The sequence below is a fragment of the Hemitrygon akajei genome, chromosome 3 (genome assembly GCF_048418815.1).
Source record: "Hemitrygon akajei chromosome 3, sHemAka1.3, whole genome shotgun sequence".
NCBI lineage: Eukaryota > Metazoa > Chordata > Chondrichthyes > Myliobatiformes > Dasyatidae > Hemitrygon > Hemitrygon akajei.
This window is the reverse complement of record NC_133126.1, coordinates 151,469,387-151,541,475: the sequence shown is the minus strand read 5'-3', so window position 1 is coordinate 151,541,475 and position 72,089 is coordinate 151,469,387. Positions and strand designations below refer to the sequence as shown.

Here is a 72,089-nt window from a genome sequence, read left to right as displayed (position 1 = left end):
GAGACAGAATCAGATGCAAGTCACTCAGCTCTGGCAGGGTTTGCAGGCAATTACTTCCTACAAAGCAAAACTACCAACATGAATGGCTGTGATGCTTCACTCCCAGATCAACTCAACACTTTTTATGCACACTTTGAAAGAGAGAATAAAACCATACCTGTGTGAATTGCTGCAGTATCTGGTGACCCTGTGATCTCTGTCTCAGAGATCTTTCAAGAGGATGAACCCTTGCAAGGCTTCAGCCCTGATGTATCTGGTATGGCACTGAAAACATGTGCCAATAACTGGTAGGAATGTTAAGGACATCTTCAAAGTCTCACTTCTGAAGTCGGAGGTTCCTACCTGCTTCAAAAGAGCAACAATCATACCAGTGCCTGAGACAAACAGGGTGAGCTGCTTGACGACTATTACTCAGTTGCACTTACATCTACTATGATGAAGTGCTTTGAGAGGTTGGTCATGGCCAGAAACAACTCTGGCCTACACAAGACCTGGACCCACTGCAATTTGTCTATCACCACAATAGGTTAACAGCAGATGCAGTCTCACTAGTTCGCCACTGGACTCTGGGCCACCTGGACAATAACAATACATGCATCCATCTGAAATTTATGTCCTCAGCCAATATGTTTCAATTCAAGATTCAAGATTTAAGATTGTTTAATGTCATTTCCTGTACACAAGTATAAAGAGAACAATGTAATTGTTACTCTGGATCCGATGCAGCACAAAAAAGCACACAAAAGATAAAGAACACAACGATAATAAAAATACACAATAAATATAAATATATAAGATAGCTTATATAAATATACTGATTGTATGTCCATAAAGATGACTGACAGCATATAATAAAGTAATAGTGGAGGTGTCAATTAGCCTTACTGCATGGGGAAAGTAACTGTCGTTGAGTCTGATGGTCCTGGCATGGGTGCTATGTAGACTTCTCCCTGATGGGAGTGGAATAGACAGTATATGAGTAGGATGGGTTGAATCCTTTTTGATGTTACCAGTCTTTTTCTAGCACCTTTTTGTATATTTGTCTTTGATGGCAGGTAGATGTGTTGGGCCATTGTGATTACCCGCTGTAGAGCCTTCCTGTCCACTGTAGTGTAGTTTCCATACCAAGCTCTACTGCGCATCTATAGAATGATGTAAGTATAGGCATGCAAAGTCCAGCTCTCTTCAGCCTCCTTAAAAAGAGCAGCAATTCCGAAGGCATAAGAGGCAAGAGAAAGAATTATTCTAATGTCAAGATGACACAACTGTGGCTAACAAGGGAAGTCAGAGCCAAATAAAAGCTAAAGAGAGAGCATAAAATAGAGCAAAAATTCATGGGAAGTTAGAACATTGGGAAGCTTTTAAATACTAACAGAAGGCATCAAGAAAGTTACAAAGGAAGATAAAGATGGAATATGAAAGTAAACTAGTCAATAATATTAAAGAAGATACCAAAAGTTTCGTCAGATACGTAAGGTATAAAAGAGAGGCAGGAGTGGATATTGACTGACTGGAAAATGATGCTGGAGAGGTAGTAATGGGGGACAAGGAAATGGTCGACGAACTGAGTAAGTATTTTGCATCAGTCTTCGCTATAGAAACGCTAGCAGTATGGTGGATGTTCCAGGTGTCAGGGGTCATGAAGCATGTGAAATTACTATTGCTAGGGAGAAGATTCTTGGGAAACTGAAAGGTCTGAAGGTAAAAAAGTCACCAGATGGTGTAAATCTCAGGGCTCTGAAAGACATGGCTGAAGAGATCGTGGAGGCATCAGTAATGATCTTTCAAGAATCACTAGATTCTAGAATCGTTCCAGAAGACTGGAAAATTGCAAATCTCACTCCATTCTTCAAGAAGGGAAAGAGGCAGAAGACAGGAAGATATAGGCCAGTTAGTCTGACATCAGTGGTTGGAAAGATGTTTTATTGTTTAGGATGTGGTTTTGGGGTACTTGGAGTCACATGATAAAATAGGCTGTAGTCAGTATGGTTTCCTCAAGGGAAAATCTTGCCTGACAAATCTGTTGGAAGTTTTTGAAGAAATAACAAGCAGGATAGACAAGGGAGATTGGGTTGAAGTTGTGTACTTGGATTTTCAGAAGTCTTTTGACAAGGTGCCACAAATGAAACTGCTTAAGAAGCTACAAACCCATGGTATTACAGGAAAGATTCTCACATGAATAAAGCAGTGCTGATTGGCAAGAGGCAAAGAGTGGGAATAAAGGGAAACTTTTCTGGTTGGCTGCAGGTGACTAGAGGTGTTCCTCAGGAGTTTGTGTTGCGACTGATGCTTTTTACATAATATGTCAATGAGTTAAATGATGGAATTGATGGGTTTGTTGCAAAATTTGCAGACAATATGAAGATAGATGGAGGGGCAGGTGGTTTTGAGGAAATAGAGAGGCTACAAAAGGACAGATTAGAAGAATGGACAAAGAAATGGCAGAAGGAATACAGTGTCAGGAAATGTATGGTCATGCACTTTGGTAGAAGAAATTAAAGGGTAGACTATTTTCTTCATGGAGAGAAACTACAACAATCTGAGGTGCAAAGGGATTTGGGAGTTCTTGTGCAGGATTCCCTAAATGTTAATTTGCAGATTGAGCCTGCGGTGCGGAAGGCAAATGTAATGTTATCATTCATTTCAAGAAGACTAGAATATAAAAGCAAGGATTTAATGTTGAGACTTTATAAAGCACTGGTGAGGCAGTTTTGGACCCTTTATCATAGAAAGGATGAGCTGAAACTGGAGAGAGTTCAAAGGAGGCTCATGAAAGTTATCCCAGGATTAAATGGCTTGTCATATGAAGATCGTTTGATGGCTCTGGGCCTGTATTTGCTGAAATTCTGAAGAATGAGGGATGACATTATTGAAACCTAGCAAATGGTGAAAGGCCTTGATAGAGTGGATGTGGAGAGGATGTTACCTGTGGTGGAGTGTCTAAGACCAAAGGACACTGCCTCAGAATAGAGTGGTGTCATTTTAGAATTGGCACTGGAGAAGTTTTTTCCCTACTGTGGTCACTTTGCTGAACAGTTAACTGCCGGTTAACTGTCAGCTAACTATTACTTAGATTGCACTACCTGTATGTACAATTTATATTTTCATTTATATTTATCATTATTGTTGTTATGAGCAGAGAGACATCTGCCGGAAGTAAATTCCTTGTATGTGCATAGGTACTTGGCGATTAAAGTCTGATTCTGATTCTGATTCTGATTCTGAAATGAGGAGGAATTTCTTTAGACAGAGAGTGATGAATCTGTGGAATTCGCAAGCAGCTGTGGAGGCCAAGACTTTATGTATACTTAAGGCAGAGGTAGATAGGTTCTTGCTTGACCATGGCATGAAGGGATACCATGAGAAGGCAGGAGATTGGGGCTGAGAGGAAAATCGGATCAGCCATGATGAAATGGTGGAGCAGATGCGATCGGCCAAATGACCTAATTCTGCTCCTATATGTTATGATCTTATGAATATTCACAACTATAATGGATAATGGTTTAAGATGGCACTGTTGAAGGTGAGCAACAACATTTTGGCGGTACCAAAACAAGAATACAACTGAATACTGTGTTAATAATAGGTTTTTTTGGAAAAAACTATGATAAACTATCACTGCAAACAATGGACAGGGAAGTGATGGCGAGGCTGAATCGAATATTGAAGTGTATGGATGCAAAGAAAAGTTGGGGTAAGATTGAGGCATGTTCAAGGTGAAGTCGGGGCACTGTCAAGGTGTACTTGAGACAAAGTCAGGACGAGCAGAACGGAGCAAAGTCAGATCAGTGAAGAGGCAGATTTGAGGCCTCTCCACCTAAGCTGAGAGCAAGGTTTGATCAATCTAAGCACCTAGCCAACTTGGAAAGGTCGGATACAGGTGAAAACATGGCAACAAGGTCCAGGCCCGGAGCATATTAACGTGTCAGGGCCCGGGCCCTGAAGTGAGGAACAACGTTTAAATCTGGACAATTTAAACGCCAGGCCCGATGGATTGAAAAGGCAGAGTGCTGGGACCAAAGGCGAGGGTCGGGCCAGTCTTGCTTGCTGCTCCGTGACGTTTATTCTGCTCTCTGCTGCACTGAAGTTGAGGCTGTGGCCTGTTCGGGGCTTCGAGGGCTGACCTTTGTTCTAAACGCTAGTTGCTTACTTTAATGGCTTGCACGATTTGATTTTCTCACTATACATTGGATTTGTCGGTGTATTTCTTATGGGTCCTTTTGGGTTTCTTTGTTTTGTGGCTGCCTGCAAGGAGACAAATCTCAAGGTTGTACAATGCATACATACTTTGAACTTTAAGCTTTTGACCACTTGCCCTGCTTGGAATGTTGTGTGGTCAGTGGCAGGGAACCACAGGTAATCCTTGAGCCAATGTCCAGAACTTGCACAGAAACCTGCATTAATATGATGTGGGAAATGGATAACGTCTAGCCAGATGATGTACACACTCGTTCTGCCCTCTGACAACACTATTACAAATTTTGTCCCTGCAAAACTGAAGAAATCCAGGAGACATTGCTGAATTCCTGCCTTTTTCCTGATGATTTCACATGATGTTTGCTCAAGTTATACCATGAGTCATAAAAGTGTATAAAATACAGTTAACCATATGGCAAATTCAGCCTGCTCCACTGCTCAGTATCCTAGTTGAGTTTGGCCTCAGGTCATATTTCCTGCCCCATTTTGCTTGCAAAATCTTTTGGAAAATTTAATGTCACTAACTATTGATATAATTTTGTAAACACAAAATAGCCTTTTTATTTTAAAGAATATTTTAATTAAAAGAAGGTGTTCAAATGAAAATATGAATAAATTATCATTGTACTAATAATGTAGTGGCAGCATATAGGGATTTACTTTGCGACAGCATTGGTGCTGTTGTCAATCGTCAAACACTTTTTTTTCAGCAGCATTGAGAGAATGAGGTGCAGTTGGAGTGGAATACACATTTTCATGACTGCATCTGGTAGTGGGAGACAGGTATATAATAATGTTCACATTCATCAAGGACATTCTGACTGGGACTAGAGAGGCTATTTCTATTATTTACGGTCTTAATCTGTAAAATCCAAGAACATGATATGGCCCTTTCATGGAGCAACAATGGACCTGCTCATATAAAGGATATAACTGAAGTTCTTTTTCTTGCTGTTTAGAAGTTCAATCATCAATCAGATGAACAGCTACATTTCTACTTGCGCTTTATCTTGTGTGACAAACAACAATCACATGGCATGCTTATAAAAAAAGCTTCCAATATTGGAAAATAATGCATGCAGTGTTTGCTCAGTAAGGAAAACATTCCACAATAAAACCCACTCCATCTCGCGAGGTCCTTTTGAATAAAGTGTTCTGCCCGACTGCTTGGTTCGCACTCTAAACGTTGTTATAACTGCTTATAACATTTTGATAACTTAAACGCTGGCCTTAAGAAATTGGGCACCTCATAAATTTATGAATACTAGAAGTTCCTCACATCATTGGGTTCCTGATTGATCTCTAACTTTGGCCTGGAAGGGAAAGCTACCGCAGCTTTTCCAACAGGTGAACACGTCAGCTACTATGTAGAGGACAAGAAAACCTTCCAGGTTAAATGAAAATCTTTACTTGTGTCTAGACAACCCTTTCTTATCTCTCATATGCTTGACGGTGTGCCATCTTTATCTATTAGCCAATGGCAAGTCCCACTTCTGCGTTGACTTCTGATCCTGTTGGCCACCTACTGCCTTCAACCCTTTACAGTCAGGTGGGCAGCTTACCAATTACAACATGCACAGCTGAGTCTTGGAATAAGACTGCCCACTTAAGGTATTTTGGTAAACCAATGTCTTAGAAATGACTCCATAGTGTCCAATTTTGTGCTGCAGCTTCTATAGATTTAATTTACAAACATAGAAATTAAATTGTCTGACTAATTATGAGCATACTATAACATTCTGGATTAAATATTCTTGCATAAACAAACATCTGTTTCATAATGTAATAGGGTTCAAATTGCTGATAGGATTGTGTTTGGTAAAATTCAACTGTAGGACACCTGAAGTGATTGTTCTCACAGAAATCTCTCAGCTTATTGATTTTCTCTTTCACCTCATTATCACAGAGAAAGCAGACTTTATATGTTGTTGCAAGTTCTGTGTTGACTGCTGTGAACATTTTGAGAGGAAGTTCCCACATTAAAGACAGAAAGAACCTTAAAAAGGTCAGATCAAATAAATGCCTCTTGAAGATCTTCATTGTTTAAAGATAATGGTGCAAGATTTTTAAAGTGCTAAGGTTTAGTACACTTAATTGGATTTATATTGGTCACACAGGGACTCCTGAGCTTATAAGTACCTGACGTATACAACCCGTACACAGGCATAAGTGTTTGGGAGCCCAGCAGTATGCATTTGCTGGCTGTTTCAGGGCTGCAGGCATATTCTGCTTCTGGGGACTTAGTCTGTGGCTTCAAATCTTACGTACAAATTGTTTGTCTTATAGACAGTTCACAGGAATGGTACCCTGCCACAACCTAGGGATGACGTGTTGTGATGTGCATTTTGGCATCCCGAATATTAATTTATAGGTTATGTTCTCTGTGAATGGCATGGGCGGATGTGACAAACAGCAATATGACAAGCAGTGTTTGTAACATCTCTGCAGTCTGTTCTACAGGGAGCTGGAGAATGCACGCTACTCTGTACTCAGTAGGTGGAAGAATAGGGAGAGCAGGTGGTTCAGAAGCAGCGCACACACAAAATGCTGGAGGAACTCAGCAGGCCAGGCAACATCTGGGAAAAGAGTACAGTTGACGTTTCGGGCTGAAACCCTTCGGCAGGACTGGAGAAAAAAAACTGAGGAGTAGATTTTAAAGGTGGGGGGAGTGGAGAGAGAAACACCAAGTGGCAGGTGAAATGTGGAGGGAGAAGGATGAAGTAAAGAGCTGGGAAGTTGATTGGTAAAAGAGAACAAAGGCTGTAGAAGAAAGAAAAGGGTGGGGGAGGAGCACCAGACAGAGCCAATGGGCAGGCAAGGAAATAAGGTGAGAGAGGGAACAGGATGCTGCCTGGCCTGCTGAGTTCCTCTAGCATTTTGTGGGTGTTGCTCGGATTTCCAGCATCTTCAGATTTTCTCTCATTTGGGTACAGAAGCAGGGTGTTGATTGTGAGATTTCTCCTTTGTTTCTAAATGGCCTGGAGCAAATGTCAGACACCATTGTGTTCTAGAGGTCCAGGCAAATTATTTCAAATTCAGTTTTAATTATCATTCAACCATACATGAATACCCATGAATAGAGACAAATGAAACAGCGTTCCTCCCAGGCCATGGTGCAAAACACTGCACCAACAGTAATACACAGAACAAGACACATATCAACTAACAGCAAATATGTAGTCATACAAAAAAATTATATAGTCCAAGTTCCTGATGCATGTCCTGTAGATAGATGGTGCGTGGATGTTGTTGGCAGTCCGCAGATGAATACATTCTAGCAAGCCTCCCACCGAATGAATATTGGAGAGCAGCACTGATGGGAGGAGCCTACCCCTAATCCACCACAGACACTATTCCACCCCACCTCCAGCATCTTTCCTTATGGGCATCTGCAACAGGCAACATCACGGCACGAGGCTTAGACCGTGCAGCAATTGCGGCTACGCAGCTCTCTCACCGTCCGTCTCACCTAGAAACCACGGAACCAGACTTGCAGTATTCTACATTACCAATATCCAACAGGGTCTTGAGATCACAGGAAAAATGTCCGAGACAATCACTCGCTGGCAGACGGCACACTGACTCTAAAGCAGTGGTTCCCAACATGGGGCGTACGCCCCACAGGGGGGTAATTTGATTTTTAAGGGGGGCAATTCGAGAATGAGTTATTAACAGTGATTTTTTTCTAGTAAGTCTGTGTGAGTATGAGTGTGTGTGCGAGTTAATTCATACGTGTATATACAGTATGCATACATAAAAATACTTGTGTGTATGTACATGTGTAATTGCGTATGTACTGTATATATAGTGTATCACCATCATTACAACCATCAAATGGCTTTCATAATTAAATTAATGAATTGACTGATGTAGGAAGGAACGAATGAACAAGTCCAAACGCGTAAGAAACTCGTACGAGGTCACGCCAATGCTGCTTTTTGCAGTAGCTTTCGGTTCTTGGTGGTGTGAAGGTGTGTACATTGCGTCATCTCTTTTAAACGGTGTATCTGTCTTTGTATGCTGTAGAAACGAATCGGCATTGTTTTATTTATTTATTATTATTATTTTAATATCTCTTAATGTTCTTTTTTTTACAGTTTCTTAGTAATTTCTTCCTCAGAACTTTAACAGTCCTTTGGTTCTTTTATTTTTCTCTCTCATGAATGCCATGTTCTTTGGAAGCTTGTTTAAACCAAGTTAATGGTCTTCTAGGCTTCCTCCAGGTGAATAGGAGTTCACTTTTTGAATAATAAGAATTATATATTACCACAGGGGGCATCAGGATTTTAGAGGTGATTAGGTGGGGCATGGCCAAAAAAAGGTTGGGAACCACTGTTCTAAAGCCATTCAGTAGCAGGCAGCAACACAGTGTGCACCAAGTCCTGTTCCTCTGTCAAACAAGCAACTCTCTGCTGGGGTAGACCTGAAGTACTGGAAGTTCTTAATCACCAGCAGAGTCTTGCAATTGTAAAAAAGACACAAAATAGCTTCGATTGGCCCCAGAGAGGCCACTGTATCCGAGTGCACCACCCATCTGAGTGGAAGGATGCATTTTCTGCCAAGGAGACTCCTCAACTAGTTCTAACCGAACCACTGTAGGATGCACAAACGAATTGCACATTCTATTGAACGTCTGGACAGAACAGAGAAAGTCCACAGTGTGTTTTTTTCCACCAAGCTACTAAATTAGATAGAAACTGCATCAAGTATGCATCTAAATCTGAATATGTCCTTTACAGGGGCAATTAAAAGTTAATACCATACATGAGGGAATGGCATCCCTCCGGACGGCAATCTCACAGGCAAAGTGGCAACTCCAGACTAAAGCTGAATCAAAGAAGGATTCTCGACAGTTGTGGCAGGGCTTGAATTCTATCACCTCTTATAAAATAAAATCAAGCAACATAGACAACAACAGGGCCTCACTTCCAGGTGAGCTCAATGTCTTCCATGTTCGCTTTGACCACCAAAACATGGAGGAACCATCAGGGACTCCCACAGCCCCCAGTGATCTTGTGATTTCAGTCTCTGGTGCCGACGTGCAACTAGACTTCAGGAGGGTGAACTCATGAAAAACACCTGGTCCAGGCAGGGTGTCTGGCCAAGTACTAAAGATTTCTGCTGATCAACTGGCTGGAGTGTTCGCTGAGATCTTTAAACTTTTGCTTCAACCTTTTGATGAGGTGCCCATCTGCTTCAAGCAGATTTCATTATTACAGAAGAATGCGGTAACCTGCCTCAATGACTACCGTCCAGTAGCACTTACAGCCACAGTGATGAGGTGTTCTGAGAGGTTGGTGATGAAGCAGATCAACCCCTGCCTGAGAAGTGGCCTGGATCCACTCCAATTTGCCTACTGCCACAACAGGTTAACAGCAACTTGGCTCTGGAACACCTGGGCAATGAAAAGGCATACGTCAGGATGCTCTTTATTGACAACGGCTCAGCATTCAACACTACCATCCCCTGGAAACTCACCACTAAGCCTGGCTTCAGTATCTCCCTCTACAACTGGATCCTCAATTTCCTCTCGAGCAGACCGCAGGGAGTACAGATAGGCAATAACATTCCTTCACACTCACCATCAGCACAGGCGTATCACAGGGGCGTCCCCTGCTCTATTCGCATTATATTTATGATTGTGCGGCTAAGTATAGACCCAATGCTGATGACATCACTGTTGTTGGCTGAATGAAAGGTAGTGACGAATCGGCACTTAGGGGAGAGTTTGAAAATCAGGTTGAATACTAAAACCTCTCACTCCACATCAGCAACACAGGAAAAAGAAACTTCATTAGGTGAACAGAGGTGGACAGGTTGAGTAGCATTAAATTCCATAAAACCATAATTCATTGGAGCAGAATTAGGCCATTCAGCCCATTGATTCTACACAAAACAAATAATGGCTGATTTGTTTTCCCTCTCAACCCCATTTAGCTGTCTTCTCCCCATAACTTCTGACATCCTTACTAATTAGGAACCTATCAACATCCACTTTAAATATACCCAGTGACTTGGCCTCCACAGCCGTCTATGGCGAAGAATTCCACCAATTCACCAACCACTGGCTAAAGAAATTCATCTTCATCTCTGCTCTAAAGGGATGTCCTTCTATTCTGAGGCTTTGAATCTCACCTGGTCCCTCAACACCTGCTCCATAGCAAAGAAAGCCCAGCAGCGTCTCTACTTTCTGCGAAGGCTGAGGAATGTCCATCTCCTACACCCTATCCTCATCATATTCTATGGGGGTTGTATTGAGAGCATCCTGAGCAGCTGCATCACTGCCTGGTTCAGAAATTGCACCACCTCGGATTGCAAGACCTTGCAGCGGGTAGTGAGGTCAGCTGAGAAGATCATCGGGGTCTCTCTTCCCGCCATTACAGACATTTACACTGCACGCTGCATCCGCAAAGCAAACAGCATTATGAAGGACCCCATGCACCTCTCATACAAACTCTTCTCCCTCCTACCATTTGGGAAAAGGCACTGAAGTATTCGGACTCTCACGACCAGACTATGTAACAGTTTCTTCCCCCAAGCCATCAGACTCCCCAATACCCAGAGCCTGGACTGACACCAACTTACTGCCCTCTACTGTGCCTATTGTCTTGCTTATTATTTATTGTAATGCCTGCACTGTTTTGTGCATTTTATGCAGTCCTGGGTAGGTCTGTAGTCTAGTGTAGTTTTTTTTTGTCTGTGTTGTTTTTACATAGTTCAGTGTAGTTTTTGTACTGTTTCATGTAGCGCCATGGTCCTGAAAAACATTGTCTCATTTTTACTGTGTACTGTACCTGCAGTTATGGTCGAAATGACAATAAAAGGTGACTTGACTTGACTTGGAAACATCGCTTCCACGTCCATTCTACCAAGGCCTTACAATATTTGGTAGGTATCAAAGAGCTCCCCACTTATTCTTCTAAACTCCAGTGAGTACATACCCAGAGCCATCAAACACTTCCCATGTGTTAACCTTTCCATTGCCAGGATCATTCTCGTGAACCACCTCTGGACCGTCTCCAATGACAACACATCTTTTCTTAGATACGGGGCCCAAAGCTGCTCACAATATTCCAAATGAGGTCAGACCAATGCCTCATAAAGTCACAGCATCCTTGGCATCAACTTATCAGAGGATTTGTCCCGGGACCGGCACAATAGTGTCATCACAAAGAAGGTATGAAAGTGCCTCTACCTTCATAGAAGTTTGTATAGATTCAGCACGTCACCAAAAGCTTTGGTAAACTCTTTAGATACACTGTGGAAAGCATCCTAAGTGGATGCATCAATACCAGGAACAGGAACGAATACAGACCAGTCCTTCACAGGTGAAGCCTTTCCCACCATTAAACACATTTACATGGAGCACTGCCACGAGAAAGCAGCAACCCCACCATCCTGGCCGTGCCCTCTTTGCCATGTTACCATCAGGTGGGAATTACATAAGCCATAGGTTCCAAATCACCACGCTGAGGAATATTTATTACCCTTCAACCACCAGGCTCCTGAACCAGCATGGATAACTTCACTTATCACTATGCTGAACTGGTTCTATGACCTATAGGCTCACTTTCAAACTCGTTACAGCTCAAGTTCTCAGTATTATTTTATTTTCACAATTTGTCTTCTGCACATTGGGTGTTTTTCAATCTTCGTTTATGTATAGTTTTTTGTATCTTTTTTCCCTGTAAATTCCTGCAAGAAAAGGAATCTCAAGGAAGCATATGGTAATATATATGTACTTCAATGATAAATTTGTTTTGAACTTTGCTCTTTGAATAAAGGGCAGCCAAACCAACTTTACCATGATTGCAATACTGAGGTAAGTAAAAATGACAACAAACGTTCTTTTCCACCATCACCCTGAAGTAATAATTGTCGTCTTTCTGATTATTCTTCAATGCATGTGTTGATTATGTTAGTGGAGATGCTAAACAGCTCAGAAATTTAAAATGGGAGCTACAGATGGCTATTATTAAGACAACAAAATTTTTCATATTGCCGAAGCTCATCCTTTCTCAACTGTAATTGTCAGGTGATTTAACAAAGAAAGTGCAAATTCTGTAGAACTGATTAGAAAAAAATGCTGGAGTCAAGGACCAGCAGTACTGTGAGTTTTACCCAGGATTTAAATACTCGTTTTTCACAGTTGGCCTTTTATGTACTTCCAGAATTTCTGTTAGTGCCTTCAGGGGACATGTTGCTTCATAAGAAAGATAGTGGGGCTGTGGTTATTGATAAGAATTTAGTGTCTAATCCTGTACTACAGTCTTACCAGTGTTTTCTTCATACCAGATAATCAGGAAGAAAATTTACACCTTTTTCTTTAATATCTTATGACATGTTTCAGTCTGTTTTCTGCATTACAAGCTGTGGTATGTTAGAGAAAAATAACAGAAATACCTCATTCCCTGGTTTTTACCTTATCTTTATAGACTTCCCCAATCCAGCAAAGAGCACTCTGTCAATTTTGGTTATTTATTTATTGGTGAAATTCAGTGGTACAATATGTCCCATAATTGTTTTTTCTTCTTTTTTTGTGTGTAGGCTGTTCATGTTGCAACAACTGAATGCCTTCATTTACCTTAGGGCTTGTCAAAGAACATACTGATCTAAGAGGAAGGTACTTGTCCTAGCTTGTCATGTTATAAGAAATCTCTTACTTTTTTTTAAGGAGAAGTTTTCCCATGACAATATTTTACCTATCATGTTTTTGTTGTTTTAGAATAAATATACAAATTGATGGTTGTCTATATTACATAATCTTCCTATCTACTTTGTTCTGATTTTGTTTCTCAAATTTATTGAACTGTTGGCATTTTCTTGATCCATCTTCTGAGGTTCTCTTTTAACTCTTTTTTATTAACTTAATAAAAAAATTCAACCTCATTTTTGATGAGTATGATAGAATCATCAGCACAGGTAACTGGTCCTCATCCTCTTTATTTTGGGTTTCAAAGGCAGTGGAGTTGGGGTCACAGGGCACCAAGACGAAATGGGACCTTCCCAAGCACAAGATCACTTGGGCAGAGCTTTGGAGGCTGGAACCCTTCCGCATTTCTTTCCTTCAGTGGTCTATGTATGACTCTGTCCAGACACCATCACATGGGGGCTGAGAGAGGACCCCAACTGTAAGCTTCGTGGTCATGGGGTTCAGTGGCACACATACTGTCAGGATACAAAACAGCTTTAGCACAAGGATGGGATAGCTGGTGCTACGATGAGGTTCTGCTGTCCCTTGCTGATACACTGGAGTGGGAGAGGTGGAAAAATAGATTAGCTGGCAGAGAGGCAAAGAGGAAAGTCATTTTCATAAAGGAGAGGGCCACGCCAGACATATCAAAGAGGCCTAAATCCAATCTGCTGCAAACTGTCAAATCATGGGAGATGGCCGTTGATGTGGAGAGGAAGCTACAGATCCCAGACGTGGTACAAACCACACTTCGACCAGACAATGTACTGTGGTCCACTAAAGACAAGAAAACCATCCTGGTGGAGCTCACAGCACCATGGAAGGAAGGATGCGAGGAAGCTCATGAGCAGAAATCTCTGAAGTATCAGCCCTTAGTCCAGGAGTGCAGGGACAAAGGATGGCAGACGTGTCTATTCCCTGTGGAGACTGGCTGTAGAGGATTCTCGGCAAGGTCAGCATGAAGGTTGTTGTCTGCGCTGGGCCTTGATGAAATGAGCAAGCACCAAGCAGCTCGCAGGATGGGGGAGGAAGCAAAAAGAGCCTCTTGCTGGATATGGAGCAGGTGAGAGGAGCTGAGCTGGAAGTCAGGGGCAGATGGGCAGTGTCTTGGCCACCACTGTTGACCCACCAGCTGGAAAGTGTAGTGGTTAAGAGACAAAAGACTGTTTGAAGGTTGGGCACCACTTAACAACATCTGCTCCTGGCCAAAGGCTATGGTTACATCAACAGGTAACTAAAGAGAACACCCCAGTGTATGATGTAAGCTCTCTCTCCCTCACACACACAGACACAAGTAGCAACATAGACTCCAGCTTTCTATTTGACTGTGTCTAAGAAATATTCTATTTGGAAACATAGGGAAGAAATATATAGAGCATAGACAATGAGTCCCTGTCCCCTTTATGTTGCTCCAGAATTTCCGGCAGATTCACCAAGAGGGTTACTCAGTCACCCTGTTTCGGTTTGGTGTAAGCTGGGAAGGCACCGTATGAGAAGGAATCTTGAAAAACTTGGCAAAGTATCATAACGAGGAACTAATGCCCAAATAGCTGAAAAAGTTGGGTGAATACTTTTCATTGAAGCCCTGTGATTTTTGGATAAAACTTTAAGCCTGAGTTTTACGGCTATTCCCATTTCTGTAAGTCATTTGACTGAATTTCCACAAATTGGTCTTTGCTAATGACTATATTTTTTATTTTGAAAATGTGCTATTCCTAATGCCCCCTCATTTTTTTCTCATCCCTTTTAGGCACTGGAGGGACCATTCAAAACTGCTGTTCTTCATAAAGAAATTGAGTATTAAATGAAAATGTTGGAAACCTGAACTAAACACAGAAATGCTGGAAAAACTCAGCAGGTCAGGCAGCATCTGAGGTCAGAGAAACAGATAATGTTTCAGAGCAAATAATCTTCATTGAAATAGTGATGCAGTAAACTCTCTTTCTAACACAGTCTCAAAATAGGGCAAATGTGACAAATCTGATGTCTACTTTGTTAACCGATTGTTGATCTTCCCTAAACTTCTGGGACATCCTCAATTAAATTTCCTTACTGTAACAGAAAGAGAACCAAACAGTTAATTTTTCAGATCTGTTGCTTTTTGTTGCTCACAGCTTCTGCCTGATCTGCTGAGAGTTTCCAGCATGTTCTGATTTTATGTCAGATTTCCAGCTTCTGCAGTTTTTATTTTGATTTTCTTCAACTATATAGGAACTATTGAGTGAGACACTAACATCTCACTTTGTATCTATTTTATCAATTCGCTTTTAAGATGTGTACCAAATATCAGAATGATCAAAACAAGATGGTTTAGTTTAAAGAAATGTTTAAAGGAATTAAGATAGATCAGTTCATTGGACTACTGTGAATAGCCACCAGTAGCTTCAATGGAGACTGGAACCATATTTTGACAGGACACTAAAATCATTAGAGGTACAGACAAGTGTGAAAGTATGCAGTCTACAAAACCAGAGGGCATCGTTTTAAAGTGAGGTGAAAGGTTTAAAAGGGACCCAATGGCAAAATTCAATGAAATTCATGGAATGAGCTGCCAGAGGAAATGGCTGAGGCAGGTGCAGTAACAACCTTTAAAAGATATTTAAGTACGTGGATAGGAAGAATTTAGAGGGATGTGGGCAAAATATTAGTCAAATGGGACTAGCTTAGTGGGCATCTTGGTTGGCATGGAGGAATTAGACCAAAAGGCCTGTTTCCTGTTTCCATGCCCTCACACAAAATGCTGGAGGAACTCAGCAGGCTCTGTTGCATCTATGGAAAAAAAAGTAAAGCTTAGACGTTCCTGGCCAAGACATCTTGGCCTGAAATGTCGACTGTTTACTGTTTTCCATAGAAACTGCATGGTCTACTGAGTTTCTCCAGCATTTTGTCTGTGTTGGTTTAGATATCCAGCATCTGCAGATTTTACTGTGTCTGTGATCTCCTATTCTATGACTCTATGATAACAAGGGTGCTGTTAAACTATTGGGTCAACAGGCTTGGACCATTGATCCAGAGAAATGAGTTTGAATACTACCACAGTGCCCATAGAATTTCACTTCACATCATTAAAATAAAGGATTTGATATACAAGACAAATCCTAATGGTGCTAATGACATAAATTAAGTGTTGTAATAGCCTGAGTAGTTCATGAGTATCCTCAAATGGTCTAATTGAAGTGTGACACTACATCCAATGATGTGATGACTTTTAACTGGCTCCTGTGATTAGAAACAATGAGGGATATGAAAAAAATACAATATGAGCAGAAGGATGAATGATTAATTAGATAATAGCTGCTTATTAATCCAGATTACTATAACCAGAGTAACTGATGGGAAGTAATACCTTCTATATTTACTTTGGAAAGACAATTTAAAGATCATTATTCTACATTGAAAATTTAGACTTTGTAGATTTAGAGAACAATTATTGCTGAAACAGGTCTACAGTAGATAACCATCTCCCTGATTTCCACTTATCTCTAGAGCATCTGGACCGTAAAGATAATAATTTTAGACTTTCTTCAATACTATGATTCCAAGCAAACTCTTCTCCAGACCCTTGGGCCTCCCTTTGCAAATGGATCCTTGACTTCCTGACTAACAGACCACAATCAATAAGGATAGGCAGAAACACCTCCACCACAATTATCCTCAACATTGGCGCTCCACAAGGCCACACCTCAGTCCCCTATTCCACTCCTTATACACTCATGAGTGTTGTGGCCAGATTGTGTTCTAACTCCATCTACAGATCTACAAATGATATAGTCACCATATCTTGAATGCTAATGAGTCAGAGTGCAGGAAGAGCCAATGAAATGATGTCATTGCAACAACAAAGTCAGGTAAACAAAAAAGCTGGTCAATAACATCGAGGAGGGGGTGGTGCACATGCTCCTGCTTACATCAACATTACTGAAGCTGGAATGGTTGAGAGCTTCAAATTCATGTAGCCTGTCCTATTCCAAAGCCACAGCCAAGAAGACTTTCTCTGGAGTCTAAAGAAATTTGGCATATTCCCTTCGACATTTACCAATTTTTAACGCTGCACCACGGAAAGCATCCTATCCAGGTGCATCACAGTTTATTGTGGAACTGTTCTTCCTGTGACCACGAGAAACTGTAGAGTTTCAACACAGATCACAGAAACCTGCGTTCCCTGCGTGGATTCTGCCTCCACTTCTCGTTGTTCCAGGAAAGCAGCAAACATAATCAAAAACCCCATCCACTCCAGTCATTCTCCCTTTGGGCTGAAGATACAAAAGCCTGAAAGCACATGCCACACACACAAAATGCTGGAGGAACTCAGCAGGCCAGGCAGCATCTATGGAAAAGAGTAAACAGTTGATGTTTCTGGCCAAGACCCTTCATCAGGACTTGCTATCAGGTTTAAGGACAGCTTTTAAACTGTTGTTATAGAATGTAGCATGTATAGAATGGTTCCTTTGTACTTTAAGATGAACTGTTGACCACGACCTACCTCTACCTCAATGACCTTGCACCTTATTGACTACCCACAATGCACTTTCTCTACACTTTGCTGACACTATTTGTGACACCTTGCTGTATTTTATTATTGTTCTGCATTGTGTACTATCTCTATAAACTTTTGCACTGAATTGATCTGCATGAATAGTGTTCATAGCACCTCAGTACATGTGACAAGAATAAACCAGTTTACAATTTATGATTTTCTTTAAGGCAAATCTCTCATCTGCATGCAGTGTTTTGATGCATATACATGCAGCTGCACCAATTTTGCACTGCAGAATAACATGTGATTTTGATTTTGAACTCTTCACTATTTGCAGAGTCCGGAATGACCTTATCAGATTAATTTGAGAATTACCAAGATGTCAGGACTCCAGCTCTTACCGATGTGCACACGTAGGTGCACATACATGCATGCACATACACACATAGGCAGAATATCTGACAAAACAACTTCAGGTCCAGGCTGAAGTTTAATTGTCATTCAACCATACATACACACCCATGAATAGAGCCAAACAAAACCATGTTACTCCAGGGCAAAGGTGCAAAACACAGTAGAGTCATAGAAAAGTCAGCACAGAAACAGGCCTTTCAGCCCATCTAGTTCAAGCTGAAACCATTTAAACTGCCTACTCCTATATGATGCACCAGGACCAAAGCCCTCCATACCCCTACTATCCATGTACCTATCCAAACTTTGCTTAACCATTGAAGCTGGACATAACATCCCATCTCCTGTCCTGAATGTATTGATTTATGAAGACCAATGTGCCAAGAGCTTTCTTTACAACCCTATCTACCTGTGACACCTCTTTCAATGAATGATGGACCTGTATTCCCAGATTCCTTTGTTCTCCTGTACTCCTTGGTGCCCTGTTGCTCACTGTGTAAAACCTACCTAGGGTAGTTTTACTGAAGAGCAACACCTCATACTTGTCTGCATTAACTTCCATCTGCCATTTTTCAGCCCATTTTTCCAACTGATGCAGGTCCCTCTGCAAGCCATGACAGCCTTCCTCACTGTCCATTACACCCCCCCCCCCCCCATTCTTGGTGTCATCTGCAAAATTTGCTGATCCAGTTAACCACATCATCATCCAGATCGTTGATATGGATGACAAACAACAATAGTCTCCACATCGATCCCTGTGGCACACCACTGGCCACAGACCTCCAGTCAGAGAGGCAACCATCTACTACCATTCCCTGGCTTCTCCCACAAAGCCAATGTCTAATCCAATTTAGTACCTCATCTTGAATGCCAAGTGCTGAACCTTCTTGATCAACCTCCATGTGGAACCTTGTCAAATGCCTTGCTAAAGTCCATGTAGACAACATCCTCTGCCTTGCCTTCATACACTTTCCTGGTAACTTCCTCAAAAAACTCTAAAGATTGGTTACACATGAATTACCATGCACAAAGCCATGCTGACTATCTTTAATCAGTCTATGTCTCTCCTAATACTTACCGTATATATCTGGTCCCTTAGAATACCTTCCATAATTTTCCCATAACTGATGTCTGACTCACCTGCCTATAATTTCCTGGTTTCTGTTTAGAACCTTTCTTAAACAGTGGAACAACATTGATTATCCACAAACAGTCATACGCTCACAAGGCACATACAGCATGTATAAGATAGCAAGCATATATAAGATATCAGTAAGATATGGTCACACAAAAAAACATATAGTCCAAGACCATGAGTCCATGAATATTACAGCAGTCTGCAGTAAAGCACAATATGGCTTGTCTTCTGAGGACAGCTGCAACTCCAGCTGGGACACCACACCACACTTGGTGCATACCGACTCCAACCCCTCTCTCCTGGGTGGCTGTAAACAGGGGACACTGGGGCTTGAGGCCTTGTTGTCGCTATGACTAAGCTCCCCTGCCATCTGCCAACAAATCAGTGAATTCGACTTGCAGCATTCCACAATGTACAACAGCATCTTGCAATCACAAGAAAAGCAACTCATACGATCACTCGCTGTTAAACTGCACATCTCCTTTGTGCACTGAATCCTCCAATGCCTTACTGACACACACAGCAGCAGTATCTGCACAGTCCATCTCCTTCAGATTCCCGGCCAATGAGCAACTCGCTGATAGGGTAGACCGTTAGGACTTAGTGTTCTTAATATCCAGCAGTGTATTGCGCTCATAAAAAAAATGTTAAAAACAGACACACCTTTGGTTGGCCCCATAGAGGCCAGCACAACCAAGCATGACGCCATCTTACCGGAACAACGTGCTAATATTGAGAAAACATGTTTCATGATTATTATCAGTATTACAGCAGATCATACATGTGATTTTTAGAGTATGAGTATTTAGTAGGACTGCTGATGACTACAGATACCTGTTCATGGATTGCAAAGTATGCAATTCAAGAGGATGATGCATTACTGAATTAGAAGTTCACAGAATATTCAACACTAGGACAGGTCATTGAAAATAAACAGTTCAAGGCAGCACTTATGCTACAGTAAGCCACTTATGTCCTTTCTCATCAAATTCTATCAGGGTAATACCCCATCTCCTTCTCCCTTATATGGTAATATGCGTTCTTAATTCATTTATTCTATTGGCCTCAACCACTTCCTGTAGTAATGAGTGTAATACATGTGTAAATTCTTCCATTAGACATACCACTGCTATGCAGTCAGTACCAAAGCAGGTTTCTGGGGCTCATCTGGTTCCAGGCACAGACCTGAGAACCCATCTAGTTCCCGAAACTGTTCTCCTGGGCCCATCACCAATATCACCAAGACCAAGGAGATGGTGGTGGACTTTAGGAGATCTAGGCCTCATATGGAGCCAGTGATCATTAATGGAGAATGTGTGGAGCAGGTTAAGACCTACAAGTATCTGGGAGTACAGTTAGACGAGAAGCTAGACTGGACTGCCAACACAGATGCCTTGTGCAGGAAGGCACAGAGTCGACTGTACTTCCTTAGAAGGTTGGCGTCATTCAATGTCTGTAGTGAGATGCTGAAGATGTTCTATAGGTCAGTTGTGGAGAGCGCCCTCTTCTTTGTGGTGGCATGTTGGGGAGGAAGCATTAAGAAGAGGGACGCCTCACGTCTTAATAAGCTGGTAAGGAAGGCGGGCTCTGTCGTGGGCAAAGTACTGGAGAGTTTAACATCGGTAGCTGAGCGAAGGGCGCTGAGTAGGCTACGGTCAATTATGGATAACTCTGAACATCCTCTACATAGCACCATCCAGAGACAGAGAAGCAGTTTCAGCGACAGATTACTATCGATGCAATGCTCCTCAGACAGGATGAAGAGGTCAATACTCCCCAATGCCATTAGGCTTTACAATTCTACCGCCAGGACTTAAGAACTTTTTAAAAGCTATTATTAATGCTTTTTGAGATAGTGATTTAGATGCATATCATATTTTTTACTGAGTTAAGTATTGTATGTAATTAGTTTTGCTATAACAAGTGTATGGGACATTGGAAAAAAGTTGAATTTCCCCATGGGGATGAATAAAGTATCTATCTATCTATCTATCTATCTATCTATCTATCTATCTATCTATCTATCTATCTATCTATCTATCTATCTGGTGTAGACACACTCCTAAGGGCCCACCTGGTTTCAGGCCTCGCCTTGAGGACACCCCAACCTCTAGGTTCCTGACCCAATCCTGAGGACCTACCTGGTTCAGGCCCATCCCTGAGGAACCACCTGGTTCCAGACCCAGGCCCATGTGGCTTCAGTCTCACGCTTGAGGGCTACCGTGCTACTAGACCTGGTCTGCAGAGAACACCTAGAGCATTGCCCAGTCCTTGGAGGCCACCTGGTGCTTGAGCTGACAAAGTAACTGGGCCAATTGTTGGGGTTCATCTAGAAGCCAAGTTCTTGGAAGCCACCTGACACCAGATCCAGCCCTCGGGGCCTACCTGTCTTTTTTTTGAGCCCAAGTACAAATCTAGGTTCATATCCAAGCATAATTCTAGCTGTATCCTATTCCTGTCATGGATTCCATCCTGGACACTGAACAAGTGGTTAATGGTCTGTTACATGCAACAGCAGGGTGCAAAATGGTGGATACAGTTCATTTGCTGTATAACACTGGTACACTGGCATTTCATCTATTATTCTGAAACTCATAACAGTGATTGAGGTTTGATTTCATGGAACAGTGGGGTACCATACTGGTGGGTACTGATTATACCAGGATACAGAAATGTTGTAGTGATGCCTGATTTCACGTGACTCTGATGCCCAGAAGTGGTGGGCACAGGCCCTTTGTTGGTCGTAACTGCATTTCAAAGTCTCTATTACATGGAATGAACTACTATACCTAAAGCAGCTATACTCCCAAATTTTACTCTTGTTAGAGACTGGTGTGTCTAGGTGAACTCAGGAGATTCAAAGATGAGGTTAAGATTGTAAAGGTTAGTGGTTTTTGAGGAGCAGTAGGAGAAAGGATCTCCAGCTTCCTGAGTTAGGAGAATGGGTAATATTTCCCTTACAAGGAAAGACATGTACAGCTAACTCTTTAAAAGAAACAATTTAGTTTTCCTAAATGGCTTGGTGTGCTGTCTTTAGAGCATATGACTGAATGTAGAATACGCCTCTGCCTCAGGCACTCCACAGGATCAGGACTGCTGAGTTCTTACTGCACTGTTCAAGTAAAAAACATTTCTCCTCACCAATCAGAAGACAGCTCAAGTGTTTCTAAAAAGAATGTAGGAAAACGAAAACTGCAAATGCTGGAAATCTGAAATGAGACAGAAATTCACAAAATACTCAGCATGTTAGGGAGTATTTGGGGAAAGGGAAATAGATGATCTCACTTAAGTTCTGATGTAAAATTGTGAAATTTGTTTCTCTTGCTATAGGAGCTTCCTAATTTGCAAACTGCTTCTGTAAGTCTGCATCATAGGAGACGTGGAAGTTAATGACAATGTGGAAAAGAGTGCTGGACATCTGGTGAGTTGAGCATCAAGGGAACTGTGAAGATTTAATTCCATATTTGTTAGGTGGATTAACTTATGACCTTCGTTATGTAGCAAGAACCTCTCTCAGTCACAAGTTTTAATTCAATTTTCATCTCACCTGCTTCTCTTCCAATCTCCCTTCAATATTTGTTTGATCCAAGCTCATCTTGTACCGAGTCTTCTCCGTATTAGTAATTCATTTGATACATAACCAGATAAGATATGTCCTCTTGGTCTTTAGTTTATCAGAGGATGATTCATGGTTAAACTTGGGCATCCATGCAATGCCTGTTTTTTAGTGTATTGTTGACAGTTCTCATGTTCTGTCCACTGAATTGTTTGACACTGGGTAACATAGTGAACAAATATGTGCCTTAATACTGTCTTGTTGCATAAAATGTTCAAATATAAATTAATATAACTAAGGCTACTTATCTAAGACTAATCTATTTCTCATGAAGTAAGTATTCAGCAATAGGCCATTGTGTAGTACAGGACATGCGATGGAACATAGAACAGCACAGAAACAGGCTCTTTGGCCCACAATGTCATGTCAATTTAAACTCTATCTGTGTGCACATGAAATTTGTCTCTCTATCCCCTGCTTGCTCATGTATCTGTCTAAATGCCTTTAGACACTTAATATTGTATCTGCTTCCACCTCTTCCCCGGCAGCAAGTTCTATGCAATTTCCACTCTGTGTAGAAAACAAACTTGCCACATTAATCTCTTTTAAATATCAGCCTGCTCACCTTAAAGCTGTCTTCTATTATCTGACATTTCCACACAGGTTAGAAGAGTTTATCTACCCTGTCACTGCACCTCAGAATTTTCTATACTTCTGTCAGGTTGCCCTTCACCCTGTGATGCTCCAGAGAAAATAATCCAAGGTTGTCCAACCTCTTCCTATAGCTACTCCATTCTAATCCAAGCAACATTCTTGTAAACCTCCACTACACCCTCTACAAAGCTTCCACATACAGTACTTCCTGTAATGTGACAACCAGAACTGAACACAATACTTCAAGTATGGCCTAATGGAAGTTTGATATTGCTGCAGCATTATCACCTATTTTTTACACTCAACACCATGTTTCACCTCAATCCATTTCCAAAATCATCTTTGTGTACTAAGACAATATCAGTCTCATTTTCACAATAATTAAGTGTATCTTTTGGAAAGTCTCATTGACCATTCCAACTTTGAAGATGTGTCCTTGATGACTTATCCCTGCAATCTTGACAGATGGTGCACTTACCTATTAGCGATTCAAAATCTTGTCCATTCCAGAGACAATTCCTAATGCTTCTTTCTTAACTTAGGTGTAACTTATCTCACTATTGTAAATCTGATGAAAGATCTGATCCAGCTACTTTGGACTAGAAAAGCGGGTTAGTACAGACAGCCGGGATGTTGGAAGATACAGTTCACTGTACTCTTCATCAGCAATACTCCGCTAAACTATTTTGGAATCCATTTCACTTAGAAGATAAGCAATATTAGGATCCCTTAAAATAATGGTTTCTGTAGTCACAAATAATCTCCATGATGCCACATGCTATGATAATACACTCTACGTGTGAACTGAAGAGTGGATGCAGTCCGTCATATTCACCATCCTTTCCAACGTAACCAGCTTGAGTCTGAGAAGTCACATTGTCCTGTTTCCACTCTTACAGTTACCGAAGGGGTTTTTACAGCAAGTAGCCACAGAAGGGAAGTTAACACAGTATTGAAGTCAAAATGAACAAAGAAGAATTTGGCTTATATAGCACTTAAGCCACAGGAGGCAATAGCAGAAACAAAACTATTAAGCACCATGTCATCACCTCTCTTGTCCTTTTCATTCAGTCTCCATTATTTCTACAACAGGGTTCATTATAGACTTTATGATGTCAAAGATAAAATTATTGGGCTGCATACTTCCACACTCAGCTATAAACTTTGCATTCAAACTCACTGACAGGTTCAAAGACTTTGCATATTAGTTGGTTTTCTGTGCTCATTTTAAATAAATAATGTATATGTGTGTATACACACACACACGCACAAAGTTCCTTACTTCAAAGCTGAACAATGCAGGATGTTAGAATCAGAAGCAGGTTTACTATCACAGGTATGTGTTGTGAAATTTATTAACTCAGCAGCAGCAATTCAATGCAATACCTGATGATATAGAAGGGAAATAAATAAATTACAGCGTGTGTGTGTGTGTGTGTGTGTGCGTGTATGTCAAATAGTTGGATTAAAAATAATGCAAAACAGAAATAATATTTAAAAAGTGAGATAGTGTTCATCACATGAATGTCCATTTAGGAATTAGATGGTAGTGGGGAAGAAGCCGTTCCTGAATCGCTGTGTGTGTGCCTTCAGGCTTCTGTACCTCCTATCTGATGGTAACAGTGAGAAAAGGGCATGGCCTGGGTGATGGAGGGTCCTTAATAATGGATGTTGTCTTTCTGAGGCACCGCTCCTTGAAGATGTCTTGGATACTACGGAGGCTAGTACTCAAAATGGAGCTGACTAATTTTACAACTTTCTGTACTCCATCAGGGGCCTGCTGCCTTGTGAGGGTTCACCCTCCTGAAAGACAGTCTGACATCAGAATGTACAGAGAAACACAAAAAGACAGAGAAAACATTGAGAGATACGCAACTGGTTTAATGACTCTTCGACTGTAAATGCTTCATCTCAGGAAACTCAGAAAAATGGAGGCCACTTGCAACCTGCTCCTGCATTCAATATGCTCATGGCTACTTAAAGCCATGTTCCTGCTCTTGCCTTTTATTTCCTGATATCCTTTGTGTCTGGAAATACATTTTACTTTCTTCTTAAATACCCATTTTGGCTTTCACATCCGCCTCTGGCAGCAATTCTATAATTTCAGAACCCTTGTAGTTAAGATATTTCTCTTCATCTCTAGCCTGTATGTTTTAACCCATACCTCGAGACTGTCATTCCTTACTGCCAGCCAGCCAGCCAAGCCCTGAAAGAGTTTTGTATATTTCAATGAAATCATCTGACTTCTACATGAGTTATAGGAATCTAGTCAGCCCAATTTCATAGAACAGTCCTTCCATTCTGGGAATCAGTGTGGTGATTGTGGCATTCTTTAACAGATACATCCTTTCTTAAGTAGGGACACAAAAAATGCACACATCACTCCAGACAGGGTCTCACTGAGGCCCATTTAATTGCAGTAAGATATCTTAGCTCTTACACTCAAAATCTCTTGCAATTAAGCTCAACAAACAACACGCCTTCTTAACCGTTACCTGCACCTCCATATTTGTTTTTAGTGACTAGTGTGCAAGGGCACCCAAATCATCTTGTACATTGGCACTACCCAACCAGTTAATCAACATTCAGCCTCTCTGTTTCTCCTACCGGTGGATTAACATCACATTTATCCATGCTAATATGTCATTTGCCATGTATTTCCCCACTCACAGCTTGCCTAATTTATCCCCTGAAGCCTCTTTGCACCTTCCTAACAACTCAAATTGCACCCAGTTTTATATTATCAGCAAACTTATAACTATTACATTTGTTTCCCTGTCTGAATCATTGATATATACTGTCAATAGATTGGCCCAGCTATTGATCTCTATGCTACCCCACAAGTCACTGGCTGTTAATCTGTAAAGAACTATTTTTTCTTCGTCTGTTTCTTGACATCTATTATCCAACCATGCCTGTATATTAACACCAAACCCATTTGTTTTAATTTTGCACATTAATCGCCTATGAGGGAGTTCATTGCCTTTTGTAAAAGCAAACACATAACTTTCTCTTGTTCTCCCTTATCAATTCTACCAGTTAAATGCACAAAATGTAGGTTCTTTAAAAGTGAGTTCCTTTTCAAAAATCTATGTTGTCCAATCACATTGATATTTTCTGATGCCCCACCCTTTACAATAAACTTCTGCAAGCTCCCTCCTGTTGATGTTAGGCTAATCAGTCTGTAGTTCTCCATATTCTTCCTTCCTTCTTTTTCAAATAGTGGGGCTACATTTGTCACCTCCAATATGCAAAAACCATAGTGAATTTTGAAAGGTGGTAGCAAATTGATCTACCATTGCCTATTTGTAATGTACAAAGTTCTTTTCGTGCTTGGATTGAGATTATCGTGCCTGGGATCTATGGCCTATTAATTTATAGCGCTATTTTTCACCAATATTATATTTTCTTTAATTCACCCTTTCTTGGTTCACAGCATTTCTGGGAAGTTAATTTTGGCCATTTCTGTGAAGTCAAGACCAAAGAATTTGTTCAATTGCTCTGCTGAGTTTTAAACTACTCCCAATCCTCGGACATGATACGTTTTGATCCAACACTGTTCTTAACATATTTTGTTCAGCATAGTTGGGTAATTCTTCTTTCTGGGTTTATGCACAAGGAAGGACTGTATGATTGTTGTACTTCGTTACATGTTAGCTATTGCCTATGCACCATCATGCCTTTTCGTGAAGTTCCCCAATCTATAATAGCCAACTCATTCTTACACATTAAAGTTTTGTTTATTTAGACTTGAGGTCCTAGTTTTGGGTTTCAGTACTTCACCTTCTTAATGAAGAATTCTACTATGTAATGATCTTCAGGACTTTGAGCAATACAATTATTAAAAGATGGCATTTCCTAGCATAGTAGCCAATCTAGAATGGCCTATTCCACAAGTGGTTTTTCAATGTACAGGTCTAAACAAAATACACCAAACATATTCAAAGTTCAAAGTACATTTATTATCAAAGTACCTATACTATATACAATTTACAGGCAGCTGCCAAAAACAAAGAAATCCAAAAGAAACCATGAAAAAAAGACCATCAAACACCCAATGTGCACTGGGAGGGAAAAAAACAAATTGTGCAAACAATAAAAGTGCAAATAACATTTAGAACTGAAGTTCATGAAAGAGAGTCCACAGTCACAAAGCCAGTCATAGCCGTTCCAGGAGCCCGTTAGTTGCAGGCCATAGCTTCAGTTCAATGCAGAGACGAGGACCCTCCTGTAGGAACCGTACCGCAGGCATGTCTAATGGCATTTTAATCTAAGTAAGGAGGTGGGAGGAGTGAGAGTAGGCCCAGTTAGAGAGGTCAAGTTCAAGTTCAAGTTCAGCTTTATTGTTATTTAACCAAACACATGTATACCGCCAAACAAAACAAAGATCCCCTGGAGCAGGGTACACATACAGTACATATCACTCACACATGTATACATAAGTCAGTAATATTTCCACAAAATTTTTCATTTCTATCCAAAATATCTCTAAAAAAAGCAATAAAGTAATGTTGAAAAGTGATTGGTACAACCACATTGTACCAGGAAGGTACAGAGTGTACAAAACCCAGGCCCTAGGTAAAACAAAAATATAGATCAATGAGTGTTCAGTGCAAAAATTTGAAGTACAATGGAATTGTAACTAAATGCATGAACATTCAAGATAACAGGACAAATAAATGTGAACAAATATAATTGTCATTATGGAGATATGGTTGAAGGGTGTCTAAGGCCACGTGCTGAATATCCAATTACATTCAATATCTTATATATTAACAATAGTGATAATATGGATGATGGTATCAAGCAGGAAATTAGAGAGCCACAAATCTACCATACATAGAAAATACATTACAGATTATTGAACATTTTCACTATTTTCTGGGTTAGAAAGTCTCTTCTGGTTGATTATTTAATTTTTTGGGGGGACTATCAGACATTGTTGATCCTTAGATACCCCATGCCTGCATTATATATATTAAAAAAATCATCCATTCAGTCACTGCCTTAGGTTTTCTTTTCCAGAGAAATGTTTCCTAACAATACAACATACTATTCTGATGTCCTTCTTGTAAATCTTTTGTTTATACTTCATGTGTCTAAATTATTTTCATAATTTAGTAATCAGAACGGTACATTGCAATGCAAGTAGAATCTAACACAGATTCAATCCACCATCTTCTATTTGTTACCCTAGAAATAAATCTGACAACTTGTTTTGTTTTCGTATTTAGCCTTATTAACAGGCATCACTCATTTAGTGTTGGAGAAGTTGTACTCTGAAATAGGCCTGCGGTGTAATTTCTTGCTGCCCCCTTTATGGTGTTTATCTATCCATTCCATTGTCATCTGCAGATTTGGAAAGCCAAAGGTGGCTTGCTTAGCAAAGCAGTGCAAAAGTTACAGGGGCATTTCAAGTTGTCAAAACAAAAACTTATTAATAAAATTGAGAATAACATCAGTTTGAGGCCCGATCTGCACATCATCCATTTGGGGCTTTGTTTTCCAGCTTGTTCATTTACCCTGCCCTCAAGGTTCTGCCATTCAGTGTTGCCCCCTCTGCATGGTCTGACTGTATTGATTAATCTGAAAAGTGACACCATATTGTAGTAACACACACAAAATGCGGGTGGAACGCAGCAGGCCAGGCAGCATCTATAGGAAGAAGTACCTTCGAAGTTTCGGGCTGAGACTCTTCGTCAGAGTCCTGACAAAATGGTCTTGGCCCAAAACATCAACTGTACTTCTTCCTATAGATGCTGCCTGGCCTGCTGCATTCCACCAGCATTTTGTGTATGTTGCTTGAACTTCCAGCATCTGCAGATTTCCTCATGTTACCATATTGTAGTGATTTTTAAAATCTAAGCTGAGTGGGGTAAATAGGGATAAGAGATTTGTATACACAGTCACAGTCCAGGTGGATGAAAGAGACCTATTTCCAACTGTCCATTTTATATAATGTAACCATGTATTTTCACACACTTCAAACATCAAGGTGAAGTACCTAATAAGACAAAAGCAATATAATTCTAAACACAACTTGGAACTCACTTAAGAGTCAGAGAGACATAGAGCACTACAGCACAGAAATAGGCCCTTTGGCCCATCTAGCACATGCCAACTTACTTTTTGCCTCATCTCATCGATCCGCACTCACTCTCATCCATGTACCTGTCCAGATTTCACTTGTGTTACAATTGAACCCGCATCCACCATTTCAATTGGCAGCTTGCTTCACACTCGCACCATCCTCTCAGTTCCCCTTATATATTTCACCTTGCACCCTAAACCTATGGCTTCATTCAACCTCGTAGGAAAAATGCCTGCATGTATTTACCCAATCTATACTCTTCATAATTTCGTATACCTTTGCAAGATCTTCCCTCACTCTCCTTCAGTTCAGGGAATAAAATCCTAACCCACTCAATCTTTCACTATAACTCAGGTCCTTAAGTCCTGGCAACATCCTTGTACAATTTCTCTGCACGCTTTCAAGGTGTCTTTCCTGTAGGTAGGTGACCAGAACTGTACACAATACTCCAAATTCAGTCTCACCAATGTCTTATATTTACAGGAAATTATGCAGCTGAATTCCCAGATCCCTTTGTTCTACCACACCCTCAGTGCCGTATTATTCACTGTGCAAGTCCTAACCTGATTTGTCCTGCCAAAGTGCATCACCTCACACTTGTCTGCATTAAATTTCATCTGCCTTTTTGCAGCCCATTTTCCCAGTTGGTCCAGATCACACTGTAAGCTTTGGTAGCCTTCTTTATTGTCCACTATTTCTCCAATCTTGGTATCATCCACAAATCTGCTGATCCATTTTACCACATTATCACCTAAATTATTAATAAAGATGATAAACAACAATGGACCCAGCACCAATTCCTGTGGCACACCATGAGTCACAGACCTCAAGTCAAAATGGCAACCATCTACTACCATTATCTGGAGTCTCTCGCTAAGCCAAAGCTGAATCTAACTTACTACTTCAACCTGAATGCCAACCAACTTAACTTTCTAGACCAGCCTTCCATGTGGGACTTCGGCAAGGAGCTTGCCAAAGTCCATGTAGATAACATCCATTGCCCTTTGTAACCTCTTCAAAAAACTGTGAGATTGGTTAGGCATCACCTACCACACATAAAGCCATGTTGACTACCCCAAATCAGGTCCTGTTTAGCCAAATACTTATGTATCCTGTGCCTTAGAATACCTTCCAATAATTTACCCACAATCTCAAGATAGTATATCATAACATACAGTAGATGTACATTGCAAATAAATTTACTTTGAACTTTGAAGTGTGACTAACGTCAGGCTCACCTGCCTATAATTTCCCGGCTTATTCTTAAAGGCTTTCTTAAACAACGGAACAATATTTGCTATCCTCCAGTACTCTGGCACCTCAGCTGTCTAAGGACGTTCTAAATTTCTCTCAGGGTTCCTGCAATTTCTGCACTTGCATAATAAAAAAACAATTATGTACCTTTTAAAGCTATCATACTGGCATAACACTGGCAACTTCAGTTATAATGTTGCCAACTTTGTGTGCATGATCATTTGCTCCTGGACAGGAAACTCCCATTGGAGGCATATCCTGAGTCGTATGGCCTATTTCAAACTAACTGATTTAATCATAGTGCATAAATACATTGGCCAGTAACTAGATAATTTCTGATAAATGCCCTTTCTTAGGAACATGCTGCAGTATAAAAAGGAACTAGATTTTATTTATTTTGTGGTAATGAATTTTTGATTCAAACTGATCCCTTGATAATGTAGCATTAAAGCCTGATTTTATTGGTACACAAAATAGCTTGTAGAATGTTTAGTCCAGGTATTTGAAAGTTAATCAGTAGAGATAGTTCCATTTGTACTACAGTATAAAGATAAAAACATGCCATTTGGATGACATCAAACACTGCTGATGTCACCTTATTAAAATCTATGTTGCTGGGCAACACCAATGCTTGTTTGTGCTTCCAGAGGGTAACCCAGAAAGTATAAAGCCAAGCTGACATTAAACTCACCAATTTCAAGCAGATTGCACAGTAAACCAAGACAAGCACTGTTAATACTTAGAAGATGACTTAACTTCGGAATCCTTATCAGTGACATTGCATTGGTAATACAGACTGTCTCAGAGGGCTTTGGTCTTTAGCTATTGTGCTTTTCCTACATAGCCTCAGGTGAATCAGATAACAGCAACAAAGGCAGGAAAGGAGCTTCCATAACCAAATGCAACATATAATAACACTGCATGCTCTGTTCAATGCAAGTGAGAGGTCACAGAGTAGTAGGGAACAGCAAAAATCGAATGCATGACTTCAAATTCTGAAAAAGGCCCTGCTGTGGCCTCCACTGCTGTGTGGAGCTGAAATAAGACTATTAGATGGTGTATGTAGCTTTTCAGTGCAACAGTGTCTGTAACAATGCCCAACAGCATATGTGTAGCAGTTGGTTTGTGCATCTGCTTCGGGAAAAGGATGTGGCCTGCGCATGATAGCATGTTTCAATTGTCTCTGTAAATGACCCAATGTGGTTAGTTCAAGCACATGGTCGCACTATCCTGTCTAGATCGGACTGTAAGCAGCCTAGCCCTGAAGCAACCATTGTTCCTGCAGAAGGCTGAGGAATGAGGTTGCCCATAAATTGGGCTATTTTCAATGCACATAGGCTAATGAACTTTTATGGGAACCACAGATCTGAGCAATAGTGGTTGTGAGCATTGATCTTTTCAACCATTTCTACACAAAAATGTAATGCACACCAATACTTTTTCACTAAAATCTCCCCTACCAATCTACATAGAGCACTGTCACAGGAAAGCAGCAGCCATCGTCAAGTTCCCCCACCGTCCAGACTGTGCTCTCTTCTCAATACTGTAATCAGGAAGAAAGTTCAGGAGCCTCAGGAACCGTACCACCAGGCTCAGAAACAGTTATTACCCCTCAGTCATCGGGCTCTTAGAGGAGATAACCACTCAACTTTAGTCACCCATTAATGAACTGGACTCACTTTCAAGGACTCTTCATCTCATGTTCTCGATATTTATTACCTATTTATTATTATTATTTCTGTTTTTTCTTTCTTTTGTAGTTGCACTTCTTGGTTTTTTTTTCTTTGTATATTGGTTGTCGTCTATCCTGTTGAATGTTGTCTTTCATTGATACTATTGTGTATCTTGTATTTACTGTGAATGCCCACAACAAAATGAATCTGAGGATTGTATATGGTAACTTATGTACTTTGATAGTAAATTTACTTTGAACTTTTCTATTTTGGTCACAAACTACAAATTCACTGAATTGTGCATTATTAGAAAATATATTCATTTGTTCTCAAACTATTATTCCTCCCATGTCAAGGTCCAGGTGTTGGAAGTAAAAGATAGATTTCTTCAGTTACAGGTCCAAGATGCAGGCCATTAATTCCGCATGCCTCGTTTGCCAGTTGTCTGCTCATGCTGTACGTGCAATCTGTGGGGAATCCATCAAAGCTGCTGTCTGAATAGGCAGCTCATTGGAATTTTCTTCTTCTGGTTCAAGGCTTGGATTGCCAACTTGTAAAGTTCTCACAGACCAGAACAAAATGATTAACCACATGGAGTGAACATTTCAGTTTGCCACCCATGCGATACAGGCAACAATGTCTCCCACCCAACACTCCCATCAACCTTCTGAAAAGGCGTGCTGGTGGAAAACTCTCAACTTCATGGACAAGCCCAGGGAGAGAACTTTGTCACCTTCATGGAGATGGCAACAGTGACCTGGTAAATTCTGACCCTATTTGTGCTCTGGATAACAGACAGACAGACATACCTTATTGATCCCGAGGGGAAATTGGGTTTCGTTACAGCCGCACCAACCGAGAATAGTGAAGAAATATAGCAATATAAAACCATAAATAATTAAATAATAATAAGTTAATCGTGCCAAGTGGAAATAAGTCCAGGACCAGCCTATTGGCTCAGGGTGTCTGACACTCCAAGGGAGGATTTGTAAAGTTTGATGGCCACAGGCAGGAATGGCTTCCCATGACGCTCAGTGTTACATCTCGGTGGAACGAGTCTCTGGCTGAATGTACTCCTGTGCCTAACCAGTACATTATGGAGTGGATGGGAGTTATTGTCCAAGATGGCATGCAACTTGGACAGCATCCTCTTTTCAGACACCACCGTCAGAGAGTCCAGTTCCACCCCCACAACATCACTGGCCTTACGAATGAGTTTGTTGATTCTGTGGTGTCTGCTACCCTCAGCCTGCTGCCCCAGCACACAACAGCAAACATGAGAGCACTGGCCACCACAGCCTCGTAGAACATCCTCAGCATCTTCCGGCAGATGTTAGAGGACCTCAGTCTCCTCAGGAAATAGAGATGGCTCTGACCCTTCTTGTAGATAGCCTCAGTGTTCTTTGACCAGTCCAGTTTATTGTCAATTCGTATCCCCAGGTATTTGTAATCCTCCACCATGTCCACACTGACCCCTTATATGGTCTGCTTAGGAGATTCCTGAAGTATATATCTTCAAGATATATATATAAAACCTGTTTTTTTTTAATAAAGCCTATGATCATGCATGCTTCTTTAACTACATAAACAATCTGCCCCATCAATTTCCCTCCAATGAATTATGCACACATATCCTCACCTCTTGCTGTTCCTTTAACGTACATTGACTGCGCTCCAGTTTTTATTGCTTTTTCCTGTTTTTCCTACTAAACTGCAACACATTGCACTTTTCTGCAATAAGTTTCATCTGCCGTGTGAACATGAAATTCTCAGGCCTCTCTATCTCCTCCTGAATCCTTAAGTATTCTATTCACAGATCACTTCTCTTCCAAGCTTTGTGTTAGCTGAAAATTCAGAGTTGTATTCTGCCTTACCAGGTCTAATTAAGACAAACGGCAGCTTGGCTGACACTAGCAACCGGGAGCAACGTGCAAACAATAAACCATTAGAGGAACTCAGCATCAGCAGCAATGGACGCAAATGGATAGTCAATGTTTTGGGTCGAGGCCCTGCATTAGGACTCAGTCCACCAGCAATTTGTTTACTGGTCCAGGTTCCAGCATCTTTGCATTATTGCATCCATGCAGTCTTTTGTGACTCTAGGAGCTATATGTCATCCTGAAGGCAGCGTCCAGGTGGAGAAAAGACATATGTCTTCAAGGCATGTATACTTTACCTCAGCCACCATGCCAATTAACAAGTTCCCATCTACAGTAATCTCATTTTGCAATACTTCCTGATGGTTTAAGTGCTCATTCAGATATTTCTTACATGGTGTGAGATTCTTTGCCTCCTCTGCTCTCTCAAGAATGCAGTTCAGGTTCCAACCACTCTGGGTCAAAAAAAACCTTTAGAGCCCCTCTAAATCTTCTACTCCCATCTTATGCCTTAAGCCTTTGCTCTCTGCTCTTAGACACCATATGGAGAGGTTCTTTTACTGTCTATTCTCTCTATACACCTCATATTTTATTACATTAGACACCTCTGCTCCAAATAAAACAAACCCACCCTTTTCAATTTCTCCTCATAACTGAAACTCTCCAACCCAGGCAACTTCCTGGTGATTCTCCTCAGCACCTCGACAACCTCTGCAGGTTAAAAGTGAGGATCTGAAGGATCCACTTGTAGAGGCCCACAACTTGAAAATGGATGCACACGCTACACTGACTGGCCTCTCAATCACCACAACATACTTCTCCACTTTGCAAAGCTGCAAACAACCGCACACATCTCATGAGATTGCCAGTAGATCACCTGATCCCTTGTGGCTGATGAACCACAGAACAGCTAAAGGTGACAGAAAGTTCACAGCTAAACATGAGTGTAATGCTGCAAAACAATACTTCTTTGTACCCTTTACAAGATGAACAAGGTTGTAATAAGAATGACCCAGGATTCAGCACTTGCAATTAAGCCTGTACTTGTCACTGTTGCATTTCTTGGTCCCTTGAACCTTCAGAGCATCACATGATGAACAATAAAGTGCAAAAAAGCAATAAATAATCAGGGCATGAGCAAGACTACCAAGTACGACAAGAACAGAAAGCAGTTATTGGGGCCTTGTCCTTCTCACTGCCCATTGTGATCGGACTGGAAGCTGGGAAGATATCCCATTGACTGGAACGCAATCACTTCCCCATCTCCACAGATGCCACCAGATCCACTGAGTTCCTTCAACTGTTTGTTTTCTTTTTGCATTGGAAGTGTGTTGTTCTACTCTGGAATAGCGACAGGCTGAGAGAAGGGCCAGCATATCAATGGATGCAATGGCCAGCAGTTCAGCCAACTGTTCACCCAAGATGCAGCTGAATGCACACTGGAACTGACAGTGCGCCAGATGCCACAGCCCAGTGATTGTTGCCAACATTCACAATTCATTCACTGACAGCAACCACTAACCATTTTTCTTCTTGTCATGCAACTTGCATTTGACAAACAAGATGAATGCAGAAATTCACCATTAAAGAAACTCTAATCGTCAGTTTCTGGGGCATTATGTTAGAATTCAAATATAAAAGGAAGCTGCTTAGCATTCCAAATATAGAAGGCAGCATTATGTTCTTGTGTAGATTAGTCCTACAAACTGCTGTGGTGTTTTGACACTTCTGGCTTGTGTGGACTATATGCAGATGTTAATATTTTGCCTGCCAGAAACATACATTTGCAAATGTGTATTTGCTTTGCAGCTGCGTATTGCTGTCTTAATATTACCACTGACAGCTCAATGCAGAAAAAGAACTTGTATAGTATTTCTGCAAGTCTCTTCACATACAGAAATGCTTTTTTCCACAGGATGTTGTATTAAGGACATTTTATTACTTAGCTGGACTTAATCAAGAGGAAAACTTACAGGCTCAGAGAGCAGCAAAATTTTGTCACACCACAAATTTATGACACTTTCTGAAAATATAAGAAGGTAGCAAGGACAGAGTTTCCAGAGGACAAAAATGTAACAGCCTAATGAGCTGTTGCTGGTTGAACAGAAGGAGCAGGAGACCACAATTTTGTAATGAATGGGTAAGAATGAGGCAATAATAGTGGAAATGAATGTCTTCATAATAATTGAGCAAAGGAAAGAAAGCTAATCTTGGGATTGATTAGCATATCAATGGTCTCCCTAAATGCTGACAAAGTTAGAGTAAAACGTCATTGAATGGAGGTCAATCAATTATCTGGGAAGTTAGAAGGCAACAGAAATGTTGAGGGAGAGTACAGATTAAGAGTACAGTATTATACTACATTATCAAACAGGAGCCAGATTTCAGTGACAAACAAAATGTTTGGCCGTGTGTTGGATATAAGCATCTGGAAAGACAGGTGTGGGGCCTCAATATGGACTTAATACCTCAATATGGCCTCAATACAGAGAGGAGGTGCAGTGGCTAATGGACTGGTGCAGAGCCAACAACCTGTCTGTTATTGTGAACAAAAGAGATGGTTGTTGACTTCAGGAGGGCACGGAGCGACCACTCCCCGCTGAACATCGACAGCTCCTCAGTAGAGATCGTAAAGAGCACCAAATTTCTTGGTGTTCACCTGACGGAGAATCTCACCTGGTCCCTCAACACCAGCTCCATAGCAAAGAAAGCCCAGCAGCGTCTCTACTTTCTGCGAAGGCTGAGGAAAGTCCATCTCCCACCCCCCATCCTCATCACATTCTACAGGGGTTGTATTGAGAGCATCCTGAGCAGCTGCATCACTTCCTGGTTCGGAAATTGCACCATCTCGGATCGCAAGACCCTGCAGCGGATAGTGAGGTCAGCTGAGAAGATCATCGGGGTCTCTCTTCCCGCCATCATGGACATTTACACTACACACTGTATCCGCAAAGGAAACAGCGTTATGAAGGACCCCATGCACCCCTCATACAATCTCTTCTCCCTCCTGCCGTCTGGGAAAAGGCTCCAAAGCATTTTGGCTCTCACGACCAGACTATGTAACAGATTCTTCCCCCAAGCTATCAGACTCCTCAATACCCGAAGCCTGGACTGACACCTTACTGCCCTATTGTCCTGTTTATTATTCATTGTAATGCCTGCACTGTTTTGTGCACTTTATGCAGTCCTGTGTAGGTCTGTAGTCTAGTGTAGCTTTCTCCGTGTTGTTTTTTTTACATAGTTCAGTCTAGTTTTTGTACATGGTCCTGAAAAACGTCATCTCATTTTTACTATGTACTGTACCAGCAGTTATGGTTGAAATGACAATAAAAGTGACTCGACTTGACTTGACTTGAATGTGAAATAGGAACTTGAATCATAACATAGAATATTTCTCCACTAAAAGAGGGCATCCAGCTCAGGGCTAACAACCCTGACTGGTCAAACAAAACTGTTACAGAAACAGCAATGAAGAATTCTTTGGCATCTGAGTGCAACAGTATTCCTGAGTCTGCACCCGGAACTTGCATGACTGACAGTAGTGAAAACCGTGAGGAAGCTACTGACATGACGGAGGAAGCTCTGAACACCACCCGTGTTTGAGGACCTTCATTGCTGCCCTAAATGCAAACAGCATAACAGGCAGTAGGTATAAAACAGGACATTTGATAATCTGAAAGAACAATGCATATAGACTTATTTCCTTACATTTCCTCAAATATTTTGTATTTCTTATTTCACATCCATTTTGCAGGCGAATGGGAATGTTCTCCCACAGCTGCTTTCAGCAGAGAATTCCAAATCCCAAAGCATAAAAAATTTGCATTTATGTTCATCACTGTGTTGTGATGTCAGATTTATGCTGTCATCCCTGAGGCACCGATTCCATCAGAATTGCTAATATCTAAACTTGTAGGTTGACATTGACACAGCTAATGTGTGATTCAGATGGGCAAGTAAAGAGTTTCTGGGAAAATTGAAAAGCGGAAGCAAGTGGTGAGGAAGAGAATGAGATGGGAAGAATGATTCCTGGAATAAGGCCAATGTCATGATTTACCATGATATCACTTGGGATGCATGGAATGAGGCAGGTGAAACCACAAGTCCATTCCAGAAGACTCAAACTCAATGGCAATAGAAGGAACAGATGAAAAATAGGGTGGATGGGGATTTCTTACATGGTCTATATTCATTCTGTTCCCTGATGTTTGGGAAGGATTGGTTGTAAGTAATGTATTCAAATAACAAGGAGATGATTAAAGGAGGTGAATATTATTAAAAGGCAGGGATTCTTGTCTTTGAGGTGTAACTCTTATGCAACAACATTTATATTGTATCTTTAATATTGAAAATCACCTTAAGATTGTCAGAGAAGCAAACATGATTCTCAAGTCGAAAACTGAGATATTAGGAAGAAAAACAAGGTTGGATATAAAGAGAATAAATTGGATATAATCAATTGATTGTATAAGGAAGGATTGCAGACTCAGCCAGTTCCATCACAAACAGAACCCTCGCTGACGCTGAGGTCATCTTCGAGAGGCAATGCCTCAAGAAAGCGGCATCCATCATTAAAGATCCTCACCATCCAGGAAATGGACTCTTCTTACTCCTATCTGGGATGAAGTTCAGGAGCCTGGAGCCCTGCACTCCATGATTCAGAAACAGCTTCTTACCCTCTGCTGTCAGATTACTGAATGATCCATGAACACAACCTTGTAATTCAGCTGTTCCATTATTTATTTATTTTTGTGACTCACAATATTCTGCTGCCACAAAACAATAGAATTCATGAAGTATGTCAGTGTTAATAAATCTGATTCAGAGAATCTGACTGATTGACAGCATAGCCATTGAAGAAGGTGAAGCAAAAAGCAACTCAACACAGAGAAAATTGTGAAGGGTGGTTTTATGTTTGAGGATATAACAATAAAGAAAGATGGGATCATGAAACCAATTAAATACATTGATGAGAACTTCATGTTTTAGATGATCAGGAATTGGAAATCAGTTAACATTAATGTGTGTTTATGGAGAGAGATGTCTTGAGGAGAGAGATGTTTAGAGGCAGAGAGCTTTAGGGAGAGAATTTTTGAATGTAAGGCCTTTTAAGTAGTCTGATAAGGTGGACAATTAAGTCCAGTGGTGTGCAAGAGTAAGAATAGAGGATATAACATCACTCTGAACACCAGCACAAAATAGCCTCACACAATTTAAATATTATTTTGCTTTTATAATCTTCATACCAAAATGGATTATGCCACATTTCTATATTATTATGGTCCATTCCACCATAGTTGTGAAAACTCACTTTTCTTGTTTGTGTTCCTTTGCAGACTCTTTGTGTCCTCCTCACAACTTGCTTTCTCTACAACGGATCAGAAATGGAGAAGCTACAAAACCAAGGAAGGTTGTGGAGGCAAAATAGAATGCAGAGAACATTGTCAGAGTGGACCCAGTATATATCAGTAAACAGAGAAAGGTTGTCAAATGAGATCAGTGGCAGTTTAGATATGGACAACAAAGTTGAAGATGGGAGTCCAGCCAAGAGAAAATTGACAATGTAACAAAAGCACAGATGAAAGTTTCAGTAATAGATAAGCTAAGGCAGGGTAATATCGGGTGGTTATGGAGAAAAAAGTAGTGCAATTAAGGATATGTGGACAAGTCCAGCTTTCTACTAAGCACTGTATCAAATTTATGATGGGTTTGGCTCAGCTTCAAACACTCTCCTGGGACAGGAATGGACACTGGGGAGCAATGGTAGGGAGCAAAGGCAACAATTTCAGTTGTACCTATATTTATTCATTGGAACTTTCAGTTTATACACCTAATTCTGCATACTAAAACAAAACACCTTCACAGATATGCAAGAGTTGAGAAATACACATAAGTTTTGTTATTGGTATACAAATGGAACATAATGTAGGGAGTTTGAATGGCACATCAGACAGATTATGCAGGTTCAACTTTTGAGGGTTAAGAGTAAAATAAGCTTGAGCTCATATCAAAACTTTGTAGAGCTCAAACTCTACAAATTTTCATAATAATGAATTTCATATTTTATGTTTTTATTAAAATGCATTTAAGACACTGCATAGAATGTCCAATAAATAATATCATATGCTAGCTCCATCACTGTTTTCTCTTAGTATAAATATGATGAAGTGCTTTGCATGACAGTGCCATAACAATGTCACCCTTTTGCAAAAGCTGTAGAGTATTTCCTTTGCTGCCATACCTTTCTTATGAGCTAAGTAATTGTTCTGTCCACAGAGATCTCCATGTTCGGAAAACTTCTTTTTCATTCATGCTAATTTTTAAGCTAATTTATCTTATCTTGATAGAAAGCTTTCAGGATTTAAGAGATGCAGTTGAATGAACGGGCATGATCAGCATTTACTGGCCTAAGTATTTGCTGCCTGTTAACTTGTTCCTACAACTGAACAGTGTGTTTGTGTTATGACATTGCCTTGGTGCTGAAGTTAAGTTACACCCAATCAATGATGTACCAATGGTGATGTGGAATTTTAATTTTGTTTTCACACATCTGTTGAACTGTTCTTTTTTTTCTCAAGCGATTCAACTCATTTGTTACAGAATTTGGTTTTTAGAACTTTGCAGAATCCTGAGAACTGTCAACGGGGTCTGGCATCAAATATGGTGAGAAAATGGAGCTCCTTTGTTCCAACTACATTTTTGCTTCATCAGCTACCCTATATAACAATCATTATTCTTATTACAAAGTGGCATGGAATGAATACAAATTTAGGGTAAAACATCTTCTTATAATTCCATTTGCCTTGTATATGAAGGTCAAGGTAAAACAATTCATAGCAGCCATGACAATAAGAAATATTTGAAGAATACTGCACAATGATATCAGTTTGGATTTCTATAATAGAAAACTGTATTACCTAATTCATGACAACACAAAACTAATCTATTAAGTGAAACGTGTTTTCTACAGACCTCTTTGAGTCATACTACAAAGTTATACTGACATTATGTATTTATGCTCGTAAGTGCAATATCTATTTGACCGTACAAGCTGGTATACAGCCAGAACTCTGACCATATGAATGATGCAGTATTTGAGCATAACATGAGGAGATGCATACTTTAATGTTTTGAGAGTATGAATAAGGATAGGAGACAATTTCAGATTGCAATTAATTGTACTTGATTTCCTTGGAAAAGCATTTGCTGCTAATTTAGATGTCCACCTGAAACTTTCATTGGGTATCTTCTGAATGTAAAGAGGTAGAATGTCAATTGTAGTATATGATTCAAACTTTTGGGGAAGAGATTGCACTTTACAAGGGTCCTATGTAAAGTATTTAGACAACAGCTGGAAATCATTTTAGTACATTCAGGAGCAGAAGTATTACAGTTGAATGCAATTAAGGACCAAAGCTGAATTCTTCCATGAGAATAATTTTCTTTCATAATACTCCACCTGTTTTTGTTCCAAGACTAACCTCTTAGCCAAGAGCTTATGAAGATTACAAATTAATGAGACTGACAAGAGATAGTAAAACTTTGAATTAGTTCTCCTGATATTGAAATAATGGAATCACAGAGATTTCCAAAACAGGAAGATACAATTTGAAACACAAGAGATTCTGCAGTTGCTGGAAATCCAGAGTAACAGACAAAATGCTCCAGGAACTCAACAGCATTTATGGAGAGAAAAAAACAGTTGATGTTTTGGGCCAAGACCCTTCATCAGGACTGAGAAGGAAGACGGCAGAATAAGATGGTGGGAGAGGGGGAGGGGAAGGAGTACAAGCTAGCCGGTGATAGGTGAAACCAGGTAAGGGAGAAGGTAGATGGGAGGGAGAGAGGGATGAAATGAGAAGCTGGGAGGTGATAGGTGCAAGCGGTAAAGTGTGATAGGAGAGGACAGTGGACCATGGGAGAAAAAGGAGGATGGACACCAGAGGGAGTGATGGGCAGCTGAGGAGAAGAGGTGACAGGAAAACCAAAATGGGTAATGGAAAAAGAGTGAAGGGAAAAGTGGGGAGAAATTACCAAGGGTCAGAGAAATTGATGTTCATCCCGTCAGGTTGGAGGTTACCCAGATTGAATATGAGGTGTTGTTCCTCCAGTCTGAGAGCAAAGGAGGCCATGGACCGACATGTTGGAATAGGAATGGAAAGTCAAATTGAAATGGGTGGCCACAGGGAAGGCCCACCTTTTGTGGAGGATGAAGCAAGGGTGCTTGAAGAAGCAACCTTCCAATCTACATCTGTTCTCATCACTGTGAGCACCAGTTACAGTAGATGAGCCTGACAGATTCACAGGTGAAGCACTGCATCACCTGGAAGGCCCACTCTCCTCTCAAATCAGATTTCTTCTTTTTTAGCCTTTACCTCTTTCACTTATCAACTCCCAGCTTCTTACTTCAATCCCCCTCCCCACCTACTTTCCCCCTCACCTGGTCTTCCGTATTATCTGCCAGCGTGTACTTCTTCCCTCCCCCCACCTTCTTATTCTGGCTTCTGCCCCTTTTCTTTACAATCCTGATGAAGGGTCCTAACCCTAAACATTGTTGGATACAATCTGAATTATTGTACATCTGCCAGCTCCCCACCAAGAACAGTTCTCAGCCTCTTTCCCATAATCACTCCATTTACAGTGTTAAGAGATGTTCAGACATTTGTAGATGCCACTTACTAACTTATTGATCATGGAAATAATTATACAATATTCACCCCATTAAATCCAACAGAAAGTGAACACCTCAATTAGCTCTCTTAGCTTTTAGTGCCCTAATCTAAAGTGTGTCAAGATTTTTAACTTTTTCTCTGCCAAAACCTTTCATTCCTGTAATAATTACAAATAATTTCTCTTCTTTGCTTTTTGTCAATGAACCTTACTTTTGGACGATTATTGAAAAACTTGGAACTTTTTTTTAATACAGTATATAAAATGTTTATTTCCACTTTATAAGCATTCTGTTCATGAATAAATTTTATCCTCTGCTCCTTGCTTTCTGTTCAAAAGGAACATCCTTCTACTCTGTGGCAGTGCCCTCTGGTCCTAGACTCTCCCACTATCGGAAGGTTTTCAATATTCAATAGGTTTCAATGAGATCCTGCTCATTCTTCTAAACTCCAACAAGTGCAAGCTCAGAGCCATCCAATGCTCCTCATCCCTGGGGTAATTCTCGTAAACCTCCTTTGGATTCTCTCCAATGACAGCACATCCTTCTTTAGATATGGGGTCCAAAACTGATCACAATACTCTAAATGCAATCTGAACAATGCCTTATAATGCCTCTGAATTACATCCTTGCTTTTATATTCGAATCCTCTGGAAATAAATGCTGATGTTGCATTTGCCTTCCTTACTACTGACTCAACCTGCAAGTTAATCTTTGTGGAATCCTGCACTATGAGTCTTAATATCTTTGCACCTCTGATTCATGAGTTCAGTCTCTGTTTAAAAAAATAGTCTACACCTTCATTCCTTCTACTGAAGTGCAAGTTCCTACTTCCCTACACTATATTCCACCTGCCACTTCTTTGCCTATTCTCCCAACATAGTCCTTCTGCAAATTCCCTGCTTCCTCAACATTACCTGTCCTTCCACCTTCCTTTCTATCATCTACAAACAACTTACCATCTGCCATTCAACAGGAACATGGTGATTTTCTACCTCAGCACCATTTTCTGCATTATTTTCATTCCCCTCACAGCACAACTCATTGGTTCTTTGCTTTGAATGGAATCATTGTCTTCACAGCCCTCTGGAATTGAGAATCCCAAAGATTCACCTCCGCCTGAGTTAAAACATTTATCCGCATTTCAGTTCTAATTTTTTTAACTTTGAGACTGTGACCCAGAGTTCCAAACAAAGCCATCAATTTGTCATCCAGATCATGAACCTATAATGTGGAAAACAGCAGACTCAACACCAAACCCTGCAATAGTCCAAGTCACTAGCAGCCAACCTGAAAAGGCCCCTTTATTTCCATTCTTTGCCTTCTGCCATCAGCCATTCTGCTGTCCAAACTACGGTAGTATCTTTTCTGTGATACCAGGGTTCTTTTCTTGTTTAGCAGCCTCATGTGTGGCACCTTGTCAAAGGCCTTCTGAAAATCCAAGCAAATTTCTAAAGTAAGTACATGTTCGACACAGCATCGTGGACAAAAGGGTCTGTATTGTGCTGTAGGTTTTTCTATGTTTCAAGCAACATCCACTGGCGCTCCTTTGTCTATCCTGCCTGTTATGTCCTCAAAGAATTCCAACTAATTTGTCAGGCAAGATTTCCCCTTAAAAATTCTGCTGACTTTGCCTATTTTATCATTTATTTACTTACTGAGATACGGTGCAGAATAGGCCCTTCCAGCCCTTTGAGCCATGCCACCCAGCAACCCGATTTAACCTTAGCATAATCAAGGGACAATTTACAATGACCAATTAACATCCTATCTGTTACGTCTTTGGGCTGTAGGAGGAAACTGGAGTACCCAGAGAAAACCCATGCATTCAACAGGGAGAATAGTCCAGGCTCCTTACAAATGACGTCGGAAATTAACTTCGAACTCCAATACTTTGAGCTGTAATAGAGACGCGCTAACCTCTTTGCTACCGTGCCACTCCTCATGTGCCTCCGAGTACCCTGAAACCTAATCCTTAATATGGACGTAAACATCTTATCTAGCATTAAAGTCAAGCTAACTGGCCTATAATTTCATGTCTTTTCTCTCCCTCCCTTCCTAAAGAGTGGAGTGACATTTGTGATCTTCCAATCCTCCAGAACCATTCCAGAATCTAGTGATTCTTGAAAGATCACTACTAATGCTTCCACAATCTCTTCAGCTAACTTTTTCAAAACCCTGGTTTGTAGTCCATTTGGTCCAGGTGACTTATCTAACTTCAGATTTTTCAATTTCCCAAGCACTTTTTAAATAATAGTGACTATAGTAATTTCTGCCTCCTTATGGCTGATAATGGCTGATTTTCTACCTCAACACAATTTTCTACATAATTTACATATCCCTCACAGCAGAAATCTTTGGATCTCTGTTTTAAATGGAATCAATGACTTCACAGCCATCTGGACTTGAGAATTCCATAGATCCTCCATCTGAGTTACAACATTTCTCCTCATTTCAGTAGTAAATGACTTCCTCTTTATTTTAAGACTCCGATCAGAGTTCCAAACTTCTCACTCAGGCAAACATCAATCCCATAACAACCATGTAAACTATTTTGTACATTAGACGTCAAGACCTTGAAGACAATATCACCGATGCACTTGCACAGCTATCCTCTCATTTGTTTAAACTCTGATGAATATTGGTTTAATATACTCATTATCTCCTCATATGATGGATGCACCATCTCAAGAAACTGTCTGATGAATCTTAAATCTGGAAAAATATGTCCTTTTTGGTAAGGATACAATAATCCTCCAGTCTCACCAATACACTATACAACTGTTATAAAACAACACACGTATTGAAGTCATTTTCCAATAAAGGGCAACATACCACTTGGTTTCCAAACTGACTACTGCAAAGACACTTAGGTCCATCTAAACATGAACATTTGCCAACACAGACTTTTCTTCAAAAGTTGATACCCTCTCAGTTTTCCAAGTTGCACTTCATCTGTCATACTGTTATCCACTCACTTATTTATATTCTCTTCGTGTCTTTTCATCCTCATCACTCCTCACTCACGTTCACACTTAGTTTTGTACTATGTGCTAATTTGGAATGTTCCTCTCAATAAAATATTAAGCCCTAGGATTGGGCTGTTTGCATACTTGACAGAGCTTCGAGCGCCACAACAAATATCTTGGGTAGTTACATTATAATTTAATGCACAGCCTCAGAGTGCATCAGGACACTTACATCAGGATTGGATTATTATCACATTGCCATTCTGGAAACATAAATTTTGCAAGTTGGTTGCCTCATTTCCCTCATAATAAGAGTGGCTATAATTCAAAAGTATTTCACTGGCTCAAAAGTGCTGTGAAATATAGGGGGTGTTCATGAATGGAGTCACATAAATACAAAATATGTAAACAAGGTTGAAAGAGTACAGAGAAAATTTATAAGAATGTTGCTGGGTCTGGAGGACCTGAGTTATAAGGAAAGATTGAATCAGGACTAGAGGAGATTTGATAGAGGTATACAAAATAATGAGGGGTATAGATAGGGTAAATGCAAGTAGGCTTTTTCCATTGCGGTTAGAAGGGGCTACGACTAGAGGTCATGGGTTAATAGTGAAAGGTGAGAAGTTTCACGGGAACATGAAGGGTAACTTCTTCACTCAGATGGTCGTGAGAGCGTGGAATGAACTGATAGCACAAGAGGTGCATGCATTTGATTTCAACGTTTAAGAGAAGTTTGAATAGATACATGGATAGTAGGGTATGGTCCCGGTGCAGGTCGATGGGAGTAGGCAGTTTAAATGGTTTCGCCATGGACTAGATGGGCCAAAGGGCCTGTTTCAGCGTTGTACTTCTCCGACTCCATGCATTTGTCGACCTTGAAGGCAACAACACTGACGCACTTCTCCGTCTAACCGCTGCTTGTCCCTGCCTCGGTGCCCGGTAGCAATGGCAAACACAACACAAACTGACGGGTTATTTCAAAAAGCCCAGTTCTTGTCGCGCGGTACCAATATTATTTACATAACACATGACACATGGAGAAACATATTTTAATATAAAAAGACATGCTGATTTATTTACCTCCGACCTACAGATGATAGTAGTTGCGGTGTGGGGGATATTAAAAGTTTCCTGTCACATAAACATGACTCACCAAAGTACTGAGGCAGATTGGCAAACAAACCCAACTTCCGACACTTTCACACCCGAGCTACTGTGGATGAAGCCATCTTCGGTAAACAGTGGTAACATTTTATGATTTCTGTAAAACCACTATTGTAAAAACGAGAACAAACTATTTTTATTGAGTCGGCTCTTTTATACCCCTTTATCTGCTTCAATTTCTTCCGAGACGCGTGAAGAAGAACCAGCTGGTTATCGGGTTTTGCAGTCCTGTCAGGATTGAGCCAACTCGGCGCAAAGCTAACAGGAGTCGAAGTGTAATCAACCACCTCGCCTGTTTCCTGGTAGGAGTTGGAGCTGGGTGTCCTCTGCACCGCTTGGCTTTGCCAGGCTCCGAAAGGCTCCGCCCAGTTGGTGCAGCCTCCGAGTGACGGCTTAAAAGGCCGGCCGAGCCGTGACAGGAGCCGATCTCTTGTTCCCCGCAGCCCCGGACTGCGTTCCGGCTCCAGCCTGAACCGACCTGCCTTCACAGCCGCCCGATGTGAGCGAGGCCCCTCACTCCGAGCACCCCTGTCCTCTCCAAGGCCCGAGCCATCGACATCGTGCGACGCTGACCGACTGCAGCTCCGAACGGCAGGAGCTTGAGGCTAAACCCGTCCAGAAGGTAGGAGTACCCCGCCCGGAACTGACTGCGGCTGCTTCCAACACACTGGCCGGGTTAACCTTGCCTCAAATCTCCTCACAGCCATGCCCCCAGCCGTGCCAACCGCAAGGGGCAAATATTCAGCTTCCCTCCAACCCACCCCATGGCAGTGGTGATGGGGGGGGGGGGTGAAAGGACACCGTACTCTCTCACAACGGTCATCGGTTCTAAACAATTTATTTTCATGATCATGTCCGCCCTCCCTCTCTCCCTGTTAGGAATGGCTGTCGGTTCGACGGTGTCTCAGGTGAGCCGGGTGCTGCTCTGGGTTCAGACTCTCCCGGCAATGTTTACTCCGCTGTCGGGTGGCGATTCGTCTCCGCCGATCATAAGCCGGCAGCCGCAGGAAAGTTTCTGCGGCGGACCGGGCTGGGCTGGGCTGCTCAGCCGCCTCGGTCACGACCCGCCCGCTTTCACGTAGCAGCTTGTTGGGAACACACATTCTGCACGTACGAGGTTTGGGATTAATTATCTGGAGCCATTGTGTGGGGAGCTCGGCTTGACGTGCCGGGGAAGGGGAGGGAACGTCAGCGCTGAGGGGAGGAGATTCAAATCTTTCTGGGGGGCGGAACGTGCACTAATTTAAAGGGTTGAGTGAGAAACTTCTTAAATGAGTCTGGATCTTGCTGTCAACAGGTCGGCGAGTTTTCCCGGGTGCCAGCATGGAAAAGAGTTTGGCCGGTTCGGCAAGGGGTGCGGGCAGGGCGGCGGTGCTGCACTGCTCCAGGCCTCCAGCCTTCGCACCAGAGCCGGCTCCCACCAACAAAGTGCCGCTTCTCAACCCGTTCCTCAAGAAGAAACACGCCCAGAGGCAGCTGGAGGCGAGGAACCTCCGAGCTCTAGGATTGATCCTCACCAGTTTGCTGCGATCGGACAAATTAAGCGATGGGGTTTTTCTTGCCCGCAGCTGCGAAGCAAATCGGACTAGTTTATTTGAACCTTTGAAAAATGACTCTGAGAATCAGGCATGCTCTAAATCTGCAAATGGTGCTTCCACACGAATTCCGTCAGCAGGGAACATTGACCAGATGCGGCAACCGCCAGTGGTGCAGCACGGTGCCCAAGAGCCTGGGGGCCCCGCCGATCACTCCTTCTCCAGCGAGGCATCTGCAATGATCTCCACTGCTGCAAACTTGCCATTCCAGATCTCGACACATTCCACCCAAGATGTCACCACAGAGTGCTTCGACATTACGGGCCAGCCTCACGTCAATAGCTTGTATCAAAGCCCCTTGTGTCCAGATTTGCCTAACCAAGTTACGGCCGAAAAAGATTTTAAAACTGGCATTTTTCAGGATAAGAGCGAGGAGGCATCAATCGACCTAGTCTTTGATCTTTTGACCCAGTTACAGTATCACACTCATCAGGACGATGGAATAGAAATATGTGAAGAATTTTTGCAGGGAATTTGTGCTTATGGAAATGACTGTCCAAAACATCACACCGTGCTACCTTATCAATGGCAGCTGAAAAATATTATAACTCAGACATGGCAGGCAGTGCCAGACGAGGCACAGGAACATTTAGAAAGGCTCTACTGCAATCCTGACAATGACCAAGTTAAGCTCCTATATCAGTAAGTAACAGAAGCAAGATACTTTATATATATTTTAAAACGTTTTGGCAAGTTATCTTAATATTTCAATGCTGCTGTTTGCTGTCTACCTTCAAATCAGCTGTGAAAGTACTTCCATTTGAGTTTGATCTTTCTTGGGTGATCTCTTTGCAACTGTGTGAATGGAAATCTGTTTGGGTACAAGTGTATTATGCTCTAATGCAGGCAAGGTGCTAGTGTGGATGTTGGATCTTCAGTGCATAGAAGCTCAGTTCTTCTGTGATGTTGTTTCCATAGTGACTAGATGCAGATAGCAGCATTCAATACTTAGCCAAAATAGTTCTTAAACAAATCGGTGCTGCACATCACTTGCCTGGTTACCACACTATTTAGTTAATGATGTTAATCATTTGTGGTTAACTTTGCTTCATTGAAGGTCTATTTGGCAACAAGAAATTGCTCACAGAAGATTGAGTTTTAAAAAAATGATAATAGTTACTGATTCCAGTTAATCACAAGTCTGCTGAACCTGTACTGGTGTGTTATCTGACTGAAATACATGGTTCTGACATTCACCATTAATGTACACACAAAATTCACATGTCATTCTAATATAAAAATGACTCATGTGATGGTATGTAAAAAGGCAGTGGTACATTCCACATTTAAAATTCTAGAATATTATGTGCTAGCTTCCTGCCCCAGGACATGCCATTCCTCTTCAAATCTTGTTTATAACTCACCTTGTTTGCAACTGGATGTAATGACATTTGAGGGCACTGACATATACACATGATTGCATCATCCCTTCAAGGGGGTCAAAGTGGAGTTTCGATTTCATCGAACAGTCTTCCTTTGTGCTCTCACAGGTTGAGACATAACTGACCTGCTCTGGGGTTTCAATCAGTGTTGCTGTTATCTCGTCATTAGAGGTGAATGGATAATCTGGACCCTTTTCTCCTTTTCCTTTTTTTCCCTGCAATGTCACAAATGTGTTCCACAGGCACAGTCTATAATGCAGAACATGTATAATTGCGTGCGTACATTTTTGAAACTTTGCAAATGGGTATTGATACTATGATCCACAGGCTATAGTTCCTGTAACATGGTGTGTAGAGATGTTTACTGATGATAAAGCCTCTTTGGATAAAAAGGGTAAATTGGCATTTTATGATGGTGATCATTTTGTGATTGCAATATCAATACTGTAAATTTAATGGCCCATTACATTTCTTTTGTGCTGTAAGTTTGACAGCTGAAAAATTGAAAAGTATTTTGATTATTTGCAGTTTTCTTCTGCCATGAAGGAAAAGTGGAAGTGATCCAATCTAGACATTTGTTTATGGAGAAAATTACAAAGAATTTAAAAAAAAATCAATAATGGATACAGTAAATTTAAGAATGGCTATTTCACAAGTTGAAAGGCCTCAAGCATTTACAAAAATTCTTCAGGTGACATACAAATTATCGATTCATGTAAATTAAAGACCAGTATCTCCACTTCTTTGCTTCTATGGTAATTTTCATATGCTAGTTAGAAAAGTACTGCTGTGAGCTGCACTGTAGGGAATGCTGTATCTATTCTGTTTATACAATGTCAAGATTATTTTGTTCCAACAAAATGTTTTAAACTGACAGCAAATGAATTGGTTCATAGAGTTTGAGATGCTTGATTTATTAATGAAAAAAATATTTTCTCTGAAGCTTGTCTTTGGAAAATTTAGTGGGTAAGGTAAAATATCAGAATCAGATTTGTTATCACCGGCATGTGTTGTGAAATATTTTAACTTAGCAGCAACAGTTCAATGCAATACATAATATAGAAGAAAAAAATAAAGTAAATCAATTACAGTACATGTATATTGAATCATGCAAAAACAGAATTAATACGTTTTTTAAAAAAAGTCAGGTAGTGTCCATGGGTTCAATGTCCATTTAGGAATCTTATGGCAGAGAGGAAGAAGCTGTTCCTGAATCGCTGAGTGTGTGCCTTCAGGCTTCTGTACCTCTTACCTGATGGTAACAGTGAGAAAAAAGCATGTCCTGAGTGCTGGGGGTCCTTAATAATGGATGCTGTTTTCTGAGACACTGTTCTGTGAAGATGTCCTGGATACTTCATAGGCTAGTATCCAAGATAGAGCTGACTAGATTTACTACCCTCTGCAGCTTATTTTGGTCTTGTGCAGTAGCCCCCACCCACCCCCTCCCCATACCAGGCAGTGATGCAGCCTGTCAGAATGCTCTCCACACTACATCTATAGAAGATTTTGAGTAGTTTTTTGTTGACATACCAAATCTCTTCCAATTCCTAATGAAGTATAGTCAAGTGTTATAAACACTTTTCTAAAAGTAGAAACCATCAGGCACAAATATCCATCTGATGCTAAAGAAAGTTGCAATTTTTTTACTGGGGGGAAAATGCAGTATTTGTGTTGCTTCTGTTGGGTGTGTCGTGTATAGACAAGAGACTGTATTCAGTGTTTTTCTTGAAAGATGAGCCAATACAAAAAAACAGTGATGCCAAATAAACATCTGAGCTTGGATGAATGTTGCTTTCTTCCATTAAATGTTGGTTGCAAAATTGTATTACCTTAAATAAAATACTTGCTTGTCATAAGGAAAAATTGTAGTATGATCCTGTCTACTTCAATTGCATGTATCCTCCCAATTAGAACTTGGTAAGTTATTTTCTGTAACTTTGAGAGGCATCATAAAATACTTTGAGATAGTTCTGAACTACTTCAAGCAAATCAGATGTGCTGTAAATATGGATTTTGTTCAGTTTAATTGTATAGTTCAGGAGAATGTTTAAAAATTGGTAAATGTGAAGGAAAGAAGTTAATTGCAATAAAACCTGGTTGCAAAATTCCTGAGCCATAGTTGCAATACTAACATTCATAAATACCTGTTTATTTTTGACTCTCAGACAATTTTTAATTACTTTGCATAATTTAAGGACTTTCAAAAATTAGGAGGGGAAAGAGCAGTTAGAAGATTCACTGAATTTTTTTTAAGTCACACCATAATTAGCATCCAGTGGCAACTACATAAATCTTCAGGGATGTCACAAAACCTACAACTGATGGTGTAAAAATTCTTCAGTGCTTTATCAATCAAAGGAAACCATGTTGATCAGACTACTGATACCTTTAGTTCCTTTATAGGTTATGTTCTTTGTCATTCTAGGAACTGATTTGGCTCTTTAGGGAGTATGCGGAGGCAGCACTCTCTGTTTCAGCCAGCAGCAGTTAATGTTCTTTTCTCTGATATATTTAAAAAGTGGAAGCTAGTATTTAACTTTGACTTGGCATAACTTGATTGTAGACATAATGGTCAATCTCAGTCTATGAATTGCGCCTCAAATTTTAGAAGCAAAATGCTGATGATGAGTCTGGAGGTACTCGGCAGAGTCAGTACATGGGGAAAAATGGGCTAATATGTCAATGTTTTGGAGAAGTGGGCAAAAAGAATGAAGAAAGGCATCTGATGGGGTGGAAAGCAAGATAGGTTTTTAAAAATGTATGCTAAGCTAAATGGGAGCTAGAAGGACAGGTATAGTAATACAAATTTAGAGCTGGTGTAAATTACAATTTTTTTAAAATTGCAAACGCACAAAGTACTGGAGGAGCTCAGCAGGTCAGACAGCATCCATGGAAATTAATAAGCAGTCAACATTTTGGGCTGAGACCCTTCAGGACTTGAAAGGAAGGAGAAAAATGCCAGAATTAAAAAGATAGATAGATAGATAGATACTTTATTCATCCCCATGGGGAAATTCAACTTTTTTTCCAATGTCCCATACACTTGTTGTAGCAAAACTAATTACATACAATACTTAACTCAGTAAAAAATATGATATACATCTAAATCACTATCTCAAAAAGCATTAATAATAGCTTTTAAAAAGTTCTTAAGTCCTGGCGGTTGAATTGTAAAGCCTAATGGCATTGGGGAGTATTGACCTCTTCATCCTGTCTGAGGAGCATTGCATCAATAGTAACCTGTCGCTGAAACTGCTTCTCTGTCTCTGGATGGTGCTATGTAGAGGATGTTCAGAGTTTTCCATAATTGACCGTAGCCTACTCAGCGCCCTTCGCTCAGCTACCGATGTTAAACTCTCCAAGGGGAAGGTGAATAGTGCAAAGCCAGGGGGATGAGGAAGATAAAGGGCTGGAGAGGAAGGAATCTGCTTTGAAGAGAGTGAACCTTAGGAGAAAGGGAAGGAGGAGCAGCAGGTGGAGGAGATAGGCTGGATTGGTGAGTCGAAGAAGAAGGATTTTTTAAAACCAGATTGAGAAACCAATGTTCATGCCATCAGGTTGAGGCTACCCTGACAGAATAATAAGGTGTTGCTCTTCAATCATGAGAGTGGCCACTCTTGGCAAAAGAAGGGTGTGGACTGGCGCGTTTGAACAGGAATGGGAAAGGAATTGAAATAGTTGGCCACCAGGAAATTCCACCTTTGGCAGATGGATCAGGGGTGCTTGACAAAGCAGTCCTCCACTTTATGATGAATCTCTCCACTGTAGAGGAAGTCACTTCAGGAGCACCAGATACAACAGATGACCCTAACAGATTTGCAAGTGAAGTGCTGCCTAGCCTGGAAGGACTATTTGGGACCCTGAATGGTGAATGGGCAGGTGTAGCACTTTGACTGTTTACAGGGTTAAGTGCCAAGAGGGAGATTAGTGGGGAAGGATGAAGAATCATGAAGTGGTTCCTGTGGAAAGTGGAGAGAGGGAGGAAGATGACGTGTTTGGTAGGGTCCCTTTGAAGATCGTAAAATTTATAAAGAATGATGTGTTGGATACAAAGGCTCATGGGTGGCAAATTAGAATATTTAATCCTGTAGACTGTAAAGTGTTAATCAAAATATGAAGTGCTATTCCCTAACCTTGCATGGGAAGGCACTGCCTTGGTGACTGGAGTGTGGAACTGAATGTCAGAGCATATAGATCCCATCCAATTCATGGAGCTTAATTCTTCCAATCTTAACTTTATCATAAGCAATAAAAAATTCAATACATAGACAAGAATTAAAGGGGATATGAGGAGCATCATGCAGAGGGGGTGGAACCAGAAATGTACTTCCTGAGTGGGTAGTGGCAGCAGTTACTTTCACACCATTTGGGTAATGTCTTGACAAGTACTGGAATCACCAAATCATTGAAGAATACAGACCGAATGCTTGTAAGTAGGGATGGCTGCTAGATAGTTGGTATAGATGTGGTGGGGAGAGGGGTGTTTGTAGGAAGTGAAGCCTACTTCAGTACTGTGTTACTAGAACTAGGGGACATAGCTGCACAATTTGGGGAGTAGATTTAGGACAGAGATGAGGAGCTGCTTTTCCCAAAGAATGAATTTGTAGAATTCTCTGCCCAATGAAGCACTGGAGGCTACCTCAGTAAATGTATTTAAGACAAGGTTGGATAGATTCTTGCATAGTAGGGAAATTAAGGGTTATAGGGAAAAGGAAGGTAGATGGAGATGAATCCATGGGCAGATCAGCCATTATCTTATTGAACGGTGGAGCAGACTTGATGAGCCAGATGGCCTGCTCCTGTTCCTATTTCTTGTGTTCTTATGAGTCCATTGATTAAAATGCTGGTGTTGGGCTAGAACCTGCCGTCTTCTGACCAAATGATAGGATGAAGTCCCACACAACTCGGAACAATGTCTCTTTGACAACATCCTCCTGTGAAGGAGTTCTTTTGTGACCCATGTTTGCTGTAAAAGAGTAGCTTTTTAATCCCAGTATATTGATAGATCCTCCAACATTATTTTCTGATTCAAGGTCCGTTTTATGAAGCAGCATGAAATGTGCTTGCACTTTGTAGAGGTTAACTGGGAGAGCTCTGATTCAGTTTTGAGGAAGAGGGTGGCTCAGTAGCTTCCTCACACAGACACAAATATCCTTCTATGTGGGTGTTTATGACAGAAGAGCTACAGACAACAGTCTCCCAAACCTTGCCTCCATCTCGGAGGTGTTGACAATAGCAAGCAGGAGTGTCTGGATCTGCTACTGACACTGGAGGAGCTGACTTGACTCCATCAGGTTCCCTTGACATAAATAAAATCCCCAGAAGTGACAAGTTGTACTTGGTTCTGTGGGATTGAATGGACACCAACCTGCTGGAAGTGTATAACACAATGTTTCTGACAGGCGGCATGTTAGACTCCATGAGGAAGGGCATCATTACTTTCATGAACAAGCAGAAGGGGAAGAGGGAGGACATCAGGAATTGGAGACCTATTTCATTGTTGAACGTGGTCTAGGCCATCCTATCCAAGGCCATTGCCAATGAGGTCAAGTTTGTTTGAAGTCAGTTGCTCCACCCAGATTAAACCTGTGCTGTACCAGACAGGAAAATCTCTTGATAGCTTTGCGCTCCTCAGGGATAGCATGTCCTACCTGCAGGACAGAAGAGTGGATGCATGCCAAATCAACTTGCGGAAAAAGGAGAAGGCCAGCAACAGGATGTTACACTTGTACGTAATCAGATATTGCTGCTCCAACTGCTCTACCCATATATTAGTAGTGCAGCCCAATTTGATGGGTGCAGGTTCCCCGCCCCACCCCAATCAAACCTGGAGTCAAACAGTGGTATCCACTCTCCTGTCTTATTTGTGTGCTATATAGAATCCTTTACTGAATCCATTAGGAACAAGAAGGGCATTGGAGGCACCAAAATCAAAACATCCCTATATGTGGATGATGTTCTGTTCTGCTTGGATCCACAGTCAGCTTGCAGTTTGATTAGTATCTGCAACCATTTTGTTGGGATGAGGAGGGGTCTGGCAGAGTCAACTACAAAAAGAGTGAGACTATGCTCTTTGGCAAATGCCCCATGTTATCCAATGTCCCCTTTCCCCTTCAGTGATGGGAAGGGAAAACAAAAACTGGATCTGTGAGAATGGCATCCTTCATCAGTAATTGGGCGAACTTGGTTGCCAGGTGCAATGTGCTCTCAGGTCCACTGTGTTTGGTGACAGTTGAGGCTTGTTCCTCACTCTTCAGCTTTGGTAAAGAGATGGTTGCCCACCTCTTTGCAGATTGGATTTGACAAGAGTGAGGAGATTGATACCAGGCTCCCATGTTCTGGTTCATCCCCAGCATCTGTATAACAGAGGATTCCCTTATCAACAGTTTCCAGGGACATGCACCTCGTGTTGCTGGAAGATCATCAACTTGAAGGGTGCTCTTTGGTCTGCTGGAAAATTGTTGGTCTTCCGACACAGCAAGACCTCTGAGAATGCTGCACACTGGTACAGTCCAGGCTGAGTATGTTCTGAGGGATGCTCTGAGAACCACCATTTAAACATCTACCACATGGAGGGGCAGAAATGGGTGGGGAAGCCCTTTGAACAATCAAAGGATGTATCACCCCAGGGGGCCATATGAGAGGTAATGGGGCTATATTTAATTTCTTTTAAGTGTGTACAACTGGATCTATCAGCCATTATTGTATGAGATTTTGGTGCCATTTCTTCCTTGTAAATGATTTTATTATAAACTATTTTTGAAATTAAAAATCTTGCTGTTTCAATAGACATTATACATTTTCAATTTGAAATTCTGCTTTTGAAATTTTCTACAAGTGCTTCAGAGAAACACTAGTGCATCTTTACACTGTGAAAGTGGCTGTTACGTGATGGTTATTTTACCAGGTTGACAATGTCACAAGGCTGTAGCACAGTTGTGTAAACAGGATTTGTTTGGTTAGAAACAGCTGACAACACAAGCTCATTAAAGTTCCAATTGTTTCTCATAGGAACACAAGTAACCTTGAGACAAAATCAGCAAGAAACAATAAAATTGTGAATTTAGACCTGCATTGATTGACTTGTGAGGACTTTGAAAAGAGCCAGTTAAAAGTATATTTTCAATTCCTGATTTGATTTGCATATGATTGGCACAATGTGATTGAACTGTCTCTAATTTTGCTTGGGTCTTTTTTCATTGATGTTTTAATTTATTAAGGCACTAGAGAGTGATTACCTTGGTATTGGGCATCGTCCATTATGTTGCACAATTGAATATTTGTTCGCCTATTTATGTATTATTGTATATTGATGATGTCACAAGATTTGCCTACCTGTACAACCTTTTTAGTTTTACTGAGGCTGTTTGGATGATGCTTAGAACAGAGTGATGATGATAGTACTATTATTTCCTAGACAATGAAGAAATGAAGCCAATGAACTGACTCAGTTCATCTTATCTCTTCGTTGACATGGTTGAGGCATCGCTGCAACTTTCATCAAATTGAATGAATATTTATTTGACTCCCATGGATTACTGAATTTGTTTGTCATGCCAGAAAACAGATTTGAGTACTCAGTTACCAAGCTTTTTATGAAGTGCCATAAAGTGAATCCACATTCTCTCCATATTTATAGTCAATATTCCTGCCCTTTCATACAAAGGTTAAACTAAAAGTGCTAAGAAGTTGCAGTGAAACTCACCAGTTCGGAGTTCTGCTTTCTCTCACAGTTCAGCCTGCTATCAGTTAATAGTGGACCATATTTGCTCTCTCTCTCAGACTATCTTTATTACAAAAGAGCAGAACATCATGACTAAGACAGAGCAAAGCTCAGAGTAAGTTTCTTGGATCTGATCATCCGACATCATTTCAGGATAAAGACTTTTTTTCTGTGTGAATCAGACAAGATTTATATTTTTGATTCTTTCAAACAACAAAGCATCAAATGTGGACTGATACAGTACTGTAATTGTTTTAGCATTTTGAAGAATTATTTAAAAACTAATACCACTCATTTGCCTTTAAGAAGAATGCAATATCAATTTTGGAAATCTGATGTGAATGTCTATGGTATGAAAGATATTACAAACTTTCAAGTCTTTACATGCACAAGTGAACTTTCACCCATTTCCATAATTGCAGTTAGAGGCGTTGTCCCTACTAGGGAGTGTTTGGTTAGTTGAAGTTTATGGAACAGACATGAATAACCTTGTATGAAAATTCTACTAAATCAATAATGTTGGTCAATAAGTGTGCAATCTTTGCAATTTGTATGCTATTTTTCTTGAAACTTGTTGAAAATAGATTTCTTTATAATGCTCACATTTGCTATGGCATTTTACATTTAAAATGTCCTGATGCAGCATCTTATTTTTTAAAATGTTTCTTTTTAACTGGATTGTGTTGACTATTCTATCTGAAATGCTGATGGAAGTATTAACATCTTGACTTGTGGAGGGAAAAATTAGCTAGGTTTCCTGCTTATAATTACTTTGCTCCTGGATAGATGTACCTTTTGTGTAATACCTTGGCTGAAAGCAGAACTGCGTCTCATCAGCTATTGACTAATGTTATCAAATTCTCAAAGGCATGCTTAAATATTGTTGGAGCATTTAGCATTTTAATCTAAGGAAAGAGAATAAAAGTATATTTGGAAACTATCTAATCCAAGTGTTTCTTTAAGTGGAATTGTATGGAGCTGCTCGTGTGACACAGTTAGTGGAACGGTACTCCAGTGTCAGCTCACTTTCTGGGTAACACTAAATGGTCACCTGCTGAAAAACGAAGAGGTGGATTGAGAGAAAAAAAATAGTAACAGATTTTTTTTCCGTGTGGGGTGGGGAGAAAAAAGGTTTTTGCTTAAGCATACCATAAGTACTAAAGTAATTTACTATGCCGTGTTTTTTTTTGTTGAGTAGCAATGTCTATTGCCTGATCAAGGTCTTTAAATAATTTGTCTGTACAGAGAGCAAATTGATTTAGTGCAAGGATGAAATAAACTGCCACCATCTTGGATCTTTCAATTAGCTGACAAGATACAGATATCACTGGCAAGATTAGCCTTCAATGCCCATCCACAATTGCTTTTGAGCTAAGTGGCTGGGTAAACGTTAACAACATTTCTGTAGGCTGAGGTTATGTACATGCCAGACTAGATAAAGGTAGCAAAGAGTTTTACTTGGGCAGTCGGTCTCGGGGTTTGCACACACTTGGCTAGTGGTGATTCTCACTGCTTTAACATTTTACTCATAGTTTTGGTAGTTTGTATAGTTAATTTCTTTCTTAATAAGTGGCTTGATCGCACTTTCCCTGACTAATCACACAAAACAATGTTATTCCAATGAAAACTAGTTTTCTTGGCCTGCAGTGAAGAGTGGTAATCCTGTTCTATTGAACTGGAATGAATGGTAGTCACAAGGTTCCAGTGTGGTATGAATGGCTTCCTCCAGACAAATGTGGTTGTGGTTATGACCCTCTTCAGAGGCCGTATGCAGAGGGCTGACTCAGCAAGTTGGTTTTCAATCCACCAAGTCTAACTGAAGTGTTGTAGAACTAAATTTGGCACCTATTGTAGGTGAAAAGTTCAGGTGAAAAGGTGGTATGCTTAAGCAAAAACATTTTTCCTCCCCACCCCACACGGAAAAATACATGATCTACTCACAGGCAGATTACCAGCAACAGCCTGTGAGAAAACCAAGAATCCTACTTCAAAGACATGGCGAGTGCAATATATTTTACATGATGGGAAAGGGGGGAAAAGTTTTTTTTTTGTTCATTTTGCACAATCCTCCAACATAAATTTCACTTCCAAGAGATTTTCTCTATAGCAACATCAGTAGAATTGCAAGCTAGCATCCACATTTAGTTATCAATGAAATGCTGCTTAGGTAGAGTTTCATCTTGGTCTAATTAAATCTGCCTTTTCAGTTTCAGTTTTCTGAACCCAAGATGAATTTGCATTAAAAAATTGCAAGCAAGTTTGTCTTCAAGAGGTCCATCACTTTCTTGTATTTTCGCATAGTGTGATCTCAGATCATCACTATTGACAGAGTTTATCATCTGTTTAATGTTTGCACTGCAGATGGTTGTGGGTTTTGCAAGTTGCATCTCACACACTGGTGGGAGTGGAATGGCTGGCTTGGTCAAACAGTTGCACACCTTGCATTTGATGTGCACCTATTTGTAATTGTACTGAGGACGTCAGATATGATTTAATCATTCAAATTGTGTATATATGGTAGTCGAAGCATTCTAATACTGAAAGCTCACATCTGCAGTTCTAGCATAAGGAAGTTCAATTTCAATCATGCAATCTACTTGTGAGATTATTTCATTTGACATATTCATAATAAAACTGCTCTTGGTCATCAATTTATGCAAGAATGTTTTTATTACTAAAGTCTTTCTAACTAGAGAAGAAAATGTTCTTTTCATTGTAAGGTTTCTGTTGTGCAATCCAGTAATCATAAACAGTAAACAAATAATCAGAATCAGGTTTATTATCACCAGCACATGACGTGAAATTTGTTAACTTAGCAGCAGCAGTTCAATGCTATACATAATATAGAAGAGAAAAATAATAATAAAATAAAAATAAGTTAAATCAATTTCAGTGTATATTGAATAGATTAAAAAGACATGCAAAAAAAAATACTGTATATCTTAAAAAGTGAGGTAGTGTCCAAAGGTTCAAAGTCCATTTAGGAATCGGATGGCAGAGGGGAAGAAGCTGTTCCTGAATCACTGAGTGTGTGTCTTCAGGCTTCTGTACCTCCTACCTGATGATAACAGTGAGAAAAGGGCATGCCTTGGGTGCTGGAGGCCCTTAATGGACACTGCCTTTCTGAAACTGCTCCCTGAAGATGTCCTGGGTACTTTGTAGGCTAGTATCCAAGATGGAGCTGTTTAGATTTATAACCCTCTGCAGCGTCTTTCAGTCCTGTGCAGTAGCCCACACACGCCCCCCACACCCCCACACGCCCCCCCCCCCCACACACCCCCACCAGACAGTGATGCAGCCTGTCGCAATGCTCTCCATGGTACATTTGTAGAAGTTTTTGAGTGTATTTGTTGACATGCCAAATCTCTTCAAACTCCTAATGAAGTATAGGCACTGTCTTGCCTTCTTTATAACTACATCGGTATGTTGGGACGAGGTTCGATCCTCAGAGATCTTGACCCCCAGGAACTTGAAATTGCTCTCTCTCTCCACTTCTGGTCCCTCTGAGGATTGGTATGTGTTCCTTCGTCTTGCCCTTCCTGAAATCCACAATCAGCTCTTTCGTCTTACTGATGTTGAGTGCCAAGTTGTTGCTGCGGCACCACTCCATTAGTTGGCATATCTCACTCCTGTATGCCCTCTCATTGTCACCTGAGATTCTACCAACAATGGTTGTATTGTCAGCAAATGTATAGATGGTATTTGAGCTATACCTAGCCACACAGTCGTGTGTGTGTGTGTGTGTGTGTGTATATATATATAGAGTAGAGCATTGGGCTAAGCACATTCCCCTGAGGTGCGCCAGCGTTGATCGTCAGCGAGGAGGATGTTATCACCGATCCGCGCAAATTGTGGTCTTCTGGTTAGGAAGTCAAGGATCCAATTGCAGAGGGAGATACAGAGGCTCAGGTTCTGCAACTTCTCCATCAGGATTAAGTGCTGAGCTATAGTCGATGAACAGCATCCTGACATGGGTGTTTGTGTTGTCCAGGTGGTCTAAAGCTGTGGAAAGCCATTGAGATTGCGTCTGCCATTGACCTATCATATGCCAAGCCTTGGATGAGGGTCACTGTACTGAAAAATATTGCTTTGTAAAGTTTCATTAAGATTTCTGATTTAATTGTTATTTGCTAATCTTTGACTGTTATCGAAATAATTCAGATGGTAATCTGTATTTTCTTGTTTTCTTAGGGGCCGTGTCTTCTCACTGGACTTTAACTTAATGGCAGTCTGTGATGTAGAATTTAACCATGTGAGAAGACTGTCTACTGCCTCTGTAGCACGTTCTGGCTCACAATTTCACACTGTTTGGAAATACTACTGCAGAGAACACTTTGGCTGGAGAGAATATTCTGAGGTAATGAAATGCTTGTCATGTTAGCCAACAGGTGAAATGTAGATTGTGTTAAGATGAGCCCCAGATTCTGGAAGTGTTGCATTATTCCGGCTCAAAGGTTCATTTATTGTTGAAGTATGTATGCAATATACAACTGCAATTCTTCTGCAGATAGCCGTGAAACAAAGAAATGCCACGGAGGTCGGTTCAGAAAGAAACAACAGACACAGAGACACACACCCAATAACATTGGCTCCCCATGCTAAAAAGAACTTTTTTAAAAAAACCGCAACATTGATCCCCCCAACCCCACTTCACCACATGAAATGTAACAAGAACATCCACCCCACATCCCCTCCCTCCGCACAAAATACAATGAGAAAGAATGGCAAAAACACAGAATATAAAAACAATAAGACTGGAGGGACAAAGTCCATAGTCCAAAATTCACAAGCAGAATCCTCTTAACATTCACCAACATTATCGAAATGAGAGACTTCAGGCACAGCGATAGGCCAGCCAGGCTTAACAAGTAACATAGAAATGTATTGATTTTTAGCACATTCTTCTTCATGTGCTGTTTCATTTAGAAAATAAATTAGTCCAAAGGCCATAGTTTTTTATTTTTATCTTGCATTTGCCATTATTTAGATGTTTAACCCCAAGAACAGCTTTTGTATTGTCAAGAACAGTTGTTCACAAATTATTAATCGTTCAATCTTTTGAATTGAGTAAACTGCAAACCAAAACATAATTGATGTTTGCAGGAAAACAAGTGTGAGGATGCAAACTTTCATAGTTACTATCTACAAAGATTAAATTGTGATAAAGGGGTCAACAAAAGGAAAGACTTATCAATCCAAATATGTGTTTGTAAAGTTCAACTGCTACATTAAAATGCTGTGCAACTGGCAGATTATTTGTATCTCAATGTTAACATTTTTTGTCATTAAAATTAAAAGTATATTGTGTTATTTCCAGGCAGTTGTTCGATGCATTGAGGAAGCCTCATCTCGAGGCATGAGTGAGATTTGTTTCGTGATGCAGCAAAATCGGTACATCCTGAATTTAATGGAGGGCTTTCAGCAAAATGCTGTCTTTGGCACTCGGCGACGAATTACCCGCCGACCCCTATTTCGCTCTGCTGTCTTGCTGATACCCTGTTTACAGTAAGTTGAGCATACTGTCACATACTCCTGTGGAAATATTGGGTGATTAAATTTATCAATAAAAAAGTTGGAGAAAATTGGACAGCTGAAAATTATTGATTTAGAGCAAAACTTTTTGTGTTACAATGAATCATCAGCCAATTAGTGAAATTTCATAGCACAATCAAGCACCTGTTAGCTATGGTTTGCAAGTCTGTTGTCAAATGTAAAATCTGACTGGGTAGTATTTACACAGAAATTAGCAAAAACAAGACACAATGGGCTGAATAACTTAATTCTGCTTCTATGTCTTGTGGTTAAGTACCATTGAAATTTCCAAAATATTTGACAAAGTCATAAATATCTTTTTATAGACACATTTTAATAGGTTTGAATTAGGGAATAAATAGCAAACTTTTTTTTAAAAAAAAGTGAATTGGCAGTTTTACCCTTTCACCCTTCTTTGGCTGTTACATGATTCCATTCTACCACTGGATTTTCTCTGCATATGTAACATGCTTAAATATCAATTGATTATGCAGCTTTAAACTGCAAATACAATACAAACTAAGAAAATAATTAAAAATAAAAAGGGAATGTTCAAAACATTTCAGTTTATTGTCAACTTTTAATTTGGGAGCAGGGAAGGCAGTTTTTCATACAGAAGCTTGTATCCTGTAGATGGCCCAAGACAAAGTAATTGCTCTGAAATTGAGGCTGAGTGTAAAGGTGTCTTGCAGCAGTTATACTGGGCCTTTGTGATCACACCTGCAGAACAAATTTTGGGCCCCTTCTCTTAAACATGTGACAGATTTGCCATTTGAAGAAGATTCAGTAGACTTGGCATATATTCTCATGTTTTGAAGAATGAAAGGAAATCTCACTAAAACTCTCAATTCTTATACAGTTCAACATGGGGAATTGAGTAGAGGGGAAAAATGTGTACACAGATGATGGTGAATTCTCTTGTGAAAGGTTATGGAATTTGTTCAAAGCAGAGATGAATAGAAATCTGAACTTCAGGAAATCAAGGGATGTGACAGAGGTAGAAGACCATCCACAATCTTGAATGAGTGATCAGACTTGAAGTGGCAAATGGCTTTCTTCTATATTTCCAATGTTATGTTGTTTATGTTCTATTTAGAATGTAAACATGTTTCTTGCTTACAAAGTGCCATCAGATGACGTATTGTTCTCCTTTCATCTCTGATATGAGGAAGAATTTGTAGACCTGTTTTTTTTTCTCTCTCCTTTGTTTTCTGCTCTGTTTATACCTTGGCTATTATTCCATCATGACTGACTTCAGACAAAAAATACCTGTCTAGTGATATTTATAAATAAGTGAGATTCCTCACTTTTTGACTGCTCCTCAGACGTTTGACGATTGTTGAAATGTAACATCTGACCTTTCATTGGCATGCAGAGGTGAAACCATATTAAGATGTAACCATACAGAGATGTAAGCATACAAGTTATACTGGTCTAAATGCTGTTCGGGAATGGTAATTTGCAGAATTCCATTAATTGTGTAACAGTGGCTAATTGGTAATGTGATCTGCCAAAACTATATTGTCAGTCATGGTGAATCAATAGGCAGATATGCCTGTGGGTTTGTAAGGGCTGGGTGGAGGGGAGAACAAGTAAGCAGTTTTGTGTTCTGCTGTCTCTAGGGCATCGTAGGTCAGTGGGTAACTTTCTTATCTCTGAGCCAGCAAGTTGTGGTAGCATTCTTTAGATGCCCGAGCACGTTTGAGTACAGTACTATAGGAAACACACTGGCAAGATGTTGAACTGAGTGAGGCTTTGCCTTCTGTGTCAGGTGCACATATGGCTTAGAGATACAGGATCTTTTGGGTGCATGCCCAATAATTGTCATTTAATCAACACCACTTAAAAGCAGATAATAGTCACTGTCACATTACTATTTATAGGGTCATGAGTGCAAATTTCCTGCTGTGTTTTCTGGATTAGTGTTGACTACATCAAAAGTAATTCATCAGCTGTAAAGCCCTTTGAGACTTGCTAAAATCATGAAAAGACTTACAGAAAAGTAGTTCATTGCGGTCTAAGATATAGGAAGAAAATTTGTTTTTAATCAGCTAGAGTTTCAGCACAGCCTGTCCTAGTGCATGTGCTAACCAGTAAGGAGTTCTTTTTGCTCACAGATACCCGCCTTGGATGGGTTCATCTTCTGCAGGATGATGGTTTTTGTGGAGGAATTGTCCCCTTTTGTTTTGCCTTGGGATTGCAGCAATGGTGAATAGAGAGGATTTCAACATGGAGTACAAAAGGAAACAATTCCAAGTTTCAGATCCTGTGCAGTGGTAGTGAGACAGATTGTTTAATGAATCCAGGGAGTTTAAAGCAAGGTTAGTAGTGAGATGTAGTTTGTACATCATTCACATCAGCATGACCAATGCATGTGGCTTATAAGCCTGTAAGATTAGAGATTTTGTAGCATGTGAATCAGTTCATTCTACTTTCATTATTTGGTTCTTGGATAAAGTCTGTCACTATGAAGGGCAGTACTTAGTGGCCTCAAACCATTTCTATTTGTATAATGCTTTATTGTAACAACAGAATGTTGGGAATGCTCAGCAGATCAGGGAGCTTCTATGAAGCAAGAGAATGATGTTTCAGGACTTACAATACACTGAATGTTTTCAGCATATTTTTTATTCAAAATTCTAACATCTGCCTTGATTAGCTTTTCTGGCACATGCTGAATATATCAGTGCTTCGTATGAATTCCCCTTTTTGAAGGATTGTGAATATTAATAAACAAATGGTAGAATCGTTCTGCATTCAGTGTTTCATCAACAGAAATGAAATGAAATGAATTGCTATCTAGCCTAAGCTTCAGTATTTCCATAAGGTAGAAATTGATAAATGTTATAAAGAAACAGAAGTCCTTTCAGACTGTTCCAAGGAATCATGAGCCACCAAAACTAGAAGATGTTGGTCTCTGTTTTGTCTCTACCACACAGTACTCATGTACAGCAAATTCAAGGATTTTGCCATATTTACTGTTTTTTGTGTTTTTTTTTAAATTGTAGAACTTTGGGTGGCACAACAGCCACTCTTGCAAAGTTACCAGAAGGATCCATTTCTCCACATATTGACTTTCCTGCTGTGACACCCTTTTCAAAAGTCTATCCTGAAACTTGGATTTCAATGGAACTATTAGAGGATTTCATTCAAGTGCCGGTTTCTATAGAAGACAAAAGCTACAGGACTGTGTATAACCTTTTCCACAAAACGATACCTGAAACTAAATTTAAGATTTTGAATATACTAAGAGTACAAAATCCATATCTTTGGGAGAAGTATAAAAGGTAAAGTATTGAATTATGCTATCAAATATTTGAAAGGAGTTATTATATTCTGATATTTAAATTTAACTCTGAATTGTAAATGCTAACAATTCCTTTAGTGTGAAGAATCATAGCTATAGTGCATGTCATCTAGATTATTTCAGAGCTAGTCTGTTTCTGCAACTGGCATTGTGAATCAGAGACATACAGGTACCAAAGGACAAAAATGCTATGTGTATATATAACAAACTTTCAACTAAAGATGAAAGAATGAAGCTAAATTATGAATTGGATTGCTTGCTTGGTTAGTCAAAAGTAAAACCTGTCTTGCAAAAATTGTTAGTAAAATGCATTGCCCATAAATATGTGGGTTGCTAACCTTAATGGTAACTTGAAAATGTACAGTTTTTTATCATTAGTTATCGAGTGACTCAGCACATCCGTTCTTTAGAATGCAATATTTTGTTTACTTCAATATTTGCTGTGTTCTACAGTATTTGTATGCTCACTATTAAGAGCTGATGCACCCTAAGATAAAAATCAGCTTTTTTTGTCACATGTACATTGAAAAATACAGTGAAATGTTTGCATTAATGACTAACACATTCTGAGGATGTGCTGGTGGAAGCTTGCAAGTGTTGCCATGCATCATACGGTGACATATTATGCTAACAACTTGTTAACCCTTTTTAACCTGTATGTCACAAACAAAAGAATACCTGCAGATGCTGGAAATCCAAGCAACACAAAATCCTGGAGGAACTCAGCAGGCCAGGCAGCATCTATGGAAAAGGGTACAGTCCTCCCCCCATCTTTTAACTCTACTCCTCATTTTTTTCCCCTCTAGTCCTGCTGAAGGATCTCTGCCCAAAACATCAACTGTACGCTTTTTTTTCATAGATGTTGCCTGGCCTGCTGCATTCTTCCAGCATTTTGTGTGTTAATCTGTATGTCTTTGGAATGTTAGGGGGAGGGAACTAGAACATCTGGAAGAACCCAAGTATCATGCGGAGAATGTACAAACTTTTTACAGACAGCGGTGGGAATTAAACCTTGAATGCTGGTGCTGTAAAGCATTACGCAAGCCACTACACCACCATGCCAGTCACAGTTATCCTAAAGTTAGACTTCCAATATAAAATGTAGAAGAACGAGTAATGCTGGAGTATTGGAGGACATTTTCACTGACATAATGCAGGTAACAATTCGTTCTGTAGGTAAATGGCTAGGGTATTATACAAGGGATAATCGATAAGTTCATGGCCTAAGGTAGGAGTCAATCTTGGAAAACCTAGCACATTTATTTTTCAACATAGTCCCCTCCTACATTTACACACTTAGCCCAGTGGTCATGGAGCATACCGATCTTGGACCTTCAGAAAGTGTCCACAGATGGGTGATTGATAAGTTCGTGGCCTAAGGTAGGAGATGAGTTATACAGCTCTCGTTACATGCACGTGCAGCTCAACTATGAGTGATTATGCAGAAAGTTTGAAGTTAGTAACTCACCAACGACTGCTGGATTAAGTGTGTAAATGTAGGAGGTGACCATGTTGAAAAATAAATGTGCTGGGTTTTCTAAAATTGACTCCTTCTACATTAGGCCACAAACTTATCAATCACCCCTTGTACTTTTGGATAAAATATCATGCAAGTGTAAAGCTGCTATTGCATTTTGGATGTCCAGTACAATCAAAGAAAATCAGAAATGTGGTGAATTACTTGCAATGCCCATCTATGCCCAGGAAACAAGTTGAAGCTCTAGTCCAGTGAGTCTACATGAGCATAATATTCGAATTGCAAATACACATAATGGACTGGAACACATTGGCAGCAAGAGATCTGTACAGATCAATGGGCTGGTTGCAATGCATGTAACACACTGTTCTGGACTTGATATCTGTTAACTACAACAGAGTTTGGCAGTGCACTGAAGGTTAGATCAAAACAATCTGATCTCTTGCTCTATCCTTGGACTCGTAACTTTCTGTACCTTTTCCCTTGGCTTTATGCCAGTTATGGCTGGGAAATTTCGGACCAACCTTCATTTAATCTTAACATATTTGTTTTTTTTATTTCACTGTGTATTCGTTTGTGTAATTAACCACTGTTAAATTAATTTTAAGTAAATTTGTAGCTTTTTATTGTTGACATGTGTTTGATAATCAGACATTTGGAAACAGTTAAAAACATCTGACAGCATGAATTGTCAGAAGGTCATCAGGTGGCCCAAGGTTGAGGCCTCCCTTTCCACCCTCTGCAACCTCTTTGCAATTACAGTTTATTTTGTCTTGCAGTGATGCTGGCAGGACCATAAGGCAGCTGGTTAGTGTGACCACAGGGTAGCCAGGGTCAACCACAAAGCATAGCCAAATCAAATACTTTCCAGCCCATTGCAAAAATCTGTTTAGAAGCAGAAGAAGATTTGGCTCAGAAGCAATAAAATTTGTTGGGATAGCTGTCAGCCTATAGTATCATTGCTCGTAAAACCAACTGAGAATCCTAAACAATAGTTTAGTCTCTAATGTCAACTCTAACATAAATAGGGACAAGCAGTATGCTTCACAGGTGAGAAAGGGGAAAAATAAATTATTAAATGGAATAAATTTTGTCTCAGCTAGCCCGGAGTACTTTTGAAATAGTTGAGAGCTAGAAATCATGGTGATCCAGAAGATACAATACCTTTGTATTAAAATGTCAAATAGATACAGAAATGTATTTAGATTATTGGAATCTGAGTTTTACAACTGAGGGCTAGAATGTAATGGATCAGTATTTGTGCTATAATTATACAGTAGTCCAGGTAAATCACAGCTGTAGTACCACGGAGAGTTCTGGGCATAGCATTTTAGGGCTAAATTATCTTCAGGGGAACACTACAAAGATGTATTAGAATAAACTTTGGACTCCAGGTATTGCATTCCAACTTGTGATTATATTCCTTTGGGACTGGGGGAAAAAAAAGGTTATGGGTGATTTTGATTCAGAGTATTTCTGGGAAATTGATGAGGTCAGTGGATGGGGTTTTTGAATGCCTTGGGAATAGGGGATCTTCCTGCAACAGTGCTCTTGACATTCAGTGGCATGACATTGAGTTCCCCACCATTGGTATCCTGGGAGGTCACCAGAAATTTAGTTGGATCAGCCACAAAAATACTGTGGCTACACAAACACATAAGAGACTAAGCTTCCTGAGGCCAGTGACTTAGCTTCCAGTACATCAATGAAACAAGTGGTGGAATACAATCTACTTGCCGGGCTGAGTGCAATGCCAATACAATCCAAGTAACTGGAGACCATCCAAGACTAAGCATTTGAGTCAATTGGTCTCCCTTCTACCACCATAAACATTCACTCTCTCTACCAGTGGTGCATAATAGTTGCAGGGGGCTGTCATTTACAAAATGCACTGCAGTTACTCGCCTCAAATACCTGGCAGCACCTCATGTCCTTGGTGATTAAGAATGTGGATGAGGGCACCAGGGAGACAAACACCACCTTAGGTCACCTCATAATCACACTCTGCCCTAATTTAGGAATTGTTCTAAAATTTAGACCTTGTGCAAATAAAGGAAATCCCTCACCAGTGGCATTGTAGCAATACCTTCAGCAGCAATTTCATAAAGTAGCCCACAATCATTTTCTAAAGCTAATTGGGGATAAGCAGGAAGTGCTGTCCTGGCTAGTATTTTTCAATCAGAAAAATGAATACATAAATAAAATTTGCATGGTTAAATAAGCCTTATTTTTTCATTTTTCTATTTTCTATCATAGGAAAAAGGAGTACATGTCACGAAAGATGTCTGAAATGGATAAGATCCTAAATGAAAGACATCTATTTCATGGGACCTCCCAGGATGCAGTGGATGCAATCTGTAAACACAACTTTGATCCCAGGGTGTGTGGAAAACATGCCACTATGTTTGGACAAGGCAGTTATTTTGCAAGAAAGGCAAGCTATTCTCACAACTTTTCAAAGAAGTCTCCAGAAGGTGTTCATTTTATGTTCTTAGCAAAAGTTCTTATTGGGAAGTACACATTGGGCAAACCTACAATGCGGAGACCACCACCACAATCTCCTGCTGACCCTTCCAGTGATTTGTATGATTCCTGTGTGGATAACTGTCTAGAACCTCAGATTTTTGTAATCTTTAATGATGATCAGAGCTTCCCTTACTTCATTATTCAATATGAGGAAGTCGGAAGTACAGTATGTCTTTGATGAATAAAGATTGGAGATGCCTCAATGAACTGAACTAATGTACACACTATAGACTTGTATGTGAAAACTGAATTTACTGATGACCTAAATGACTCACTAAATTGCCAGCTACTGTGAGACTTCTGCACTAGCAGTACCTTGACAAGTGTATATAACTAAACTTTGCCTTGAACATTGTTCAACTGTTTTATGTGCCTCTTTGTGAATGTGTATTTATATAGAAAAAAAGTTGCTCATTTTTAATTCTGAAGTATTTGAGAAAAATGTATACTTGACCTGAGTACAGTAGTTTATTTTTAATTATCAGAAGCTAAAGTGTGGAAATTAAATGTTGACCATTTTTTTAAACCAAAGTTTTTATGTTGAGATATTGATGGTGATTTCAGTAAAATGTAGCAACTGCCAGAGATGCAGAGGAAAAGGCAATGCATTATGCTTACCTCACTTGCAAGAGATAAGATCTGCCACAACATTCATGTCATCTGCCACAGGAAAGGAAGCCCTTACCGTGAGAAAGGCCCACTTGATACTTTCTCAGAGCTGTGAATTGTGAAGTTTGGTTCTTTGGTCCTTTGGTCCAGTTTCTCCTTTCTTCCCCCACCCCCCCAAAGAAACCAACATACAACAGCTGGGGATGCTTTACTAATGGCTAGAAATGGAAGTGTAGACGTTGATTGTATACTGCTTTATTTAGCAATCAAAGAAAAGAAAGTTTTTTAAAAACTGAACAGACCATTATTGAATTAATACCAAAATTGTTTTATAATCCTAATCTTAAATTTTTCTTTGGCTGTACATAGTAATGAAATAATGGTGCAGTTGTTCAAACCGCAACATTAACCTGCAATGTCAATGTGGGTCTGTTGGGTTTGATTGTAAAATGAATGGCAAGAACCTGAGTGTAAGACTCATTTGGCCCAAAACTGAGAACCTGACTGTCCTTACTAGTATCCATGTTATGTAGTTTGTTAACCTGATCTGAAGGAAAGTCTGTTACAGTAACTGAAACAGGCCTGTTGGCCTCAAATGTCATTGGATTACATTATGGAAGTGACTGTAAACACAAGCAAATCATATCATTCTAGTTAACTTATTCAAGAACCGGCCTCTGGGAGTGGTGCACTTCCAAGCATAAATGCCAAGCTATTAGCAGACAAATTTTGAAGGAATTTGCTTGTTTCCAATTACTTTGTCTCATGAATTATTTCACTTTGAAACGATGCTGAATTTTGGAAGTTACAGTGCCATTGAGTAGCTGCTGCTTTTAATATAATAAAACAAATTATGATCTGGCTAAATATGCCAGCACCATTTATCTGCACTGTCCTAGAATCATTTGACTGAACCTTTGAACCAGATTTGCTTGAGGTAAAGGAACTGTTAGGAGATGGTGATCATAGTAAGATAGAATTCTCCCTGCATTTTGAGAAGGGGAAACTAAAAACAAATGTAAAGGTAACTACAGAGGTATGAGAGAACAGCTGGCCGAAGTTGACTGGAAAGAGTCTGTGGCAGGTATGATGTAAGAACAGCAGTGGATGAAGTTGC

At 40.3% G+C, this 72,089-nt stretch overlaps 1 protein-coding gene and 1 long non-coding RNA gene across 3 annotated transcripts; one reads left to right on the top strand and one right to left on the bottom strand.

The window, feature by feature from the left end:
* Positions 1-27,101: 27,101 nt before the first annotated feature.
* On the bottom strand, positions 27,102-46,921 carry LOC140725513 (uncharacterized). 2 transcript variants are annotated; one of them, XR_012098367.1, is made up of 3 exons: positions 46,738-46,921; positions 43,979-44,119; positions 27,102-27,395 (listed from the first exon to the last, which is right to left on the bottom strand). It is a non-coding gene; the product is annotated as an uncharacterized lncRNA (long non-coding RNA). The 2 variants fall into 2 exon arrangements; XR_012098366.1 differs by having other exon boundaries at positions 46,811-46,921.
* Positions 46,922-47,304: 383 nt separating this feature from the next.
* tiparp (TCDD-inducible poly(ADP-ribose) polymerase) lies at positions 47,305-71,856 on the top strand. Its single transcript, XM_073041055.1, has 6 exons — positions 47,305-47,443; positions 48,119-49,058; positions 61,713-61,878; positions 62,839-63,026; positions 66,062-66,340; positions 70,094-71,856. Exons 2-6 carry the CDS (start codon positions 48,145-48,147, stop codon positions 70,539-70,541), a joined length of 1,995 nt encoding a protein of 664 aa, XP_072897156.1. The 5' UTR covers positions 47,305-47,443; positions 48,119-48,144; the 3' UTR covers positions 70,542-71,856.
* The last annotated feature ends 233 nt before the right edge of the window (positions 71,857-72,089 follow it).

Bases quoted from the DNA above. Each gene is read 5' to 3' on its own strand.
- tiparp (XM_073041055.1), top strand. From the start codon at position 48,145: ATGGAAAAGAGTTTGGCCGGTTCGGCAAGGGGTGCGGGCAGGGCGGCG. The intron at 49,059-61,712 runs GTAAGTAACAGA...TTGTTTTCTTAG, and splicing joins CAAGTTAAGCTCCTATATCA to GGGCCGTGTCTTCTCACTGG. The intron at 61,879-62,838 runs GTAATGAAATGC...TGTTATTTCCAG, and splicing joins GCTGGAGAGAATATTCTGAG to GCAGTTGTTCGATGCATTGA.